Source organism: Arachis hypogaea, chromosome 19 (genome assembly GCF_003086295.3).
Source record: "Arachis hypogaea cultivar Tifrunner chromosome 19, arahy.Tifrunner.gnm2.J5K5, whole genome shotgun sequence".
Lineage (NCBI taxonomy): Eukaryota > Viridiplantae > Streptophyta > Magnoliopsida > Fabales > Fabaceae > Arachis > Arachis hypogaea.
This window is the reverse complement of record NC_092054.1, coordinates 1,194,225-1,255,019: the sequence shown is the minus strand read 5'-3', so window position 1 is coordinate 1,255,019 and position 60,795 is coordinate 1,194,225. Positions and strand designations below refer to the sequence as shown.

Below are 60,795 nucleotides of genomic sequence, written 5' to 3'. Positions count from 1 at the left end.
GCAAGGGGTATTTTTACAATTTTTTTGCCAAAACTCAACTTCTCCCAACCCAACTTACAAGATAATGAAGATGAAAATTGAGTGTTTTGGATTATGTTTATTTTGTTTTAGAGACAATATTTATAATTATGTTTTGGATTATGTTTATTTTGCTTTGAGAATAATATTTATAATTATGTTTTGGATGAAAACTTAGTTTATAATTATGTTTATTAGATATTTATAATTACAAAGACTTTAATGTTTATGAATATAAAAATTATAATTTTGTTTATACTTTTAGAAATTATAATAGTTAAAAATAAAAAATAAAAGAGATCTTTTTATACCTTTATATATATTATTTAATAGTTAAAAGTTAAAAAAAAAAAATATTTGGCGGGCTTAGCCCGCCGACCCGCCGTTTAGGCGGGGCGGGCTGGGATTCTTGGACCACCTCACTAGGCGGGGCGGGGCGGGCCAACCCGCCAAAAGCGGGCTTCTGGCGAGACGGGGCGGGCTTCCCCGCTTGCCACCCCTAAACAAGGCCCACTTACCTATCTTTGGTTAAATATGTGTGTATATTTTGTTTTTTTGTCAGTGGATTGGACAACCTCAATCTTAGGTACCCTAATAGATTGGACAATCTCCAATTCTAGATACACAACACACCCACATACTTCTCACACATTTTTTACATTTTTCCCTCAAATGCATTCTCTAGCGTTTAAACTCTAAACTTTAGTGGTGGAAAAAAGGTGAAATACCACCTGAAATTTTTAAGTTGATTATATATTGAGAAAAATAATTTAAAATAAAAAGAGTGAAACGAACACGTATCTTTTTAATTATGTATTATGAAAACGTAAAAACTCTTCACACTACTTTAATTTATTATTGTATTAATTTGTACCCAAATATCCTTTTATTATTAATTTAGAGGGGAAAAAAAATCATCTTATATTATTTCTTAAAAATTACTTTCTATAATTTTTAAAGGTGTTTGATTTTTTTTTAAATTCTGATAAAGGAAATGAGCATACCACTTTTTTTTTATTAAGCTAATAATAATAATAAAATTTCAAATACACACATACACACAAAAATAATTGAATTTAATTACTAAATTATTAATTACTAAACAGGTCAAATGATCGTAATTTTTTTCCTAATTAAACCTAGTTAATAGAATGAAAACAACGTCATTATATCAAAGCTTACATATATAATTAGTATTAAGATCCAAAATTTAGAGGCTGATAATAATAATGATGGTGGAGCTGAATTATCAACATTTGTACCACCACCAGAAGCTCCGATGCTCCCGGACTGTCTTCCGCTGCCCCTTCCTCCGCCGCCCTCTCCCTCTCCCTCTCCCCCTCCTCCCTCTCCTCCTCCCTCTCCCCCTCTATCTGGTTTGAACACTTTTCTATTCAAACTTCTTGTGCCTTCATCATCTATGCTTCCATTTAGTTTCCCTATCATATCTGAAGTAATAACTATTCATTATTAAAAAAATAAGAAGTGTTCTACAACTGCAATGGTCAAAATAAACATGACCTTATACATGTTTGTATCTATACTCTAACAAATCATGAACTTACAATGAGCAATGTATAGAAATATCAACATGCCAATTTCTAAGTTGATTTTGACCATTTTAGTCTATTTATGGAAAAGTCTAGGACCAGCAACTTTATTAAAATTTGGCTAACATGTAACCAGCAAAAAAAAAGGGAGTCATTTCTAGCCTGAAGGGTATTTACAAATTTTATTAATTAATAATATTAATATTATTGATATTATTATTAATATTAATAAACAGTTACTAACCGTTTAGTATCATTTGGTTGAACGGACACAACCTTTTAAGGATTGTGTATGTTCAAAATACTGTGCTTATTGGCTAAAGGGACACTACTGTTTAAGGATTATGTATGTTCAAAACATTATGTCTATTGGCTAAAGGGATACAACTCTTTAAAATTTGTGTATGTTCAAAACATTGTATCCATTGGCAATAGAAAAGACACAACCATTTGTATACGTAACTAATCATAATTGCTACATGCAATATGTATAAATAAGTCCTTATCCACTATTTCAGATTAGCAGTACTAAGTGTATAATTTACTTAACCATTAAGAGATTTTCTTTGTTCAAGAGAGTTGAGAATTTCTTACTATTGCTAATTAAGAAATTCTTAGGTTTCATTGTATCTTGGGAGAGTATTGTCATCAACCCTATAACAACTAAGTATGGGGACAAATATCTCTCTAAAGAAAGCGATATAATCGTGCCTTGAAATCACTACACAAATATAAGATTTTGTCATCTTACCATCTTCATATACCCAACATAGCCATTTGATGAAATCTCACATCATTAAAATCATCATTAACGGCTACTTGATGGCTACAAATTATAAAAGTTGCTGGCTTTTTAGCACTCCTCTTTAAATAATAATAATAATACTAATTAAAAAAAATGCTAAAGAAATTTGCATACCAAGTTGTTGTGCTTGTAGCCCATTGGTATAAGTTAGGGGTGTGTTCCTGGAAGCAGATGAGATTGAAATAATGATGAATAGGAATGTTAATATTGATAATGGAAGAAATAACGTGACATTCATATCTTTTGTGGTTTGAATTTGATAGATGAGAAATAGAAGCAGAAATTATTGGTTTTTGTGAACGTAGTAGAGGAAACATAGAGAAAGTGAAAGTAATGAATTATATTCTTGATCAGGTATATACCAATGCTTTTATATTATATCACGTAACAAACCTCAGCAAACTTATCAGCTTCTAACCGTCTTCCGATATTTGCTAACTAAGAAACTATACTATCCATAGCTTTCTCATAAGTTGGAAATTATTATCCTCCTTATATCAACCCTGTTTCCTAAAACCTCAAGTTTTGTTTATTATCCTTCTACTTCTACACAAGCGTTTAGCATAAAGTAAGCACCTTAATCAAAACATAATTAATGATTTTAGTATACAATGTGTATAATAGAAATAAAATAAAAAAATTAAATTATAATTAATAACTAGATTTTTGATTAATTTTAAATTTAAAAAAATTAGGATTAGCAATTAAACGTTGGTGAAAACTCAGATGAAATCGACTTCACGTAAAGTTGATACTTGAGAGGTGATTTGATGATTTAATTGATTTGACTAAATTTTCATCTAAATGAGGATCAACTTCACGTAAAGTCGACTTCACCTGAGTTTCATTAAATATGTACGGTTACTCAACATCTCATCAAAATTTCACACCTATTGGTGTCTGACGTTAACGCTGCAGCAATCCCCAGCCGACCGCTGTGTGGTTCTGGCCGACCAAAACCGCACGTGGTCTCTCCGTTGGCGTATCGGATCTCTCGGCAGGTCCTTCTTTTCTTCTCCGTCGCCGCGGCCACTTCTGGTTACCGTGCAACTAGCAACCATTCAACACTGCACCCAGTGGCGGATCTACGGGGGGGCCTAAGGTGGCCATGGTCTCCCCAAAATTTAAAAAAAAATAGTAAATAGTAATAATTAATAATATTATATTTATTTTTATATATAATATTAAAAAAATATAAGTTACAAAATTTTATAAATTAAAATAATTAAAAACTGCACTATATATTAGATATTTGAATTATTGTTGCTCTTGTTAACAAATAGCCCATTCTAATAATTAATAAAAATGGTTCTATTATACTAGCCCAAACCCATACTATTAATTAAAGTAACACTAGTACATTTTTCAAATATTTGTTTCAAACCATCAGAGACATCAGCGCCACTTTTCTCTCTCTTTTAGTAGTTTTCAAACTTTTGGTCTTCTACTCTTCTCATTCTAATTTTCTTTCCATACCAAAACAAGACATATGAAGAAAAACCATTGAAGAGAAGTGAACAGCAAAATATTAACCATTAAATGCACAACAAAGATTCAAAGAGGTATATTTCAATTTTTTTAAGTTAATAACAATGTCAAGTATTATTTATATTATTTATTTAAAATAATTAATTTATTTTTTTTTATAATGGACAGTGTTCAAAGATTGAAGTGAGGACAAAACTCAATAGAATTATTTTTGGGTGAGACTTGGAACAAAAAAATAATCAGGTAAATCAATAACTTTATTTTTTATTATTATATATTTGTGTTTCTAAAATTATTTGTTATTGCTCAATAGATTTAATATTTTTTTAAAGAAAATAATATATATGCAATTATTTTTGTTTTTTTTTTGTTAGATAGTTCAAGTTAAGTTAAAAATGTCAAAGATGAAAATAATTCACTCATTTTTCAAGAGAAAAGAGAGAATATACGATGAACAAAATTCAGCTTCAGATTCTTTGAGTAATGTTCAAAATATTATTGAACAACCTGTGACACAACTTGTTGAGCAAGATTAAAAAATATCAAAATCTTAAAGTATGTAGTCGAACATTAACTTTTATATAATATAATTACTTTTTTGATATATATGCTACAAATCATATTTTGTTAATTTTTTATTATATTTTATATTTAATTGGCCCCCTCTTATGAAATTTCTGGTTCCGCCACTGGCTGCACCCCTGGATCTTGGCAGCCGCGCTCAGATTCAACTCACACCCAATGACCTTCGTGAACGTTCCGTTACCGTCAGAAAGTAACAAACTTTGTCGTTGACTTTCAGAAGGTCTTTTTTCCACACCTTCATCACAAATGCGTCGCACGCGATTCACACCTTTCACCTTCAGCTTCGCTGACTATTGAACGTGTTTCTGCAAGCAGGTTGGTGTGAAGGTTCTCGGGACGGCAAAAATGATGGCTTTTTTGCCCTTCGTTAGGTCGGAGATAATGGTGATTTGAACTTCGCCGGCGTCATCTAGGTAGGAGAAGGTCACTTTCGAAAAATTTGAGATAAATTTAAACTCAACAAACAATCATTCAGATATTTATTAAAATAAACATTCAACTACCTAATGAAATAAACATCTAGCATTTGTTAATTATATATACTTAAACTAACCATCGTCGTAAGAATTACAATAACCATCTGCCAACCTATTGAACTGAACATCCATCAATGGGCGCATGAGGGGAAAGCATGGGTGGAGAAGACATGGGTGCAGCTGTGGGCTGTGGGGTTAAAATTTAAAATTTAAAATTTGAATTTAAAATTTAATAGTTATTTTATCGTATATTTTGGGAAATTTGGTAGTAGGTACAAAATAGTTATAATTTAAAAATAAGAGTAAAAATTTTTTGTTATTAGAATTTAGAAGGTTTTTTTATTTTTTAATCTACCGTGAGCCAATAAATCAACCTATTGTATACATTGTCAAGATTTTTCATTATCTTCCTAGCAAAATTCTTTAAATATTTTACTATTAGTTAAACTTAAGTGATTGTAAGAAATTATTTTTTGTTGTAAGAAATTTTATTCATAAAAAACATTAGATTAAAATCTAAGAAAAGAAATAAATATTTTTTATATTGAACTTCATACATTATAGGAACAAATTTCAATTACAATAAATCTTAAACATAGAAATAAAAATGAGTCTAACTCTCTTTAGTTACATGATATATACAGAAAGTGTTACAACAACGTGAAATATCTTTTTCTTTTCTTTCACTAAATTTGTGCATTTTCCCAACCTGAAAATTTGTTTCCATGAAAACAGCACTTCCGACCTCTCGTGATGTATCTTCTTTCGAGTTTAAATGTGTGGTCAATAACGAAAATAAATTTTACCAAAGCACAATATTTCATCAATATCCGTTTACTAATTATAACATTGTTATCGTATAAATTAATGAAACCTCTGTAAAATTCAATTAGATCACACATTATACACAAGTCACAAAATGCTAAAACATAAATTATACCCTAATCTAACTTAGGACCAGCTTCTTGAGATGTACCACATTCCTGGATAAATACATTAAAAAAAAACATTTCAGCAGCCTGTTACATTAACTCCAATGCAAATAATCAATAAAAAAAAAAGCCTAACCACATGTCTAAATACAATACTTAATCAAACTTATGAAATAGTTGATGCCAATTATCAATATATATATACAACCTATGTAATGGTTTACGTGCATTACTAATCCGCAAGATGTAAACCCCGTTAAATTAGTAAATAATTAGTCAATAAATTAAATTTTAAAAAAGAAAATTAAAAATGTGAATATTATATTAAAATATGATAGATCTCTTTAAAACGAAAATTTTGACACAAATTTCAAAGCATTTGACAAAAAATTAGACCGAACGAGCCGAATCAGACCCAAACCGAATCTGTGGGCTCAACCAACCCATCACTTAAAATGAGTCAAAGCTCATCTTCCTCCCCATTTCAGCAAGAACTAAGAAGCACGCTGAAGCACAAGGAGGGGAAGACAAGGGTTTCAAACCCTTGTTTCAATTTCATCTGAGTTCTGATCGCCGCACCGTTCGCGGCTACGCATTTAGCGCGTCGAGCTCTAAATTTCATAGGTAAGTCACACCACTCATCTCAGCCTCTTAGTCTCTTGAAATTTCGAAATTTTAGGAGTTTGGTTATTGAAATTCAATGTCTTAATGTTTAGACTCAAATTAATTCGAGAAATTTGTGGGCCTTTACTCAATCAAGACATATATAAGGTGAGGACCCTCAAAATTCTACAAATTCTAGTTTATATGAGTTTGGGTATTGAATTTGGATGTGATATATGTGAATTAGGCTTGTATATGTGTATGTTGAAGTTGATTGAGTACTTTAGAGGCTTGGTGGAGTTTAGGAAGCCTTGCCTTGGAGATTTTGAGCTTTGAGGGTTTTTTTGGTGCCTTGGTGGCGTCTCGGGTTATACGCAAAAATCGGTCAAAGTATAGTTTAGGTTTCGCATATTTAATATGTAATGTTCTGTGAAAATTTAGGCTAGGTGACCATAGGATATGTTGGAATGTATGTGTATGTTTAATGCCTAGTAACCTTGATAAGAATCATGTTCTGGTTTTGGTGTGTGTGGGATGAATGATAAGTGGTGAAATGATAGTGATATGTGTAAACATGTATATTGAATAAGAACATGTTGAATTTATTGAGTTAAGATATGGTAGGCTCGGAAGGATCATTGTGGTAACAGTAAGGTTATGTTGTAACAGCTAAGACCACCCGCTAGCACGATATTGTCCGCTTTGGCACACAAGGCCTCACGGTTTTGCCTTTGACGATAGGGATGCTAGCCGAAACCCCCCATACTCACTCGTCAAAACGCGTCATGCTAGGAAGAGGTATCCACACCCTTATAAGGCATGCTTCGTTCCCCTTCCCAACCAATGTGGGACCTTACAGTCCACCCCCCCTAAGGGAGCCCAGCACCCTCGCTGGCACATCGATCCGGGCTCCGCCTCTGATACCATCTGTAACAGCCCAGACCACCCGCTAGCACGATTTTATCCTTTTTGGCACACAAGGCCTCACGGTTTTGCCTTTGACAATAGGGATGCTAGCCGAAGCCCTCCCACACTCACTCGTCAAAACGCGTCATACTAGGGAGATGTATCCACATCCTTTTAAGGCATGCTTCGTTCTCCTCCCCAACCGATGTGGGACCTTACATATGTTATGTTGGTTTTGGGGTATGGTATATTATGTATATATATGTAAATATTCTCCGGCCAGTCTTAGCTTCGCAGGCTGAGTTAGGAGCTTGATATTCTGTACTTTTGATCTTCTATCCCCACTTTCTACTTAGTTACACCTATGATCTCTAGGTTTCTTAGCACACAAGTAATCTCGTTTTTTGAGTGTTGCGCTTTTTATTTTGCGATTTTGTTTTACCTGTTTTTCAAGACTCATAGTTTATTATATTCTTTTTGCTATTATATGTATGTATTTTATTTTAGAAGTCGTAGCGTCTCGCCACTTCTGTTTTACATTCTAGATGTAAAGCTCTGTGTGGTAGGCAGGGGCGAAGCTAGACAATATTTATCGGGGGCCAATATTCTTTTTAGCTTTTTATTTTAACAAAAAAGTTAAAAATAACTCTATATATAATTTTAATTAAAAATAACAACTAAAACTTAAAATTTACTTTTTATAAGATAACTGAACATATTTTATATTAAAATAATTAAACACAAATATCTCAAAACTAATTTCAAATATTGTAAATATAAGTTGTTACATACTTGTTTTTAGAATCTTCAAATACTATTCAATTCTTTTTTAGACGTTTCCTGCAAAATTATTAAAAAATGTATTATACTTCAACCTTCATGTAAATAATTTAAATCACAACCATAACTTATGCAATAAAAAAATTAGTAACAATATTATTAGAGGTTGGTGTTGATGTAACAACGTTAGAAACATTTTCACTCTTCTAGTTAGTCTTTTTGAAAAAAGTATCTATTGTTTTCATCTTGCTCATGATTCAACTAAATTCTTACAATTAAGAATTTACATAGATAATAAGATAAACATTATGCAACTTAACTAAATTCAATTTATTTTATTTTTTGCAAATCAATAATATCACTGTCACAAACAATTAATAATGAGAAAAAAATTAAAAATAATACAAGGATAACATTATAATTACATGATTCAAAAACCTAAATTATTATTATAATATTATAAACTAGATAAATAAATAAATAAATAAATATATAAATTATTCATAAAAACAAATAAAATAAATAACTTACAAAAAAAGAAGAATGAAAGATGATAATGGAAGACCAAAGACTACTTGCTATTTTTTAAGTTGTAATGATAATAAAAATATGGAGTGATGTTTTATTTTCTAATTGAAAGAAGAGGAAAGAATGGAAAAAGTGATTTGTTGACTTTTTGTTTTTAGATTCTTCACTTTTAATATGGATTGGGGCTTTTTTTAACCAAATTTATGACCCACTATTTATAGCCCAAATAACACACTACTTTCTAAATCATTTTTTGAATGAAATTATGGATAGCATATATTTTTCAAAGGGAAAGGCCTACTTTTTATTTAGGGGGCCACTCTTTAATTTTTTTATTATTCTTGTAAGCAAAAATTTTTTTTGGAGGGGGGCACTGCCTCCCCTACTACCTAAGAAGCTTCGCCCCTGGTGGTAGGGTGTTACACGAGACCCCTGTTGCGATTTCTATAATAATATAAAAAAATATATTTACGTATGTGATCTTCAAAAATTGTAATTCGGTAAATTTAATTTTCAATTAATTTATTTTGATCAATTGCCCTTTGTTTTTGAAAAATAATAAATTATATAATTATAAACTTTTAATGTAAAGATGTTTGAAGCTAAGCTATAGCTCAAATATTATAATCTCATCGTACTCACCTAAAAGGTCGCAGGTAAAAGTGTTTGAACTTTGACCAAAAAAAAGAAAAAAAAAAGTAGAGTACATTGAATGATTAATTTAAAAAAATTAACTTATATTAAAAACTTAAAAACTCTTCTCATTACTTTAATTTATTATTTTATTAATTTGAACCCAAATATTCTTCTATTATTAATTTAGAGGGGAGAAAATCATCTTATATTCTTTCTTAAAAAAATTACTTTCTATAAATTTTAAAGGTGTTTGAATTATTTTTTTTTTAAATTCTGATCAAGGAAATAAATATACCACTTTTTTTTACTAAGCTAATAATGATAATAAAATTTTAAATACAAACATACACACAAAAATAATTAAAATTAATTACAAAATTATTCATTAAAATATTAAATATTTTATCTTTAATATAAACTCTACTAAAAATGAATAAATAAACAAAAAATAAAAAATGAAATGATCATAACACGTTCTTTCTGTGTGTCTCTAGCGTTGTCGAGAACTCTCTGGTTTAGTCCCAAAGAAAATCTCTGGAATTTTCTTCACTCTTCCCTTCTTCCCTTCTTATTCTCTTCTCCTCCTTCGTTCCCATGCATCCATCATTCACACAACGCAATCGCTAATTTAACTCTATTCCCAAACACACGCATAGCTCTCTCTTTTCTTTCTCATTCATATTCATCAATTTTCTTCAACACAACAACAATGGCTTCTTCAAAGGCAGCATCAGAAGGAAAAGCCATTGGCATCGACCTCGGCACCACCTACAGCTGCGTCGGAGTGTGGCAAAACGACCGCGTTGAGATCATTGCCAACGACCAAGGAAACAGAACAACGCCTTCTTACGTTGCCTTCACTGACACGGAACGTCTCATCGGTGATGCAGCCAAGAACCAAGTCGCCATGAACCCTCACAACACTGTCTTCGATGCCAAGCGTCTCATCGGTCGCAAGTTCTCCGATCCTTCCGTACAGGCCGACATGAAGCACTGGCCGTTTAAGGTTGTTCCTGGCCCCGCCGACAAGCCTATGATCGTCGTCAACTACAAAGGCGAAGAAAAGCACTTTGCAGCTGAAGAGATTTCTTCAATGGTGTTAACGAAGATGAAGGAAGTTGCGGAAGCTTTTCTTGGTCACACTATCAAGAACGCTGTGGTCACTGTCCCTGCTTACTTCAATGATTCTCAGAGACAAGCCACCAAAGACGCCGGCGCCATTGCCGGTCTCAATGTTTTGAGGATCATCAATGAACCTACAGCTGCAGCCATTGCTTACGGTTTGGACAAGAAGGCTTCGAGATCCGGCGAGAAGAACGTTCTGATCTTCGATCTCGGTGGTGGAACCTTTGATGTATCGCTTCTTACTATTGAGGAAGGAATCTTTGAGGTGAAGGCCACCGCCGGAGACACTCATTTGGGCGGCGAAGACTTCGATAATAGGCTTGTGAATCATTTTGCGGCAGAGTTCAAGAGGAAGCACAAGAAGGATATTAGTACGAATGCGAGAGCTCTTAGGAGGTTGAGAACTGCTTGTGAGAGAGCCAAAAGGACTCTCTCTTCCACTGCTCAAACCACCATTGAGATCGATTCGCTCTTTGAAGGTAATGCATGCATTCGATTTCATGTGAAGTTGATAGTTGAGAACTGTTAGATGAAAATTTAGTCGGATCAGTTATTAACTTTGACTGCATTTGAGTTTTTATCGGTAAAAATTTATATGCAGTTATCTTTATTTAAAGCTGATATTTAAGAGTCGTTAAATATCAAACTGACTTTTAACTATTAACTTTATTTGAATGTATTGAGTACTTAAAATTTGTAGCGGTATAATTGACAGGTATCGATTTTTATTCAACCATCACAAGAGCGAGGTTCGAGGAATTGAACATGGATTTGTTCAGGAAATGCATGGAGCCAGTGGAGAAGTGTTTAAGGGACTCAAAGATCGATAAGAGCCAAGTTCATGATGTGGTTCTTGTTGGAGGCTCAACAAGGATTCCAAAAGTGCAGCAACTGTTACAAGATTTCTTCAACGGCAAGGAACTCTGCAAGAGCATCAACCCTGACGAAGCTGTAGCTTATGGCGCTGCGGTTCAGGCCGCCATATTAAGCGGCGAAGGCAACGAGAAGGTTCAAGATCTGCTGCTCTTAGACGTCACTCCTCTCAGCCTTGGACTCGAAACCGCCGGCGGAGTCATGACGGTTTTGATTCCAAGAAACACAACGATTCCTACCAAAAAGGAACAGATCTTTTCTACTTACTCCGATAATCAACCAGGAGTGCTAATTCAAGTCTATGAAGGGGAGAGGGCGAGGACCAAAGATAACAATCTTTTAGGGAAATTCGAGCTGACCGGAATCCCACCGGCGCCGAGAGGAGTTCCTCAGATCAATGTTTGCTTTGATATTGATGCGAACGGAATCTTGAACGTGTCGGCAGAGGATAAGACGGCCGGTGTGAAGAACAAGATCACGATTACTAATGACAAAGGGAGGTTGAGCAAGGAAGAGATTGAGAAGATGGTTCAAGAGGCAGAGAAGTATAAGGCAGAGGATGAGGAAGTGAAGAAGAAAGTGGAGGCTAAGAACAATTTGGAGAATTTTGCTTATAACATGAGGAACACTGTGAAGGATGAGAAGTTTGCTAGTAAGTTGGATCCTTCTGATAAGGAGAAGATTGAGAAGGCTGTTGATGATGCTATTGAATGGGTTGAAGGGAATCAGTTGGCTGAGGTGGATGAATTTGAAGATAAGTTGAAGGAGTTGGAAGGTTTGTGTAATCCAATAATTTCCAAGATGTACCAAGGTGGTGGTGGTGCTGGTGATGTGCCTATGGGAGGTGGTGCAGATGGTGCATCTTATGGAAATGCTTCATCTGGTGGCAATAATGGTGCTGGTCCTAAGATTGAAGAAGTTGATTAAGGCAGATGGAAATGCAATTTATGTTTCATTTGAGTAGTAATATCATAGGTTGTGTGGCTTTAGAAAGGGAAAATGTTGTGCACAAGAATAATAATAATAATATAATGTTGTGAGATGTAAAATATCCTTTTATGTTATAGAGATAAAATAATTTTGAAATTACTGCTAGTATTTAGTCTTTCTTTTTGCCATCTGATTATTGTGTTTGTGCCTGATCGGAAATACTACTTGAATCAGTTTTTTTTGTACTAAAATTTCCCATGCTAATGCAAATTGTTCCATTGCTACATACAATGAATTGGGATTTTATTTTGAGATTAGAACTATGATTTTGCCTCTTGCTCTCTACAAGCCATGGAGAATGTCATGCTAGATAAAATGCTTTATTATTGTTATTGTTTTCTATTGCTAAAGAGAAGTGTAGATATCTTAGATTGAAAACAGAGCAAGTTTAAACAGAGCAAGTTTATGGTAAAGGAGAAAAGAAGCTTCATTTTGTTGAGGAACATATATATACCTTTAACCTTTGGAGATTTTGTGCTTTTGTTATTGGCTTTAAATTGATTTTCTTTCATGTCTCTGTTCTGTTTTCTGCTGAAAACATTAGCAATATTGACTTGTACAGTGACATACCTATGGCTCAATATATCATCAATATGAATGTTTCACTTCCTGCAAGTTACATATTTTGGATAGTAGCCACATGTTTGTTCAACCCCATGTGGAGCAAATGATAAGATGTCAAATTGCCAAGTTTAGAGAAGACAATACCTATGTCAAGCCCAATTGATTCCAAAATGGCTTCTATGTCATCATCAAATCATGTTATACCTGCATTGAACTACAATGAACGTGTTTGCACTTTGTTTTTTAAAGGCCTTTTCTTATAAAATAGAAGACAACTCTTATAGCATCAAAGTGTAGATAAAATACCACCAACTCCTTTTTTCCTTCATGGTGTTTTCTATGATCTATTCTTTCTCTACTTCTGTTGATAGGTCTCAACTTCTCATAAGGGACCAAGCATTCAATTTTTTCTATTCACTTCAATGGTGTTTTATTATCTCTCAAACTTCATCCTGTTGAAATTCTTTATTTTCAAAGAACTTACGAGATTTCTAGTTCTTCATATTGTCCACACTATGACAAACCATAAATTGATCTAATATTTTTTCCCGCATTTTATTTCATCTTGATCACACCATTTTAGTTGTATATTAAGTGGTCAAAGATAACAAAAATCTTGCATACAATCACATATTCCCATCTAGATTATGCTTCTCAACCATGCACATAATAATATCATAATAATTTTATTGTCTTAAACTTACTTAAATTTAAAAAAAAAAATATTTCCAGAGTGCAATATCACCTGAATCCATTTATCCTTCTAAAAGGTTCATACTTTCAGTGCCAATTAAAAAAGAAAGTTAATTGAAGACTATACTTAGCTACTCCACCCAATAATAATCAATTATCCCCCAAAAAAATCCTAATCCTAATCCTAATCCTAACCCTAACTTTTCTTTCTTGTTTCTTTCACTTGTACTCAAAATTCGGCAACGGTGGGGCATCAAAACTCTCCAGAATCGTCGTTTTGCTTCCGTCGCCACTAGACGACGGCTCCTTCTTCTCCCCTCCACCCAAGAATCCACCAAACCAAGAAGTTTTAGCCTCCGATTCCGAGGCCATTGGCGGAGAAGGCTGAGAACCGTGCTTACCCGGAAATCCGACGCCTGAAGGGTAATCGGTCGGCATAGGCTCCTCCGCCTGCGGTGCATAGATGACCTTGTTGACCATGATCCCAGCTCCTTCAAAAAGCGCCAGCAAAATACCACCGAACAAGGCGGAGCGCATGGCGGCAGCCGGTCCCTGACGCATGGCGAGAAATCCTCCGGCAGCGAATCCAGACATGATTGAGTTCCATGGATCCTCCTTCTGACGAACATACACCAAGGTGCAGTCGAAGGTGGAGAAGAGTCCACCCCAAACCGCAAAGCCTCCGCCCAGTCTCGGCGCGTTGAGACGCATTGCCTGTGACGCGCCGACGAGGCGTGAACCCTTGGGAGAGTTGAAGAAACCTTTGATGAAGTGAAAGCCGGAGCCTCCAACGGCTCCCATGCCAAAAGCGCCGCCTATGTCGTCCAGGATGCGATCAGGGCAGGGCTCGCGTAATGTCTCCGGGGTTCCCATGGCAATCAATTGGATGGTTCCCTCTCTCTAAAGAAAAGAAAGAAGAAAAAGAATATAAATAGAACAATGTAGGGTTTAGACTGCCTGAAACATAAAAACCTTGCCAAAGCTTTCAAAATTCAAATATCAATTTTTTTTAAACATAAAAAAAATTATAAATAAATTATAAATATATTTATCCTTTGTCCAATAGTTAAAAACATTGATTTTTTTTACATAAATGTTTAATTATATTTATAAATTTTTAAATAATAAATTCATAAATATAAAAAAATTTTAATAATATTTAAATAAAAATAATATTTTCATTTTAGTAATATAATACGATTTATATTTTTGTATAAATATTTGTTGTAGATATAATTAATTTATCTATAACTATACTTTTAGATTTAAAATGAAATGTATAATAGTCACAAAAAAAATGAAATGTATAATATAAAGTACAACATCATATGACGATTATTTTTTTAATGAGGTTAATAAAATATTAAGTTGTTGATAATTTTTTGTTAGTCTTTTGATATAAAATTCAATGCAAAATTGACATGCTACTAATACAGTTATATATGTTCTTGTTTTTTTTAAGTTTTTTTTGTTATGATTCAAGAATATTATAGATTTTAAACTGTTCTATTTGCATCGTACGTTGAATAAATATAAAATAACATATTCAATACACTTATTAGATAACGACGCTGATAATATTATACTAAAGTTAAAAATTTATGGTTATAAATACTATTTTTGATTTATTATATTAAATTAAAATATTTTAACATTAGTAATTTAAAATATTAATTTTTTTACACAAATATCTAATGGGTTAAGTACTTTCTCAGTTAAAATCAAAATCGTCTTCGATCTTTTTTATTATTAAAATCATGCTCAACATTACAAAACAATATAAAATCGTTCTTTCTACTTCAATTTTATTTTTTACTAAATTATCCTTCATAATTAATTTATTTACCTTTTTTTCCTTCTTTCTTCTCTTTAGAGAGAGGAAACATCCAATTGATTGCCATGGGAACTCCGGAGGCATTACTCGAGCCCTATCCTGATCGCATCCCAGACAACATAGGCGGCGCTTTTGGCATGGGAGCCTCTCCCATGGAGGCTCCGACTTTCACTTCATCAAAGGTTTCTTCAACTCTTCCAAAGGTTCATACCTCGTCCGCGCGTCACAGGCAATGTGTCTTAACGCGCCGAGACTGGACGGAAACTTTGCGGTTTTATTATTAAAAATTTTTTTTGTGATTTTTTAAAAAATTAGGATCATAGAAATATTATGATTAGAAAAATATTTATGGTTTGCAGAACAAAAAAAATCCTTAAAAGTTTGTGTTTGTAGATTCATAGAAAATTTAGTAAGTTTAATTTTTTTCATTTCACAAATGTGGGCATACATATTGGAGATATTAATTAGTCAAAGAACAATATCTTTTAAATACTTATTTTTGCAAATAATTATAATTTTTGAATTAATTTATAGGAAAGTTATCAGGTATACTGGAAATACCGGTGTTTCAGTTGTTTTAACCGTTGATTTAAATTATATATATTAATTAAAATCAACGGTTAAAACTGTTGAGATTTCTTATACTTAATTATAGAAATTCTATAACTTATTTTTAGGGATCTCTTTTTTTGTAAATATGGAAGCTATAAATTAGAATACTAAATTATAGGGTCAGTAGCTAAAAGATAGGGCCTAGAATAGTAAACAATTTTTCTATATATGTGTACATATACGTTGAAATATTATGAGAGAATACAATTGATTTTCTTCTCATAAAATAAACTTGGTATCAGGAGCCCAGGTTACGTCTAGTACAATGGGCAAGTCAGAGTCTGACCCCTCTGAACCCTCTGGCACTAAGACTGCTCCCATCATTATTCAATCTGAAAATTCATCTTTCAATGCTGGAATTGTTCTTAATGAAACGAACTATGATGTTTGGTGCCAGATGATGGAGATGCATATTGCTGAGAAGGAGAAACTCTCCTTTATTCGTGGTAAAACAGCACCACCGACTGAAAAAGATGCAAGTTACGACAAGTGGTACACAGACAACCAAAGAGTCAAGAGATGGCTATTGATGTCCATGTCTCCAGAAATCATGAAGCGATATATCCGTCTTCCTACTGCTCGTGAAATTTGGAAGGCTTTATCAAAAGCTTTCTATGATGGGGCCGATGAACTGCAAGTTTTCACCTTGAATCAGAGGGCTTTCTCTGCCAAACAAGATGGCAGAACGCTTTCTATCTATTATGGTGAATTAATCGAAATTTTTGGTGAGTTGGATCATCGCAATAAGGTGAGTATGGAATGTGAGAAAGATGTAGAACTGTATCGCAAATCCATTGAGAGACAAAGAGTGCATATCTTTCTTGCTGGTTTGGATTGTGAGTTCGATCATATTCGTGGTGATATTTTGAGAAAAGATCCAATCCCTGAATTAGAAGAATGCTACTCACTGGTTCGTCGTGAGTCTGTGCGGCTTGCAACAATGAAAGGAGAACCTGAGAAGCCTGAAGCTTCAGCCCTTGTTAGCCGGAACCGATCCACTCAACACAAATCCAATTGGTATCCCAATCAGCAAGATCGAACAGGTTCCAATCATTTTAAATCTACTGCTAGTGCTAACAAATCCACTTATAGATGCGCCCATTGTGATCAATCTGGCCATACCAAAAGTCGCTGTTTTGAACTTGTGGGATATCCGGATTGGTGGGATCATAATCGTGATCCACGAAAGAAGAATTCACACAAGAACTCCACTTCTGCAGTTGTAGAATCAAAGGCAGAACAAGATATTGAGAAAAAAGGCTCGGCTTTGGTAGCAACAGCAGGTAATGGAGGTAAAGTTTTAAATATTTACGCACCTGTTTCTAATAGTACATGGATAATTGACTCTGGTGCTTCGGATCACATGACCTTTGATTCTAGACAGGTTCCATCCCTTAAACCTTCCTCAAAAAAATTTGTCTCTACTGCGAATGGTACCTCAGCTCCTGTTATAGGAGAAGGATCCTTGTCTCTTACTGATACTTTGAATTTGGATTCTGTTTTAGTTGTTCCATCCTTGGATTATAACCTTTTGTCAGTATCTCAAATCACCTCTGCTTTATTTTGTGTTGTAATTTTTTGGCCTGAATTTTGTGTGTTTAAGGACATCCAAACAAGGCAGACGATTGATTGTGGTGTTAAGAGAGGGAATCTATATTACTTAGACATGGAGTCAAAGAGTTTGAATCAACTGTGTCAAGCATTGACAATGGACAACGATGAAGCAACAAAAAGAAAATCTGATATCTGGTTATGGCATCGACGTTTGGGACATGCCTCATTTGGTTATCTTAAAAAATTATTTCCTAGCTTATTTGCAAAATTTGATATTTCTAGTTTCCGTTGTGATACTTGTGAATATGCAAAAAGCCATCGTGCTTCATTTCCTTCAAGTTTGAATAAAAGTTTAATTCCTTTTATGGTTATACATTCTGATGTTTGGGGTCCATCCAAAGTAGTTACCTTAGGTGGAGCACGCTGGTATGTCACTTTTATTGATGATTGTACAAGAATGACTTGGGTGTGTTTGATGAAATCCAAAAGTGAGGTAAATATGTTATTCCAAAAATTTCACAAAATGATTTGTACTCAATACGATGCAAAGGTTAAGGTTCTACGAAGTGACAATGGAGGTGAATATTTGAGTTCTAGTTTTCAACAGTATTTGGAAGCACAAGGAATCATTCATCAAACTACTTGTCCTGAAACACCCCAACAAAATGGGGTGGCTGAGAGAAAAAACCGTCACCTATTGGAAGTTGTTCGTGCACTATTGATAGAGGCTCATATGCCATTGTGTTATTGGGGTGAAGCACTTACATCTGCAGCATATTTAATTAATCGAATTCCCTCCAGTACCATTGATTTCAAGACACCATACCAAGCTCTTACTGAAGCTTTTACTGAAGCTGCTACCACAACAAACTTACCTCCTCATATCTTTGGTTGTGTAGCATTTGTACATCTCCATAAACACCAGCGCAACAAATTGATTCCTCGTGCATTGCAATGTATTTTTGTGGGATATGCTACTTACCAGAAAGGGTATCGATGTTATCATCCTCCAACACAAAGAATGTTTATTACATTGGATGTCGTCTTTCATGAAGACATAATGTATTTTTCCCTTCAGCCTGAACTTCAGGGGGAGTACCAAGAGGAAGTTCTGACTTTAGATCTTCAAATATCTAAAGAAGTAGAACCCTCTACTAGAGAGGAGGTTGCTGAACTTAATGCTCGAGATATGGATGAGTTGAACTTGGGTAATGGTGAGCACCTAGAAAGGGAAGTATCAAGTCCATCATCGACATCTGAATCCCTCGAACCACAAGAAACCAATACACCAAACAACCATTCGTTAGCTGAGGATGCTCCTGATATGACTGAACCACCTAGAAAACAACTACCACCACGTCACACCAGAGGAATTCCTAAACCCACATATGAACCTGAGATTTCTAGTAAGGTCAAATATCCTATGAGTCATTATGTGTCTAACCACCGCTTGTCTGAATCAAATCGATCATTTGTAAATCAATTATCTACTGTATCTATTCCTAACAGTGTGCAGGAAGCCTTAGCCGACCCGAGATGGAAGGCAGCTATGAATGAGGAGATGGAATCCTTGCAAAAAAATGAGACTTGGGAGCTTGTTGATTGTCCTCCCGGGAAGAAAACAGTCGGATGCAGATGGGTTTATACAGTAAAGTACAAAGCAGATGGTACAGTCGAACGCTTTAAAGCAAGACTAGTGGCTAAAGGGTACACTCAGTTTGATGTGAAGAATGCCTTTCTACATGGAGAGTTGTCTGAAGTAGTCTACATGGACCTTCCACCAGGATGCATGATACCAGAAAAACACACTCAAAAGGTGTGCAGATTAAAAAAGTCATTGTATGGGCTTAAGCAATCTCCAAGGGCATGGTTTGGAAGATTCACCAAATCCATGAAGGCTTTCGGCTACAATCAAAGCAATACAGATCATACTTTGTTCTTGAAGAAACAACATGGTAAGATAACTGCACTTATTGTTTACGTAGATGACATGGTAGTAACGGGAAATGATCCTGAAGAAAGAAAGGCATTACAAAGTTACTTGTTTAAAGAATTTGAAATGAAAGACCTCGGTCCTTTAAAATTCTTCCTTGGCATCGAAGTGTCTAGGTCCATCAAAGGTATTTTTCTATCTCAAAGAAAATATACTTTAGACTTGTTACAAGAAACTGGCATGTCAGCCTGTCAGCCAGCTGATACACCAATGGAAGAAGGATTGAAGTTATCAGTTGAATCAAATCAAGTGCCAGTCGATAAAGGGCGATACCAGAGATTGGTTGGAAGGTTAATGTACTTGGCACACACAAGGCCAGATCTTGCATATGCATTGAGTGTTGTGAGCCAGTTTATGCATAATCCTGGTGAACAACATATGAATGCAGTGGTACGTATTCTGAGATATCTGAAATCTTCTCCAGGAAAAGGAATCTTGTTCACTAAAAATGCAGACTGTCAAAATGTGGATGCATATACAGATGCTGATTGGGCTGGGGCAATAGATGATCGACGTTCAACTTCTGGTTATTTCACCTTTGTAGGAGGTAATCTTGTTTCCTGGAGAAGCAAGAAGCAGAATGTTGTAGCACGTTCAAGTGCAGAGGCTGAATTTAGAGGAATGGCACTTGGACTATGTGAAACACTATGGCTAAGACTCCTCTTGATGGATTTGGGTTTTCCCCCCAAGCAACCAATTCAATTGTATTGTGACAACAAGGCTGCATGTGATATTGCTCATAATCCAGTCCAACATGATCGTACGAAGCATGTGGAAATAGATAGATTTTTCATTAAGGAGAAACTAGATGAGAAGATTCTGGAGTTACCTAAGATTCGATCAGAAGATCAACTGGCAGATATCCTTACAAAAGCAGTTTCAAGTCAAGTTTTTTCAAAATTCTTAAGCAAGTTGGGCATGTGTGATATCTATGCACCAACTTGAGGGGGAGTGTTGAGATTTCTTATACTTAATTATAGAAATTCTATAACTTATTTTTAGGGATCTCTTTTTTTGTAAATATGGAAGCTATAAATTAGAATACTAAATTATAGGGTCAGTAGCTAAAAGATAGGGCCTAGAATAGTAAACAATTTTTCTATATATGTGTACATATACGTTGAAATATTATGAGAGAATACAATTGATTTTCTTCTCATAAAATAAACTAAAACAACTGGAACACCCATATTCCCGATATACCTGAAATTCTTCCTAATTGATATTATTGAGATAGAATAAATTTAATAATTAAAATAAAAAGATTTATTTACTTTCAGAATATAATATAATATATTAGCCATCAATCTATTTTAAAGAAGAAAATGAACCCAAAAATTAAAACAGATCCTATTGAAAGCTGAAACCCCCTAATCCCCCATTGCAACATAATCAAGTTTTTCACTTTTTCTCTCAGCTGCCGCAGATCCACCGCAGACTTGTTCCAATTTCCATTCCCGTCTCTTCTTTTGCTGCCGCTAACGTCGAGGATCTGTTTTGGTAAATTTCTATTTGATTTCTGAATCAATTTTGCTATTTAATTGATAATTTACTGTTAGGTTTCTGAATTTGTTTTCAAAATTCATACTTTTTGGGGATTTGATTCATTTTCATCTGTACATTGTTTATTCGTTGCTATTTAATTGACAATTGATGATCTCTTTTTCCATTTGATTCCTTTTTCTTGTCTTCCAAAATCAAGGACATTGAATTGGTATTCTTATCCTTAGATTTTGATGTGTGGTTGTTCATTCGGGTGTATGATTATTATACACTTGTTGAATTCAAAACTTGTTTTTAGATATTAACCAATTAGTTTTGCTTCTTCGGTTACTTTGGATGCAGAGTCATAGGAGTGAATCTCAACCATATAAGAAACTTGTAGTAATTCAAACTACCATCAAGGTCATAGAGGTTTCTAGGGAGATAATAATAATAATAAAAATATCAACAGCATCACAAAACAATGACGGATTACCACTTTGTGTACAAAGATGTGGAAGGAGCATCAACCCAATGGGATGACATTCAGAGGAAGCTTGGCAATCTCCCTGAGAAACCGCCCGCATTCAAGCCTCCGCCCTTCGCCCCCGCCCCCGATCCTGATTCCCTCCCCAAAGACAAGGCTTGGCTTGATTCCAAAAATGAGGATGAACTTGAAGACCTTGAAGATGATCTCGATGACGATCGCTTCCTTGAGGAGTACAGGTTGGGTGTTTTGCATTATTGCATTTATTTTTATATACATTGATTTATATTTCATTAGAGAGAGAGGCTCATTATTGAAAAAGATGATATAGTCATTTGCTTTAGCTGGTATATAAGGCACGGAGGATAATCCTTATAAGAATTTATTTAAATAGATTTAATTATACATGAAATAAATGTAGATATGATGTATGACATAGTACTGTTGGTGCCATTTGATCAATGTAGTTGATCCCACCTGGTTGGATAATGGTAGTTGTTGTTGGTAGATTGTGTTCTGTTGATTGAAATTTGGTCGGTAATTATGGTTTGTTTTGCTCCAGTTTGATGAATTTAAGGTTCATAACAAATAATGTCGAACAAGGATATCAAACTCTAGAGTTCATTTGAAGTCATGAAGCTTAGATAAAATTGAATTGTGAAATATTACTCAAACTCAATTTAGGGACTTCATAAACTCGAGAGTTCAATATCCTTGATGGAGATATGGAATAGTCTATTTATATTAATGTTTGGTTAGTTCGTTAAGATTTGGATTGGGAGTTTGGCATGGGAATGAATGATGAATTAGGTGTAAGTAGATTAGGTCTTGTTTTTATTCTATATCTTATGATATAAATCATTGTGCTTTAATAGGAAGAAGAGATTGGCTGAGATGAAGGAAGCAGCTAAAGTTTTGAGGTTTGGATCTGTGGTTCCCATTTCAGGATCTGATTTCGTTCGAGAGGTTTCACAGGCTCCCTCTGATGTTTGGGTGGTTGTCATCCTTTACAAAGATGGGTATGCTACATGACATTTCTAAGTTCAAATTACAGGAAATGTTTGTGCACACCACACGTCCCCATATAGTATCTATAAATTACTTGGATGATCCAAATTTGTTTAATTTTATTGTTATGCTTCTTGTGCTGATTACTGAAGTCTGTTGTACTTTATTTTTGATAGCATTGCTGAATGTGGGGTTTTGATGCAATGCATTGAAGAATTGGCTACAAGATATCCTGCAACAAAATTTGTCAAGATAATATCAACTGACTGCATTCCCAACTATCCAGATCGAAATCTGCCCACCGTATTGGTATACAACAATGGAGCAGTCAAAGGAAACTATGTTGGCATGCGTAGTTTTGGACGAAGATGCACTCCTGAAGGTATTTACAAGATTGCTATTCTTATTATTTTTCTAATCTTACTTTTGATCACTGCTGATGCTCAATATATTAATATCCTTTAATCTACTAACAAATTATGTTACCTTCAACTAACTAATACTGTTATTTGTATACTGTAATTAGTTGGATTTTTTCTTAATCTCTACCATTTCAATATCATTCCTATATCCAATACAGTATTGTACTCCATCCGTGGAAGTTTTTGTTCTTTTTTATTCTATTACCATTCATGCCTTGTGAAATCCCTAGCATAAATGAAAACCATATGAACCATGTCTATGCTACCTTGCTGGTAAAATCATACAAATTCTTCTATATAAATTATAATTTTACTTATGGCATTGAATTCATTGATGACGAAATATCAGGTGTTGCATTGATTCTGTGCCAATCGGATCCTGTACTAAACGATGGTCAAAATAGAAACGAGCAATCAAGAGAAGCTGTCATTGAAGGAGTTCGGAGAAAGTTTATCGAGAAAGTTGTCGTCGATCATGAAGATCGTGACGATGATGGTTCCTCAAGTGATTAGCATTTTGTTTTGGCAACATGTGGTTTTCTTTTAAGTAGATCTTTTTCTTCTTCTTTCAATTTACATGAAATTAAGTGATTTTGAATTTTGATCCACCCACAATTTGCTTCTGCTAGGAAAGTTTATGTACTGGTGTTAATGGTGTTGTACTCTATAAAAGTTATAATATTTGTGCCAAAATTGTAGCTTCTTGTGTGATTCTTCATGTTGTACTTCCATAGATTCTAAAACTCCATAGATTCTAAAACTGATTCTAGTACATATCATATAGCTCATTTTTTTATACGAATAACTATAAATTTTGATGATGGAGAGAAGGCTGGAATTGAAGAAAAAGTATATTTACTTTACATATTCTTATTTTGGAATAAAATATGTCCAAAAGAATGAAAGACGGTTGTTCTATATAGTGATAATTCATTCTATAATCTCATAATAGTGAAAATGTTTGTGAAATTAATCAGTTTCTTGCAAATCATGATCAACTCACTTGTGACATTTGTGAGTTTTACCAATTGGGTGGTAGAAACACGGTTTCGCATGCTTTTTGTAATTGACTAACTATGAAGCAACACATTTGGTTGAGTTGCCGTATTTGCGTGTCGGACACATTTTGGACATGACACTTATCTATATTCGTTCGTCCATGTTTTAATAAAAAATAAAAAAAAAGTTCGGACACACTTAAATATTATTACGTATTAGCATATACAGTCTTATTCTTAACATATATTCTTAAAATGGGCTTAAAAATAATATATATCATTATTTATTAAAACAAAATATTTTATATAGTTAAAAAATGACATTAAAAACAGTTAAAAAATTATTTTATATTTTAATGCCAATAAAATATTAAAAATTTATTATAATTTATCTAAAAAATACAACATATTTTATATATGCTGTATCTCCGTGCCTTATAAAATTTTAAAATTCGTGTGTCTGCGTATCCGTATTGTATCATATCCCGTGTCAGTGTTGACTAATTGCACATAGCTCTTGGATTATTTCAAGACTCAATACAAACAAGTGTTGAGTAGGTACATAATTTGAATTATTTCTAGTCAGGACAAATTGGAAGACTTGTTCCATTTCAGTAGTGTTCCCACATGCTGAATTGAATTCAAACCATGCGTATATATCAAATGTGTTCAAACTAAGACACTAGGGTTAGAGAGTGTAAAATAAAAGTGATATATATCAATATGAATAATAGCAAAGTCTATGCAAAACAATAATGTTTGATTTACTTATTTATTTGAGAGTGTTATATTGTAGTTATCGCTCTTTAAGATGATACATAAAAGAGAAAATATAATTATAATTAAACCATATGTTTTAGGACTAGAGAAGGTTAATAAAAGAGCTTTGCCTTTATTTTAATTGTAATTAAACCATATATGGTTTAGTATGTGGTAGTTTCCTTAGTTCTATCTTATCTAGGAATGCCTCATACCTAGGTTGACTATTTCTTCTATATATACCTTTATAATAGTACACTACATGTGATTAATTATAACATATTTCTAATTACAAATAATTTTAAAATATAATTATGTAAATAGATTAAGGAAATGACAAACAAAATATTTTAATTTTAGAAAAAAAAATAGTAAGTAGACAAAAAAAATCCTATTTTTATACAACTCACTTTTTTCTTTTCAGTTGCTCTTCCTTTCTTTTTTATTTAATAAAAGCACTAAGAGCTTCTTTGGGTGATTTTCTAAGAAAAGATCTTTTTTCGAGATATTTTTTTTTAAAAGATCTTATGAAAAGTAAAAGTAATTTTATGTTTGGATATCTCATGCAAAAAGATCTTTTTATCTATCAATTATGTTTGGGTATAACAATATAAAAGTACTTTTTTGTTTATTTATTACATGAAAAACATCTTTTTTTAAGAAAAAAAATCTTTTAAAAAAAGATGTAAATTATAACTTCTCAAAAAAAATGTTTTTTTTCTAGTACTTTTACTTTTACTACTAGAAATTTGCCAAATACGTTAAAAAATAAAAAAAGATCTTTTTTCATTAAAAAAAATCTTTTTTAATCAAAATAATGACACCCAAACAAACACTAATGAAAGAAATTGATTAATATTGTCTCCTATTTTTTTTTAAATCAACAGTTATTTGTGACTAAACTATTTTTTTTTTAAATGGACAACTATAATATTAAGTTATAAAAAGAATAAAAAGTCATAACATGTGATTATATAGAGACAACCAAAAGTATATGATTATAAAAAACAAGTTATGTTACTATCATTGACTTAGAGAGTTGAGTTGACTAAGTCAACTTTTGCATCTCTTGTCCTATTTCTAATAATCTAAATAAACAAGTAAGCCATAGCGCTTGAACAATCCATTATATATACACATACATAATGTAGTACTTTCAAATGTTATGAGCCAAATAGCTTATTAATTAGAGAATTTAAAAAAAAATGAAGGTGCTTTCTGTATTCCTAATTTCTCTCTGTGCTTTCCACATATTGTTCTCTACTACTCTTATGGTTTCAGAAGCAAGACCCTTGCCACTTAACTTAGGTACGTAATAATATTATTACTAATTAATCAAACATACCGTTTCCTATTTTGGTGTTATATTCTCCTAACATAAACATAGCTTAAATAATAAACTGGGTTGATCGAATAGTCAGCTCATTTGTCTGTTTAAATAAGTGTTAAGGATTTGAATCTCGCCTTATGCATGTAGTAACTCATTGGTCAACACCAGACCCTTAAACAAAACTCAGAATCACGGCGAATTAATCATTGACCTGTCGGGTTGAAGGATACTGTGAGCAACAAAAACAACATAGCCTAAATATTATTAATTCTTTTATGGGTAAATTAAAGTATATTTTTTGTTCTTAAAGTTTGATAAAAATTTTAAAAATATCCCTAAGTTTTGTTTTGTTTCAATTTTGTTCCAAAAGTTTTCGATTTGCATTAAATATACCTCTGGCAGCAAATTTTTAAAAAAATTTAAGATTAATTTAACAATTTCATAAGAATAACCCTCAACACATGTAGACCAAACATAATTTTTATGCATTATTATTATTATATTCTTTTTAAATTTTTTGAAAAATTAACAGTCAAAGATATATTCGATACAAATAAAAAATTTTTGAGACAAAATTAAAACGAAATAAAACTTAGGAATATTTTTGATATTTTTCACAAATTTCAAAAACAAAAAATATACTTTACTTTTTTATTTTATTAAGGAACATATATTAATTAACTAATCAACAAGTATTATTAAAAACTAAGTATGATGTTGTATATATGTTTATGCAGAGAAATGGAGCAATTGGTTAATGGAAATAAAGATAGAGCCTGTGGTGGGAAAATTGTTGCGTCCATCACCATCTCGTTCACCTCCTTCCCCAAATCCTAACCCACCAAAAGGACCAGGAGGAGTTTCATCATTATCTCATAACACTGCCTCAGCTTAATTAATTATTAAGCAATATTATCATGAATATTCATAATTAAGTGCTTATGTATTATTTTTCTTTTATAACTAGTCAAAGGTTTCATCAGTAATAAAAAAAAAAGGATAATTTATTAGTTGTTTTTAATTATAATTAAGTATGTAATTCTAGCTTAGCTAGCTAGGATTTTAAGATGCAGGTACTTAGTTAATGTGTTTAGATTAACGTTTATAAATAAATGTTAGTATGAATGTATTTTTGTAAAATTAATTTTGATTAAAATTAGATTAATGTACTTAATTAGTTGGTTGGTTATATTGTATTTGGTCGTTGTTACGTACTAATTATAAATAATTATACTATATATGGTTTTCAATTTTTAAATAATTATTTACGAATATATAGTATTGCATGGCTATGTTCTATAATAACTTCAACAAAGTCTTGTCATTATAAAATTTAATTTTATTCTAAATTCTAAACTCTAAAATTTTACGAGTAATTTTGAAAGACAAAATCCGTTGCTAAAATTATTTAGTAATCTAATATACAGAATACTTTATATTTTTAGGAGACCACTTCGATAAAGATATTAAAAATGTCTTTTTTTTAAGATATTTATATGTATTATGATATTATTGGATATTTTTATTAAATCGGTTAATAATTTATTTTTTAATAAATCATAATAAAATCGGTTTATTTATAGCAACAATAATAAATCCAATTGTCCGCACTATAATTATCAGATCCGATTTGATCCGACCGATTTACACAATCTAAATTGAATTATGTTTAAATTTTTTGATAAAAAGATAAATATATATTTGATTTTTGTTTAAAAAAAAAAACCATAATCCAGTGTGTTATGTAAATTAATCAGTTTGACCGGATCTGATAACAATTGAGTTTATTGTTATTATTATAAAAAAAAATCAGTTTTATTCTAATTTGTTAAGAAATTTAAAAATAACCGATTCATTAATACGTCCAATAATAATGCGAAACATAAGTGTCTTTACAAAAAGACGTTTTACGCGTCTTTACCAAAGTATCCTCCGTGTTTTTAACTAATCAAACCTCCTAAAAACAGATAATTTATGTATACAAAGTTTTCATGTCTCATCACACTAATAATCAAATTAAAGATTACAAACACAATCACCAAAAGCAGATAATTCTTTTCTAATTGTTACATTATTAATCAAATTAAAGGTTACATAACACAATATAATCACACCAATACATATCTATTGAGTAACTAATCATCCAGATCCAAGAAAGAAGCATTATTATATTATTAATTATATATTATAAGGTAAAAACTCAGATGAATTCGACTTCACGTGAAGTTGATACCTGAGAGTCGTTAGATAAAAATTTAGTCAAATCAGTCAAATTATTTAACGGCTCTCAGATATCAACTTCATGTGAAGTCGACTGTACCTGAGTTTCCATCATATTATAAACATTTGTAAATCAAGCTGAGGCAGTGTTATGGATTGGAATGAAATCCAAAGAGGAGAATTTGTAGGCAATGACATGATTATTGTTGTTGGAGGGTGGTGGTGGTGATGAAACTCCTCCTCCAACTCCTGGTTTTGGTGGTGGATTTACTTTTGGTGGAGGTGGTGTGCTTCTTGATGGACGATTCACATAATAATTATCATTTTTTATTATCCATTTTTTGCTTCCACAATCTATATCATGCATGGATAATTAATTAAATAATTATTGGCTATGTATTAATTAACCATAAAATAGGAAATAATTAATTACAAGATAAAATAAGCAAAAGAAGAACCACCAATAACTAATTATCATCCTAAAATAATTTTTTCTAAAAATTTAGACTGATAGGACAATAAATAATATAAATAATTATATCTCTATATATCTCTTTATATAAATTTTTTATGCTTAAATTATTCTCTTTTTTTTTTTGAAATAATAAAAAATAAAAATCATGATATTATTTCATAAAATTATTTGTTCAAAAACTTTAACATAAAAAAAAAAACATAAATAATTAGATACTTACTGAAAATAAGTGGCAAGGGTCTTGCCTGTGTGGCTATAAAAGTAGCATGAAGAACACAGAGAGAAATAATAAGAAAGGTAGAACAGATTTTCATGTTGTATATGTATATTATTTGTGAATTAATTTTTATATGGAACTAATTAGGTACTCACTACACTGATCATTTTGGTGTATAAGCTAGTAGCTATTTATAAAGCTCACAACATAATTAAATGATGATACATGCATGCAAATGTATTAAAATAATAACTATATAATAATAAAGAAAATGCCAAAGTGATGATACACGTTTAATAATCAATCATATTTTCCTCCTTAGTTGCTACTTGCTTTATTTTTATGCTTGCTCCACTGCGCCCAACTCAACTTTATATATGTCCACTGACACATTTTGTAACACTATATTATTTTGTTCTTGGATGGACACAATAATTACATTTTAATTATTACTAGAAATATAGTTACTATGACATGTGTTATGTTGTACCAATCATATAAATGTAACTAGAGTGAGACCCGTGCAATGCGCGAAAAAGTAGATTATTTATATTATATAGTATATTTTAATAAATGTTATATTAAAAATATGTTAGAGAACATATTATAAATAGATTTTGAATTTATTTATTTATAAAAAAGACGTAGATTATTTATAGGAGTGGAGCTAGATGAAATATTAGAGGAGAAAAAAATATTTACACAATAAAATAAGACTAAAATAAAATTTTAAGAAAGACTAAACTGAAATTTACATATAATTTACATGTAAAAAATTAAAATTATGGAGGAGCCATTGCCCCCCTTTTTATGTATGTAGCTCCGCCCCTGGTTATTTATATAAGAGTTATATAAAACTGCATTTTTTTTTTTTTTTTATTTTTCGTTTTGCATTAATTGCTATACTTTGTCTTTTCTTATGTTTTTTGTTTGTTTGTTAAATAAAAATGTTATATTAAATTTAAGAAATCTTTTATAATTAGTATGAGAAATTAAGAAATGAAGAATAATAAGAGTCTTAATATGTATAAGTTGTAAAATATGAATATTTGTAACTGAAATTTTTTATAATTATTATTATAACACTTTTAATGTATGTTTATTACATTTAATTAGTACTTGATATTTCAATTGAATAATAATAGATAAGAGTTTTTTTTTATGTTTTAAAATATTTTATTTTATTAAATAGTGATTGGTTAATTTTTATTTTTTGCCAAGTTATTAGAATTGTTAGTATGACATCATTAGCAAAGAAAAAATGACTTAAATTTATTATAGAGAGAGTTAATATCAGTTTTTATATATTATAAATAGATAGATAAATAGATAATGCAGGTTGTGGTTAATTATTGCACTAAATAGTGGAGATGTCTTGAGTGCGCATTTTTATTTTCATTCTTTTAATAATTTTTTTGTTAAAGAGTAAAAAATATATATAGCTCAAAATATATGTTTGGTGGTACATGATTGAAAATGTTTTAACCACCCATTGAATAGGAATAACACTTGATCTTGTCATATTTTTATAGGTTAATCCCAATTTGTCAGAATAATATTTATTAATAGCTAGTTTTAAATTGATATATAGCATAAGTTGCTAAACATCAAAACATGTATTACTCTTAATATTTTTAGGGTGAAAACTCAGGTGAAGTCGACTTCATGTGAAGTTGATACTCAGAGCCGTTAGATGAAAATTTAGTCAAATCAGTTAAATCATCTAACGACCTCTCAAGTATCAACTTTACGTGAAATCGACTGCATCTGAGTTTCCACCTACTTCTACTCTTCTAGACATAATAATTTTAATCTATATGCTTTTATTGTAAAGTCATAATAAATTAAATCAAATGTGTTTGATGACTTGATCGAGCTGACTTCAAAACAAATTAAATTATTAAAATAGTGTTCTATATGTATTCTAATCCCACAGTCTATCATTCAGACATCATTGATGTTAAAAAAATACCATGCATATGCTATCTAACATGAATACTAACCAGTAAATATGTCTTATATGGGAGGATGAATACTATTAAAAATGGGACAATTAACCTAACATTCTTTCTTTATAACTTTATAGTTGGGTAGGAAGTAACAAAGAAGCTTAGCTTATATTATTAGTTATAAATGACTTTGACTGGTCAACTCAGCTCATAAAACGGGAGCGTTGTAATAATAATAATAATAATAATAATAATAATAATAATAATAATAATAATAATAATAATAATAATAATAATAATAATAATAATATGTGTTTTTTACAGTCCCTAGAGAATTTAATTTAAATATTTGTTTTGGATTCCAATTATTCCATGCATCAATAATTTCTAGAATTAGGATCAAATAACACAAGTGACAATTTAAGCTAACTTTATTTTGTTGAATAACCTTTTGTTTCTGTAGTTTTTTTTTTTTTAAACATGGCTTAAAAATTCATGTTAGAAATCATCTCTATAAAATACCATATCAATTCAAAATTGTTTATTATATATATATACTTGAAAATCAACTTGACTATATATATATATATATATAACAACATTCTATTAACGTCTATACATTGAAAATTATTTCAAGGACTAACATGAGTCATGTTCGCAAAGTTTGGGGATTAAATAAAGGAAATTGAAATTTTAGGGCCTAAATTAAAACTCGTATACAAATTCAGGAACCAAATTGAGTATTATCTCTAAAAAGTGATATATAAAAATTTCATTATATGTTATTGTAATTTAATATTTAAATCGATAAAAAATACATCCTATAAAAAATTATAAAATATATAATTTTACTTGTTTTGACATTGATATTATTTATAACTCTAAATTCCAAATATATGATCCCATAAGAAGTTATATCAATTTTTTTTGGTATTGTTTTAAATTTATAACAAAACCAGTAATATCATATAACAATAATGTAATGATATATACAAGGCCTTCAATGAATTGGGCCTTGGTCCAATTAATAATCAAGCTCAACAATAAAGGTCCATATAAGACTGTGCCAAAAAAAATGTAAAGTAATAAAAAATTTTATGTATATCTTTGAAAGCGAATAATTTAATCCATAATTGCTCCACCGTATTGATGGTTTTTTTTTTCTTATTGATGAATATATTTGGTAAAAATAAATCCAAAATATTTAGTAATAAATTCACATATGTTAGGGGTGTTATCGGTTCGATTTGGTTCGGTTTTGGACCAAAAATCAATCGAATCAATATGTTCGGTTCTTACAGACACACAACCGTTCGATTTGTTGCTTTTACAACAATCGAACCGAACCAATAGCAGTTTGGTTCGGTATGTTTTTTCGGTTTTTAATTCCTAATGAGTAGAATATAAATCACAATAATTAGAGGTTTAAAATAGTCAATAAACTAAAATAATAAGAGTAAAACATTGAAATGATTAGGAGTTGGAGATTTTTGTTGTTAGGTTAAAGGTTAAAATGGTTAAAATATTGAAATGTATGCATATTTTCGATTTGGTTGGTTCGATTCGGTTTTTATCGAGCTAACCGAAAACCAAATCGAACCGATCGATTTATAAAAAAAAAACAAAAAAAACCAATTTTTTCAGTTTTCAAGTCGGTTGTTGTAAGTTTTAGTTCGGTTTTACGGTAATTTTCGGTGGGGTTCGATAACTTACACCCCTAACATATATGTTGAAATATTTTATAAAAGATATATGGATATATATAAAGCAATTTTCTTTAATTTGTTTTCTCGAGGATAATGTGAAGCTTAGGCTCTGCTCTCGTCATGTGCAAAGAGTCCCTACCCAGTAGTTTTTCTTTTTTGATTTTTCCTTTTTTTTTCTATCGACAAAATACAAAAAATGTGGGGTTTTTTAATATCAATAAAATATACAATTAAATAATTAATCGATTTTTTCCACACATGTAACTTGGGATCTTCCGATGGCATATGCCACCACACACGTGGAGAAAAAAAAAAAAAAAAAAGAAATGAATCATTTGTTCTCACCACAATTTTATATATATTTATTTATTTGAAAGAAAATTCAACCATAACCTTAGTCATAAAATATTTGTCTTAATCAATTGTATCATTGCTCCAATGGTCTTATCCAAGTAATCAAATGAGATTTTATTTTATTTTATTTTTCATAAAAGACAAATGAGAAGGACGAAACCAAGGTTCTCACAGAAAATTATTATGAAAATAATAAGTGTGTGATAATGCTAATAATCTGTCCTTAAAAAGTTAGACAAATTTTAACTAAAAAAATTAAAACCATTGATCTGAAACGAAAAAGAATGTCACTTCCATATATATTTGAGTATGTAATTAAACATACAAGATCATCAATTCATCATAACTTTATTTCCAAAATAGGAAAAATTAAAAAAGTTAATGACAATTTGTTTCAATTGTTTTTCCATAGAATAGAAGCAAAAATGATTAATAAGTTGGTAAGATCTACTTTGAATGTTTTGATAGTATTTTTTTCTTTAAAAATATTTGACTTAATTATTTATTCATTTTTTAATATATAATTATTTTTTAATATAATTATTTAATATTTGACTTATTTTACATTATCAACACATATTACAAAATATCTATGATGCATGGACACGGACACGGGACACGATACGACACGGGCACGCGAATTTTAAAATTTTACATGACACGGGACACGCATACATATAAAATATAAAGTATCTTTTAGATAAATCGTAATGATATTTTGATATTTTGTTGATATTAAAATATAAATTAAATTTTTTAATTATTTTTAATGTCTTATTTTAATTATATCAAATATTTAAAATATTTTTTTGTTTTAAAAATATATGTTAAGAATAAGACTGGACACGCTGACACGTGATAGTATTTAGGTGTGTCCAATCGTGTCCGAAATTTTTTTTTTTATTTTTTATTAAGAGATAGTTAGACACAGCAGACACGCGTCTCGAACGAGTGTCGGTGAATATAGTGTCCAAAATATGTCTCACACACAGACACATTAACTCAACAAAGTATCCGTGCTTCATACCAAAATATACTCTTGATTCTTGAATAAAGTAAGATGAACTTGTTCTTTTTTTTTTTTTTTTATCAAAACTAGAATAATTTTTATGAATGGGAATCAAATTCCGATTACTTTATTAAAAAAAAAGGAAATGAACTAAACTACCACACCTTACACGTCCTAATAAGAAATTTAGCATTTTATAGAATAAATAAAAGAATTCCCTTTGACATAGAAATCTCCACCAAAGTAAGAAATCTAAGCCGTTGAAAAATCTAATCTAACGGTGATATGGTCCCCATGACAATTATGATAACGAGAATCTGACACTCCTTGTTTTGTTTGAGACACATCCAAAGCTAAGACTCTTAGTTGGTCGGAACTTGGAAGATTTCCAAACCCAACACTTCCAAAAAACACCTCTTCACACCAAACAATAACCTCTTTCTCTTTCTCTCTCTCATCCTTCATTCTTTCTGTTGAAACTTGAAAAAACTTTGGTATATATGCATGTGTTGTTGCTTAAGTTCTGAATTTTCACCACCCTTTATTTTATTTTTAATTAATTAATTAATTTAATCAAAGAAGATAAGAAGATATGGTGATGGATGATGCTTTGAATGGCTTCTCTCCTGTTTCCACTCCTACCATTTACTGGAAATCTAGAAAGAGATCAGGTATTTCAATCTAATTTTTGTTTATGCTTTAATTTCTTGCATATAAATATATATATGTTGTTCCTAGTAATAATTTGTTGAATATATAAATATGTGTGTATAAAATCTAAGGCTAATTAATTACTGCTATGCTGCATGGAATTTAATTTGCATATTAACATAATTTTAAGAAAATTTGTACAATTTGCAAACTTTAGTTTTTGGTTGATGAGATTGATTTTCTGTAAATCCTTCAAGATTGTTCATCATGTCTTCAAGAGAGAGAGAGAACGGTTGGGAGTTGGGACTTGAGATTATCATGACTTTTAGGTCACGTTACTTTACTTTGTTTGATAATATTGTCCTACCAACCATTGTCTTTTTATTTAAAATAAATAAATAAATAAATAAATGCTTGTTGTTAATGTTTTAGTATGATGCAAGTTTCTTTTTAATGAAATATTAAGAAATTAATCTGTTGGGTGATTAGTAGCTTATCATAAGTTATCCATATTATTTTTAATTGTGGTTGGTGTAGACATTGATGATTTTTTGTACTATTTTTTGTGATTGAGAATGAAGAAAATGAAGCATGTGGCTGGTGAGAAAGTTTATAAATCATGTCTTTGAGTTGCATTATTTAATTTATTGGACAACTCATCCTCCATCCATCCCTCCCATTTTGGCAACCTAAAAAGTGATCTCTTCAATTTTGATGTTGTCCTTCTCTAAACATGTTAATATTTACCTTCGTATATCCATCATCTTTAAGAATTTAATTTTTATGCACTGTATGCAAATACAAAGGAGTTTTACTCTTTTACGTTGATATTCAATCAAACGATGGTTAGATAATTAACAAAAATTATTTTACACTGACAATACATCTCGAGAGTGTTCGTGTTAGTAGTTGGGTAGGTTACTTGTAGCATGGATGGCCTAACCTTGAAAAAAAAAAGTGAATCACATTTTGTTTAGGTGGAAACTCAGGTGGAGTCAACTTCACATGAAGTTGATAGCTGAGAACCGTTAGATGGTTTGACTGATTTGCTATCAGCTATCAACTTCACGTGAAGTTGACTGCACCTGAATTTCCACCTTTTGTTTAACAAAGAGAGATATTTTTCTCTCTGTATTCATTCTATTATTCCATCCATATGAAATGCCAAGATTTGGTTTAATTTGCTTGTAAAATATGGGGCTAGTAAAATTAAGTGGTTAGGTTTCAACCAACAAAAAATGGAGGTGGAGCCCTTGAACCCTAATATCATGGAAACTGTTTTCCTTTGTCCATTTCACAAAACACAAATTTATTGTGGTTTCTCTCAAGGAAACTTCACTTTAAAGGGAAATAAAAAACAAGGAGTTTGGACAATATAATAGTACATTTTGGATCATTCATCTTGTGATGTCAATTTTCTCCTATTATTATAGCTAGCCAGGTACCAATTGAAGCTTTGCCTTGAAATACTTATGAGCTTGATAAGTAAAAATGAAAATGTTTAGACTTAGAGTGCATAATAATCCTCATTTTACTTTTGACATAAGTAAAATATGTTTTCTTATTGAGAGACAGAGATTAAAATAAATTCCAGTATTCTGTTTGGTGTAAAGTAGAAGACAAAAATTAAAACAAGAATGAAACTCTAATTTAATTTGTACAAAGGATAAAATTGGAATTAACTAATTGAAATGAGGATATTTTAGGTATAAAATATTATTAAAGTTTCAGTCTCCATCTCTAAAAATTTTAGTCCCCTGTGTCCCTACTTTTTGAAGGTACTGAAATACTAAAATTTTAGGGACAGTGACAGAAATTTTAGTACCAATCTCTGAACCAATAAACATAATACTGAGTCTCAGTCTCCCAGTCTCTGTCTTAGTATCTCAAAACAAACGCTACTAATGACTGAATGACTTAATAAACAACTTTTTACATGTTTTGAATCTTGAATTCTCCTATAATTTGTCTAAGCTTTAAAGATGGCATATATATGTTATAGTTGTGCAAATTTTGCTGTGGCTAAATAACTGGCAAAAAGAATGGTAACTTGTTCCCACAGCTGGCTGGAGGAAAACAGAGGTATCAGAAAATGGGGCTGATACATTGCCAAACCAAAAGGAGGTTACTCCTCCGCCGGCACCACCAGTTGCTAGCGAGGAGAACCAGGACTTGACACCAGCTTCCGAGCTTTCGGAGCGTCGAAAGGCCTTGTTTGAACCATTAGAACCTATAACAAATAGTAATGGCCGACGGCTACGACCCTCCAATGAGTCCTTGCTTCCACCCCCTGACTTTGATTCTGCAGACTATCCCAAGGGATGGCTGATCGGAAAGAAGCGCAAGCTTGTCAATGTGGATGTCGTCGAAAGCATGAGAAGGATTGCTGTCCAAGAAATGAACCGAAAGGTACATGTTTACGAAGGATTACCATGTGTTCATAATACGCAGCAGAAAAAAAGAAAGTAATCTTAAAGATCTATTTTGTGCTTAAATTTTATTCAAATAAACAATACTTTAAAGAAGAAAACTTTGTGGTTGTGGGGACATGCATGCATTTATATACAAATCACATTTTTATTGGAGGAATTGATGATATTATTGTTATTTGTCAAAGAAGAGGAACCAAGACTATAACATAAAGGCACTAAAATGAAATGTTACAGAAACTATTTCAAAAGTTACATAACAAGTTATGAGTGTCATTTTGTTAACTTGCAGAAACATTCTGAAACTTGGTACTTCACTGACATTTTTTATGATGTTTGTGTTGCAGGACAGGGAAATAGATGGCCTAAATGAACAACTGGAGGAGGATTCAAGAGTGTTGGAGCACTTGCAAATCCAGCTTTTGGAAGAAAAGAGCAAGCGTGCTCGAGTCGAAAGAGAAAACACAATGCTTCAAGAGCAAGTGAACATGCTCATGAACATGTTGCAAGAAGCAGAACAGATGGGAGATGAGGGAAATGATGAACAAATGGGAGATGAAGGCAGAGAGGAACCATAAACAAAATATTCATTAGTTTGTTTGTGTCTTTATTATTAAATTCTTTTGTTTTAGGCTTGTAGATTATGTGACCAAAGTTAGTGGAGTGCTTGTATGGTTTTGCTGCTCATAAGTGCATACATAATAGTAATATATATAAGGGGAAAAAGAAAAGAAGAGTATTGAACATGTTTATTCGTTTGTCTCTAAAAAAAATAATGTAAATCCTATAGATGTTGGTTTGCAGTTAATTTATATGATGTTTTAGTTGTAATAACCTTTTTCTTTCACTTTGCATATATCTTTTTAGGAAAAATATGAGGAGTCAATGGAATATTTGTACAATGTGCACAATGGAGGTTTAGGGAGTATTAGAGATATAACCATTAGTGTTACCTTTTTCCATCAGCCGAAGCTTTTGGTATGAGTGGTATTATGACATAGTATTAGAGCTCTAAATTTGAAAGGTTAAGAGTTTGATCCTTAAAAAACTCCAAAATCAGTTTAAGTTTTTGGGAAGATGTTTATTATCCCTAGTACGGAGGATGTTCATTTTGTAACTCAATAGTACATTGTACAAATAGTCCATTGTCTCCCTAAAGAGATCCATCTTTTTAAGGTAGATTCATTGGATCTTTGATTATTGCAAGCATAAAAGAAAAACACAAGATTATTTTCATCTTTGGATCAGGTTTTCAGGTTTCTTAAGAACTTAATATACTCCTACAAGGGTTATTAATCATTTTTCTCTCCACTGAATTTATATTTATATTACTATTTTTCTTTTAACTATTGGAGGGAAAATTAAATACTATATCAAGGATACATTAATATAAGAATATACCAAATTTTTGTTGATGCTATAAATATTTAATAAAATGAAGCGGAATAAATATTTGACTAAGAGAGCCAATTATAAACCTACAACTACAAGAACATCTACCTAGTAGTAAAAATCATGAAATAAACCCAACAAGCAGCCCAATAAAAAGCCCAACGTATAAGCCCAATAAACTACACTTACCTCCGTGAATTCAACGTTGAAGGCACCAGTAAACAATAAAAAAAATTAAAAACCCTAACCCCAATTCACCAGAATCAGATGTGTGATTTTGATTTTTTTGTATCATTAAATTGAAATGAATATAATTAGAACCAATTAGGATCAATTAGTATTATTTAGTATATCTAAATATTTATTATAAGAGATACGTCTTTATTATTATAATTCTCTTAATACCTATAAATACTCTTTTATATTATATCATTCTAGACAACCTAAATAAATAACTACAACAAAATCAATAATATACAAATCTTTTCTTCAGTTTAGTCTCTTGTTTCTAACACTCAGTCAACTTCTCTTCTGAAATCAGGTTGACAGTTAGAGAGAGATATGGCTTCTGCCGGAGATCAAAGAGGTAGGGATGATGTAGATGATAAACCGAATAAAACGGTGAAAGTAACTTCTTCTGAAGATTACAGCAGTGAGGTGCTTTAAAACCACACGCTTTATTTTTTTTCTTTTTAATATCATATCATAATTTAACTCTTGTTTACAGGGATTCGATGCTCCGGAGGATGGGCCTTCAATACCTGGCGGAATTCGACCCTATGAGATAGTAAATGAGTCTCGCGAGCGACTTTTGTTTCGTTTGGCTAGGGCATGCTTGGACATCTTCAATTCCTTAAATGTTGTGTCTATGATGGTTTTTGCTTTATTGAGTTTTTTTTATGTCTATAATCTCATTCACTAATCATTATTTTTATTCTTGTTAATACTATCTAGGGGGTGGAAAGTGAGCCTCGTAAGATTGTCAAGGTTAATGTCCAATGTGTTCCCGGTGCTCCCCGTGTTGCCGGCCTAATGTATTACATTACTTTTATTGGACACATTCGTCTCTGTGGTTCAGCGACATTTCGTGGCAAAATATTGAAAATGGTGGATGGTTTCTTGGATGTCAAGTTCTGTGACATGGTTCTGGAGGAGGTACATTTTAATTTGTTTATTTTAGTTATGTGTGGATGCATTTTTACTTTGATAATCTGGTTTTGCTTTGTCATTACTTTATCATAAGGTTTGCTTATATTTTTTGACTCATAATTATTTGTGATCGTTAAGTTCCTTGCATGAGTAATCATAGCTACTGCCTATCATAAATCATCGAAACTATTAATGATATTGCTTCTATTTTGTTTTGTTCAAGATATCTCATTTGATTTTTGCTTCATGTTCCTTGTATATATATTGATAATTGGCATCAACTATTTCATAGGTTTGATTAAGTACTGTGTTTAAACATTTCCCCTCTCTCTTTCATGTGGTTAGGCTTTTTTTCATTGATTATTTGCATTGGAGTTAATGTAACATGCTGCTGAGATTCTCTTTTTAATGTATTTACCCAGGAATCTGGTACATCTCAGGAAGCTGGTACATCTCAGGTCTAAGTTGTGAAATCTGAGTTTAGGTCCATGTTCTGTTTGTGTGGATAATTTTAATACTCATGAAATAGTGCAATGTGTATTAGCACAATAGACATAACTGACAGGTGATGTGTACTGTTTCCAGAATTTATGGAATTTGTTAGTGTTCTAGCTTCTATCATTAACTTGCTCTATTAATATAATTTTCGATTTGTGAATGGTGGTTTTGGACTGGAAGTGCTTCAAAATTTTCTTTCAGAATATCAATTGACAAACACTAGAGTTCTGTGTTGTTTCAATAAAATAAATGACCCTAAAATTGAACATCGACAAGTTTTACTAGCTGCGAATTGTCAACTTTGTGGGGACATGCATGCATTTATATACAAATCACATTTTTATTAGAGGAATTGATGATATTATTGTTATTTGTCACTGCTTATTCGATTGCTCCATTATATAACTGAATTCTCAAACTTAGCTGTAGATGAATAACCAGTGGTGATTGACGCATGAAAATTTTATGTTTGAATAATAAGATTCAAGTTTGAAGTAAAGCAAACCAACTTGGGTTGGTCGAGTAGTCAATTTATTCGTTCGCTTAAGCAAATGTCGTGAGTTCGAATCCCGCCTTGTGCATGCAGCAATCCATCAAATACTGATGCAATTATTAGGTTAGGCTGTCCACATTACATCCTTTGGGTGCTTATGCGGGAAAAGAAAGGGTGCCCGAGACACATTTCTACCGACTCACTGTCAAAGAGGAACCAACACTATAACATAAAGGCACTAAAATGAAATGTTACAAAAACTATTTCAAAAGTTACATAACAAGTTATCAGTGTCATTTTGTTAACTTGCAGAAGCATTCTTAAACTTGGTACTTCATTAGTTTGTTTGTGTCTTTATTATTAAATTCTTTTGTTTTAGGCTTGTAGATTATGTGACCATAGTTAGTGCAGTGCTTATATGGTTTTGCTGCTCGCAAGTGCATATATATAATAGTAATATATAAGGGGAAAATGTGAAGAAAAAAGAAAGAAAAGAAGGGCATTGAACATGTTTATTCGTTTGTCTCTCAAAGAAATAATGTAAATCTTATAGATGTTGGTTTGCAGTTAATTTATATGATGTTTTAGTTGTAATAAACTAATAACCTTTTTCTTTGACTCTGCATATATCTTTTTAAGGTAGGTTCATTGGATGTTTGATTATTGCAAGCAGATCAACCTTTCATAAAATCTGGAAATCATACCTAGTAAATAAAGGGCAACCCGGTGCACAAGCGTCCCGCGTTTAACGCAGGGTCCGGGAAAGGGCCGCATACCTAGTAAATAATTGGAAAAATATTGTACCAAGTATGAATTTGATGAACTTGAATGTACGAATCTAATAGTCAAGAAAAGAAGAACACGAGATTATTATTTTCATCTTTGGACCAGGTTTTCCGGTTTCTCAAGAAATTAATATACTCTCTACAAGGGTTTTGAAAGGTTATTAATCATTTTTCTCTCCACTGAAAAATACAACAACGTATATCCCATAGTGTCTGCAAAGGATTCGTCATCAATGTGAATCTCTGAATCCCTGTTGGGTTGGGGTGAAACAAAAAACTGACTGCATATATAATAATATTCACACTGCTGAAGACTACATATGATGATGGAAAGCTGGAAACTATGATGTCTGCATTGCAAACTTTGGTAACACATCGTTGTTACTATGCTATCTAACTTGATTCACAGAATCCTCAGTCATGGGAAACAGAAACTGTGGCAAAGATGCAATCCTTGGAAGATTAAGCAGCAAATCACCAACTGATTCCTTTCTTGCTAAGCCACTACTTCCTTGCTGCTTGTTGCAGCCAGAACCATCACCATCTTGCTGATTAAGTTCCAAATCAATCCCTTTACTCTTGCATTGATTGGTGTTATTGTTATTGTTACTCTCACCACCACCAATTTTTCCATTTGCATCTGCGTCAACACCATCATTACCATTTCTCCTCATTGTGCCTGTTGTTACTGTTGAAGGGTTATTGTTAATGTTATCTTTCTGCAGGAGACAGCAGAGTGAGTTCACCCTTGACATCACATAATGTTCATCTGGGACTGCTGCTGCGAGTTGAGTGTTATCGTTGAACAAGCACTGTGTGAATTCCTCCAAGATTGATCTGCTGAGCTGGCCGTCGCCACCAGCGAAGTTAGGGTTCCCGGATGCCATCTGTTCCGAGATGCAGGTTTCAATGTGGTTAACCAGATCATTCATGGACATTGAAGGGTGAAGACCAGAGAGTTTGATCTGATCCAAATTGCTAAGAATCTTCAGAGTTTCAGCTCCTCTATTTCCTAAATCTCTGACTGCATGGGTGTTTACTGCACATGACAAATAACACTAATATATAAAATCTTTGGGACCACCATAAGCTACTATATGAGTACTGCTTACATGAATATACTCCGTAGTTTAGCGGTAACAATTTTACATGTGTTTTTTAATAGACAAATGAGAGGGACCACAATACAACTCAATCCACCAAGATCAGGATTGTAGGGCAACTTAAAACGTGTAAAAATATTTGCCATAATCACTTGACACTTTAATTATCGACACAATGGATAAGAATATTGGATAAGTTTTCATTGCAGTTTCAACAACCATCAAGCATTTTCTCGTTAACAACATTCTTTATTAATTATTTATAAGTGAAACTTGAAGGTATAAATTAATATAGCTGGTAACTACTACTTTTACCATCAGCAATATCGTAGGAACTTCAAAGAGAAATCCTATAATCATAATAGCATCATACTTAATTCAAATAATAATATGGCATATAAAAGATAATCCACGGCAATTACCTGAGCTAGGTGAGGTGATTTCTTGAGAAACATTTTCAAAAGCTTTCCCAAGATTATGTTCACTTTTTGAGGAAGATGATTGCGCTGCAGACCCTGATTCAACATCCCGTAACCCGAAAAAACCGGCTTGCACGTCGCTCTTTCTGTCGAAAGAACTAGGTTCAACTTGGTCATCGATTCCATTACCGGTTTCGAAACACGGACAGTCCAACACAATCTCGTCCTGCTGGCTCAAATAGTTGAGACGGGGATCACACTGAATGAGCTTCTCAAAATGCTTCCCTAGTAACCCCTGAGGGCACTGCAGAAAATGCCGCCTAAAACAAATCATAAAAAAATAAAAACTTTTGCATCAGCATCAAATACTAATGTTAATTCTGCTTCACCCTCATATCAGATTAAAAGCAAATTAAATCAGAGTAAACCACCCGCTTTATCTGTTTAGTTCGGTAACAATATAGCCCCTTATAGATTGATAATTTTCCTGTGATATTCAAAAGATTATAATGCTTCATTTGAGTTTCAAGTGAACCACCATTTTCGCCCCAAATCATTAGTTCACTGACAAAACAGTCCACACTTTGGGTAAATTTGTCAAGTAGAATCAATCTTTCAGGTACTAAGGAACCATTTTGTCAACAAACTAATTTTTCGAGGTTCAGAATGGTAGTTTACTCACCCCTTATAGGTAGGTACCTGTGCAAACTCGCTTGTCCACCAGTAAAATCTGATGTTGCTTGCCACAAGGTATGCTTCCTTGGTTGTGGATTGATCTCCCTAAAGAACAAGGGTCTTCTAGCCAGCTACAACAAAAACCAACACCAACTACTTAGCAATGGCAACAACACAATGGTGATGCTAAACAAAGATGTAGCTTATGCTTACCACTACTTCAAGTGTTCCAGGGGCATCATCAGGGTAGTTTGCTTTGATAGCCATGATATCAGACCAAGGGATTTCAATCTTGTTCTTAAGACAACCATCAAGCACTTCCCAAACAAGCTTATGCTTAGCAAAGTAACATTTTGCCACCAAATCCCCTTCATACCTAGACTTATACTGCAATAATTAACCAAAATTCCAATTAAATCAAATCTAACAAATAAACAAACTAAAATGCACATGATCATATAGCAAATTATATATATGATACCTCCCAAGTCCCAATCTTCAATACTGTGCCAGGGAAATTAGAGGCCTTGAACTTAGAATCACTGGCAGAAGAAGAAGAAGCAGCTTTGGCACCAGCCTTATGATCTTTCTTACTGGCAAGTGCCATTGCGGAAGCGTTATCATCTTGTTGCTGTGAGAGCTTCATCTGAATCAAATCCAAAAGGGAAGGACTCTTCCTGAGACGCAAACCCAAGGGGCTTGGCTCATCCAAGGGATTGTAAGAACCTGCTGTAGGAACCGCAATTGAATCATCACTCTGTTCCAAAAAAACACAAGTATTTGAATTAGGTTATTCAAAAATTCAAACAATAATGATAATAATAATAAGAGGAATAAAAATTGAAGTTGACCTTAGGTGGAGAATCGAATTTGGGACGCTTGTGAAGAGAAGGAAGGTCATGATCTTCATTGGATTCAAGCTTCACCTTTTTCAGGCACTGGTGGTCGGATCTCATTAGCTGAACCATGATCACTGCTTTCAGGGACGGTTATGTAAAGTTACGAGTAATACGACAGCGTTTTGCGTGTGATTTGAAGATAAGAGGAGAAGAAGACTCGGTTCTTGGCTACTAAAGAAAATGGCGGGCGCAGCTGAACCTCAAGACTTCAATGTTTTCGGAAGTCACGTGACTCAGACGCAACCACAACGTATTTAAAATGACCAAACCACCCTTCAAGCTATGGGATTCTGTTTTAGTATTAAATGTTGTTACTAACAATCTAAAGGGTGGTAATCGCAAGAATTCCAACCATTAAGTTAATCTATATTCTATATCTATACTCTAAATTTCTCATGGTATAAAATAATTGCTTCTAAATATATAAAATAAATAATCAAAGAAAAAGCTTTAAACACAAGCTAAACGTGATTATAGAGGGACGGCCGCAATAGGTTTTGTCCGTTAGTGCGAGGGTAAATTGGGAAACGCGGTGGCGAAAATGAAACGGCGTAGTTTGCCGCCGTGTGGTGTGGGCTCAGAGGCACGTGGCATCACGTGCAAGGATATGGATAAAATGTGGGTCCCGGTTCATGAACCTTCTTGTATTTGTTGTTGTCTTGTAGTTTGCGTAACAGGGTGGAATGGACACGTGTAAGCATCTGGTGGGATTGTTTAACACGTAAGCTCGTGAAATCTATTAGCAGGGGCCCCACCAATTTTGGATCTTTTGGATAATGTAACATGTTCATTTTATTTTTTTTATTTATTTTTATTATGCGTTTCCTTTATCCTAATGGATAAACTTCAGCCTCCAAATTCCAAAGACAATGCTATGTCTAGTTGTCTTTCTGCTTTTCACTTACATAAAAAAATTAAATAAAACGTTTGCATAAATTTTGGCACTAATTATTTTTCATATAGGTCTTATAATACGCACTAAAATATAATTGGACCATAATTTATAAAAATATGCTGTATACTTCTAAATTGTGTTTTTAATAAAAGAAATTAAATTTATAATTTTTAAAGTAAAAAATTAATAAAATAATAAAATAAAAGACTTATCACTATTAAATTTATAATTTATATTATATGTGAATGTTATTATTTTAACTGAAAAATAATTCGTCTACTTTAGTGAAACTTAATCTCTATATATATATACGCTTTTTAAAACCATTGATCTTTCAAAATTTTAAGGGTTAAAAATATTTGTTTTATTTAGAATATTTAGATAATATAAAGTTTTTTTTTATTTTTGCCCTTAATAAGGATGGAAGTTTTAAAAAGATAATAAATATAATATTAATTATTAATTATTAATTAAACTTTTAGAAATGTTTCTCTTTATTCATATATTTTCTTACTACTATTAGTTTTTTTCTATATTTTTGTATTTTTGTTTTTTAAACTATTATTAAGTATAATAATAAAATTGCGAAAACAAAAGTGTTGGTGAGTTATCTATAATTCTATATGTATTAATAAAATAAGGGGGTATGGGAAATGAAGAGTGGAATCTTTAAAAATGCTGGCATGTTGTTGTCAAGATTAGTAGCATAATAAATTAATAATAATAAATTAATAACTTTGTAGCAACGCCAACAACTTGTTATAACTTGAAGCACACAATATCTAAAATTAAGGCCAAGTTGAATAATTAATAGAATTAATTAATTAATAAAAAACAAAGCAGAAAGTATTAAAGTAAAGGTGGAAGCATAAGAGATGGAGGGTCCTAAAGTGAGTTAAAGAGATGAGAATGAAGTCAAAGTTGTTGGAACATCAAAATGGACTTATTGATGTATTTATTGCTGCCACCGATAAGTAAAGTCAACAAATTAAATCCAAATGGAACATATGCATTACTGTTCAAACAGGTTAACTAAATTTTCAGAATTCTTATTTGCAAACTTTCTTCGGTGAATACCCATTTGATCCTGACAATTATTTCGAAAAGACAATGAGATTCTTAAAAAAAAAATACTCAATTTGATTTATGATTTTTTTTTTAAAACTGATTAGTTTTTGTACCAAAAAAAATAATATTAATTTTTTTTACATAAAAATCTCGTTATCTTTCAATATAATTATCGAGGCTGTTTTGACTTTTTTTTCTTTATTTTTTTGATTTTTCTATTCAATGAAATATTGTGGTTCTCATATTTAAGGGTTACGGAATTAGTTGTTTTGAAAATTTAAATTAGTGAAAAAATATATAAATAATTATATTATTATACCACCTCTCATATAAAACTTTGGTTCGGAGGATTTTTTTTTTTTTTTTGTCTAAAGCTAAATTTTGTTTTTTTAATTAATAATAAGCGAATTTAAAACTTTTGTCATAAAATTTTAATATTATAAAATTAATTTTTCAAAATTCTTAAATTGATAGAAAAAAACCTATGAATAATATAATAGTGTCATGTATGAGTTTAAATGAGTCTAAACTAAATTAATAATATATTAGGTTAAGCCATTATACAAATGACTATATATAAAAATAACTTTAATAATTTTATTATTAAATAATTATGCAAAATATTTTTAGAATTCGATCTTTAGTAAATTTTAAAGAAAAAAAAAATAGTATAAGACAAATAAAAAAAAGATATATGAAAAATAAATAAATCTAAAAAGATTATTGTTTGAAGAAAAATATTAAAAATATAATTATTTATATTGTATACTCTTATTAATTTAACTTTTGAGAAAAATAATTTTTATGATACCATATAAACAAAATCAAATTTCTTAAAATCAAATATAATTATTTATATTGTCATTCCTATCAACTTAAGTTTTTTAAATAAATAGTATTATAATATAATATTAAAATTTTATATTCAAAAGATGTAGAATTTAATTTTTGATAAATTCTAAAAAGAGAAAAAAGGCCATACAAAATATTAAACAAATATAAAAAAGTTTTTATTTGAAAAAAATATTATTATTCATGTTACTTCTTTTTATCAATTTAAATTTTTGAGGATAATTTTATTATACTACAAAAGCAAAATCAAATTAAAGAGATAATATCAAGATCAGCTAATTAACTTTAATTTATTATAAAACTTAATCTCAAGCTGGTTGATAAGGCATATGCTTCATATATATGCATGGTGGAGAGATATCAATACTTTGAAAATTATAATAATGATGATTCGGACAGTCACTACAAAAAATCTTGATTAAAATGGCAATAGTATTATGGTAGGTCCATATAACTGCCATTTTTTGAGTTAATTTCGGCGGTTTTAGTGTCCGACGTAATGTTCAATTTCTTTTGGCAGTTATTTTTTTTTCCCCCTTTTTATGTGTTTTAATTTTTAAACTGAGGAAGTAATGCATCTGATAGTGATTAGTGTTGTATTTGAGAAGGGGAGAGTGATGTGATTGACGAACCCTAATCTCTTGTCGCCGTTCATCTTCCACCTCTCTCGTATATCTCTTTGCTGCCGCCCGTTGCAGCTCATCTCCTCGTCGGCGTCGCCACTGCAAACAATGTCGTTGTTGCTGCCTTCAACGAGCTCTGCAGATGCAAGGAGCTCAGAGGCCTTCGTTGCACTTTGCTTGCTGACTATTGCTGGAACTTCACTTGCCATGCAGCATTTGGATTTTAGTGATATGGTTTGCTATTTTTCCAATGCACAATTTTAATTTTGGGTTGCGTATTGGAGAAATCATCGAAATAAATATCTGCAAAAATTGTTTGTAATTATTTTATATTGACAATGACTTTACAGTACTTCCAAAAATTCCTATTGGTTCTCTCATATATTGTTTGATTCTCTCTGCTTTTAGGATTAAGCCTGATGAGAAGTCACTTTACTTGAACCCTTATATGCTTGGAACAAATGTATGAAAAAAATTGAAAAATTTTGCATCACCAACTGTGTTATTTTTTCTTGTTTTCTTGTTCTTTACATGCTTTTGATTGCTTGCTGGTGTTGGTGTTGTAGTGGCAAACATATTATTCTGTGATTCTCTTGCTGGTGTCGGGTTTTTGTACTCGAATAAGACGACGGATCTGTACACATTTGGTGACCAGAGAACAGGTAATGAAGTTGTCACATTTGTTCATCATGTCGATTTTGCTTTGTTCATTACGATCTTGAGTTGGTTGTGTGCTTGTATTTGGGATCTTGGGGTTCCTGAATTTACAGCTGAAGATGCCTATGCATTTCTTGTTAAGTGGTTTGAAAGATTTCTTCAGTATAAGCATAGAGAGTTCTACATTGCTGGAGAAAGCTATGCAGGTGATTGATTGATATACTAGTTTTTTCTTAAAGATTTAGGTTCCTGAATTACATGAATTGATGAATAATTCAGTTCCCTACAATTACTTTTCAGGGCACTATGTTCCTCAGTTGTCTCAAATTATTTATGAGAGAAACAAGGGAATCAAGAATCCAGTGCTAAATTTCAAGGGATTTATGGTGAGAGATTGTAAGATCCATTTTGATTGATAATTTTTGCTATAATCATGGTTTAATTTTCTTATGTTATCATTTTTCTTTTGACTTTTTGTAGTTGATTGGTGTGGAACCAACTGAAAGTTCAGTGCTGTCAGGTGGAAAACCTGGTGAGTTACAACCTCTTCTGTGTGACAATGACTTTCTTGTATTTTCTGTTGTGTATAAGTTCTCCAATGTATGTGTATTAGTATTTTGTTGTGACACTTGTAATTTCTGGTAACATATTCAGTTAGTGATCAAAGAATATTTGATATTGTCAATGACCTTTTGTTTTGTTTTTTGTTTTTGTTTTGTTTGGTAATCAATCTTATTTGAGGTTTATTCTCATCAGTAACTTATTTCTTCTCAAGAAACAGATCTCACATGTTGGATTACTAGCTTGCTCTGCAGCGATGTGTTAGAAAAGATGCTGGTAAGTAGTTGCACTCCAAGCAATCAATAATAAGTTGCAGAACTCCAAATCACAATGCTTTTATCCTCATGTAAGTGACTGGTAAATGGTTTGGGAATCTATTTGGTTTATAAATAAATTTTCTGGGGTATATAATTTAAAATAAAATATAGAATCCTAATTGAGAAATTGGAAACATATGGAATTTGAAAAAGATTTGTTTATTATAAAAATAAATGATTAAATTGATTATAATCTCGAGGATCTTTTAGCATGTTATGACTATTGTAACCTTTTATTTTGATTGGGCAAACAATTAAGTATTAGATTGACCAATTGTCCTATAAAAAGTTCCAATAGTGTGTATATTTTTGTCGTTTCTTTAGAAACATTAATGCTGAATTGGTAAAATGCATTGTTATGACTTATGATCACCATTCATTGGTTTATGTCAGTAAGAGCTTTTGGGAACTGGACACATACTATTAGCTTGTGGTGCTTGAATCCAGCTGTTGTGTTTAGAGATGTTGCTGATCTTTCTTTATCCTTTTAGTTTTCAATAATGAAGGCATCAATTTTACTTTCTCATCACATGTAGATACTTTCTCATCACCAGCAATGCTTTTTTATTTAAACTTAAATTGATCATGTGGCTGTTTACTTATGATATGATTAAGGTTAGTTCAAGAAATGGATATTAGTATAAGCTTGTGATACAGACTATAAATTTATAGTTGATAGTCCTAATCAGTTACCTCATTTGAAATTTTGTTTTTATTTGAGATAATGGCATGTCCTGTTTAAGATGTATCAATTCCTTTTACCTTTCGCATATTTTTTTCTGCTAACCCCATTATATGATTATGTTTGTTTACTGATAATTCCAATCTCTAAAGGTTAGTCTATTTGGTGTTTAAGCTTAACCGATAATTTCTATGGCTATAGATAATAGTCTTTTAACAGAATTTACAATTATAATAATTCAGTTTAAGTAAAGAGTTGAGTTTTCAGTTTTCTTGCTGCCAACCATATCTATGAGATTTTCGCATGCAATTCAAAATGGCATTCAACCTATATAAGGAGAGTGCAATCTTGCTTGAAAGGGTGGGAACATTAAAACGAGAGCTTGAAGACCAAAAGATCAAGTGCAATTCAAAATACATGAAGTAATCAAGAAAGCATTGATGATGTGAAGTGGACTTTGTTATTATCATCATGTCATTCTCCTCTGGATTATTCCTTATAGTTTTACATTGTTTTATTTAATTTAGAGAAGAAATAGCAACATTTGTATGCCTCATGTATTACGAAACGAGCGAAAGCATAATAAAAAAAGTATATTTTTAAGACTTTGTTTATGAGTTATATAATATTTTGTTTATGGATATTTATTTTTTGTTATTGTAAAATTTTAATAAAAAATTTATTTGTTTAACACTAAAAATGACGGTAAAAAAATTACTTTTTTAACTGATAGAAAATGTCAATTTTATATGGTAAAAATGGCGGTTTATAAATACCGTTTAAACCAACTAAAAACGCCATTTTAATCCGGTAAAAATGGTGGTTTTAAATGCCGTTTTAACTAATAAAAACGGTACTGTCATGGTAAAAACGACGGTTTATAAACGCCGTTTTAACCATCCAAAACTGCCATTTTAACCCGGTAAAAACGGCGGTTTTCAAACGCCGTTTTAACCAACAAAAACTGCCATTTTAACCTGGTAAAAACGGCGGTTTTAAACGCCGTTTTAACCAACCGAAAACTGCCGTTTTATTTGGAAATAACGGCGGTTTGAACCGCCGTTTTAACCTATCAGAAAACCGCCGTTTTAACTCTGGAAATTACGGCGGTTTTCTGAAAACCGCCGTAATAACCAGAATGGCGCTCAGAATTACGTCGTTTTTCAAAACCGCCGTACTTGGTAATAATGGCGGTTCAAACCGCCGTAAATACCAAAAAAAACCGCCGTAATTACCATAATTTTTTGTAGTGAGTATACTAAATAAGTAAATATTCTTATCCATTGATTCTTCTTCTAAAATCCTTATCTTTGCGCTGATGTTAGGTCTGCGTTGTAATTAATTAATTTATTGAATTTAAAAAAGTTAACAGAAGTTGCAACCAATCTAGTGGATCATAAGAGGAAATGAATGTCACAATCTTAATTATTTAATTAATTAATCACAACAATATATATATAAGACAAAACTTTAAATAATTGAATATATACTTATAACATTTTGGGTTTCTAATTTGAATCACACAAACTCATCAATTTAATTTCTCCACTCTTCCATCTTAAGTTAATGGTCAACAATCAGTGCAATTTGAAAAAATTTATCTTTGTATTCTCATTGTGTATGTAATGATGCTAGCTAATAATTAAGTACCAAGATAGAGAGTGACATACATACAATTTAATTTTGTGGCTCCAATTTAATTCAAACCAAAAGAGTTTTATAACATTCATACATCAATCAATCAATCTTTATTTTGAGAACAATCTATACTTTTAGAACAATGATGGGTGTGTATCTTCAAACAACTATTGGCCGCTATTATTTTCCCTTTCAAAAATTTAAAATATAGAGTGAATATCCACTCGATTCCTGATAATGATCTCGAAATGACAACAAGACTAAAAAAAAAACACCTAATTTGACTACTGTGTAAAAAAAAAATAACATTAACTTTTTTTGGCACAAAAACCTTATTGTCCTTTTGAAATAATTGTCAAAAATTGAATTAAATTTTTTTTAAAAAATTTCGTTGTCTTTTGAAATAATTGTCAAATATTATTTTAAATTTTTCTCTAAAATTAGAATATATAACGCAATAACAATAATTGTCCAAAGTAGAATAATTACTGTTGGACAATCTTTTTTTATATTTTTTATTATCATAAAATTACTTCTAAAAATTTATAAATTTATAAAAAAAGTACATAAATAATTAGTTTTTTATAATTTTTTTATGTTTATATAAATTTTTACATAAGTTTTATTTTTGAAATAAATTAATAAAGATTAAATTCTAAATCATGTAATTATAGAAGTTTTTATATTATATTATAAAATTATTTTTTAAAAAAGTTTAAACTGATGAAATAAGAGACATAAATAATTAATTTTTAATATTATAAACTTTAGCTCGGTGGATTATTTAATATATATTATATTTATCCCCTATGGTGGCATTACTCCTTTTTGTTTTTTGTTTTTTGTTTTTTGTTTTTGTTTTCACAATTATCACCTCTCGAGACTAACAAAGTAGCACATTTTTTTATAGATATGGAGAGAAAAATAGTGTAGGACGTAGTTATTGAGTATATGGATATTTTACACAACTGTGATATTAGGAATAAAAATCGGATGGTCCTATTTTTTATACAAAAATCGGATCCTTCGATTTGTGTTTAAATAATTAAAAAATTTAGAATATACAAATTGGACGGTCCGATTAGTTTAGCCAAAATTTAAATTCTCTCTCCCACACAATTCAGATTATCCGATTAGAAGACAAATTTTTTTTAACAAAGAAATCAGATAGTTCAATTTCTCTTTTTACTGTTTTAAAACAAACTGTCCCACATCTATATTTAGCACCTATATCCTTTACATCTACACACATGTTGCTACCATATCGAAAAAAATGAGCCACAAAAACTTTAAGAGAATATATTGTAAAGAATTATCGAACATACCTATTATTATTATTATAATAATTATTGTAAGAAAAAAGAAGGACGGATAGTGGTTTAACTATGCGGTTCAATGAGACAAATTAAAAGATGATGAGAAAAGTTTTGAATGTCCGAAGAATCATACTTCCTTACTTAACTCGAAAGTGATGGGATGAGATGAAAATGAGAGGGTGCTACTCTCACTCCAAACTTCACTTCAATTCAAACTAATAAATTGTCTTCTAGCTATTAGCTGCATTTTTTTCTTTCTTTAATTTTTTTTCCTTTAAGCAAACTGAAGATATGCCTTCAATATTTAACTTAATTGAAGAAAGATAATAAGGATATCCTATACATATATTTAACAAGTGGCAAATATCCTACAATTTGGGGAAAACGACAAAACACAAGTGTCTAGGTATTCTATTATTATTATTATCTCCGAATGAACAAGACATTCTATACGTAAAATAATAATTATTGATACACACCCTTAAAAAAAAAAATCTTTTGTTACATTAGAAATAAAAGTAATATTGATATAATAAATTATAAAAATGATTCACTAAAATAAAAAAATACTCCACCTCCAAATTATCTTTTAAATCTTAACATTAAAATAATCATTTATATACTTAATAAATTAAACATCTGATATATCTATTGTTTGCGCTTATTTAATATTCTTATTATTGCTCTATATTTTTCTTTGATAGAATAAGGAGACAAAAATATTGGAAGAAATATGCTATTTTCACAATTCAACAATAGTTCAATAACTAATTGAATGTGCTAAAAGTATAATTACGATTAAAAAAAAAGATATATAATATAAAATTAAGATATGTGAACTTTATTTATTTTTTATTATACTCAATTAACATTGTTAGACAACTCTTAAATATGAGCATAGCATATAACGCAAAATATTAAGGAGTTATGGTATTAGCCTATTACCACCAAAGATGGTGAGTCTTCATAGAAAAAAAAAAAAAAAAACCATACATTAAAAAACAAACAAATGTTGAGGGCTACCTAGCTAGTAGCTATAACGGGAAATAAGAAATGATTTACAAGTCTAATCTTCATATATATGTAAAGGTTCATGCCTCCCATTACAACCCAATGTGGTAAAGATTATAATAATAGTGTGTGTGTCTATATATATATATATATTCTTTCTAAACTTACTTCTACTGATTATCTCAAAACTAAATTATTTTGAGAATATCTATATTTCTAAGATCATGTAAATAATTCTTTTATATAACTTTTAAAATATATTAAAGCACATTTTTTAAGCCCAACTAAAACTGAAAAATTATTCTAGTGCATTCCATGTGGATGAATTGATATACAATTAAATCTCCACCGTTAAAATTGTAAGGAATGTGTCAAACTCACCAGACACAGCTGTATAAGATTGATAAGTGCATTTTTAAAATAAGTTGTTGTACAGTTGTTAACAACCGATTTACCACTAAAATGAGAAATTCTTAGACATATACAACCGTTGATAGAAATTTTATTATAATTGTGTTCTAATTTATTAATATAGAAATTAATTTAGATAGTATTATAATTATTAATTAATTATATTGATAGTTAGTTTATTTTTTTATGAAAAGAATATGATTATTTATAAATTTTATAAAGTTTAGGTCTTTAATTTTGATCACACAGTAAAAATAAACACATTTGAATTTCATCTAATTTTGTGATTTAAGAATTGGAAGTTCTAAATTAAATCAAAAGATTTATTGGCAATAGTTAAAAATACGTAAATTATTGATTTTATAAAATATCTAACATGTGGTATAGTACAAAATTATCTATACTTTGTCATTTTAAAATTTAATTACTGTGCATTATTTTGATTAACTGTTTTCAAAGAAAAAATATATAGTATAAATTTTAGAATAAGTAAGAGAAAACCATTGAAATTAAAGTAAGAAGAGAGAATAATAAATAATACTCTCAAAAGAAATTTTCTAATTTGTGTCGTAATTGTTCTTCATAATAGTATAATTTTCTGTGATTTTCATAAGTTTTCTCATTCTTGAATAAAAAAAAATAAAAGAAAAGAAAAGAGAAAGGCGTTGTAAGAGAGAAGACTGAAAGAACTTGTTTTAATTGATGAATTTTGTTTGTTATAAAATATTGAATGCTTGCTACTTTCAAGTTGAAGTTGTTGGACTTCAAAATTTAATTTTGTTATAAAATATTCAAACTTTGGTAGGAGTGAGATTTAAACTTGGATCTTCTAAATATTGTTAAAAAATTTGTCCACTACATCATCTTCACTTTTGATATTATTTATGTCACTAAATTTATTTATTTGATGATTATATTTGCATGCAATATAAATTCTTTCGCTGCATATCATATTGTGATTAATACATGATTTATTGAGGAGTAACCACAGCATCCTTGATAATAATTATATTTAAAGAAATCACATAAATATTAATATAATTGTTGTGAATTATATAATGAACTTACCCACAATAATTTATTATGTTATTCACATATAATTAGATTGAAATAAAAAATATTTTTTACTTCTTAATTAGCCTACAGGTATTAAGAAGTAGTATTTTATTTTCTAATTTTAATACTTTAGTTAATATAGTGAATATTATGTGTGTTAAAATCTTTGCCACAGGTAGATTTTAATGACACTATGATTCATATTTATTTTGATATGACTTGCATTGGCATGTATTATTATATGTTATGAATTTTGATGTGCCTATTTAAAGTTGAATAATGTTAGCATGATTCATTATTTGCAGCAGTAATGATATCTGAAATTGTATCTGAAGTTCATTTGTTAAGTGGTGACAACTATAAAGAATGGAAAGATAAGATTCTCTTTCACTTAAGGTGTGCAGACCTTGACTGTGCTCTTCGTAGGGAAGAGCCTCCAGCACCTACTGATGCTAGTTCTCAAGCCGAGGTAGCATTATATGAACGGTGGGAGAAATCCAACCGTTTAAGTATGATGTTCATTAAGTCTCGTATTTCAGCTAGAATCCGAAGTTCAATTCCTGGTTGCGGGAATGTCAAGGATTACATGAAGGCTATTGATGAACAGTTTGAGTCTTCTAGTAAGGCATTTGCAAGTGCCATAATGACACAATTGTCATCCATAAGGCTTACCGGCGTAAGAGGTGTGCGTGAACACATCATGAGGTTGAGAGACATTACAGCACAACTGAAAGCTTTAGAGGTTGAGATCTCTGACTCATTTCTGGTGCATCTTATTATGAATTCTCTTCCTGCCCAATACGGGCCATTTAAGATTTTTTATAACACACATAAGGAAAAATGGTCCATTAACGAATTAGATGTGTGTGCAAGAGGAAGGAAGGCTAATTCAGGAACTTAGTGAAAGTGCACTATTAGTGACAAATGAGGGTGGTAAAAAGCAAGTTCATAAGAAGAAAAGAAAGGGTATTGCATCCCATCCTATGAAGAAAGAAGGTGCACGATGTTTCTTTTGTAAAAAGAAAGGACACATGAAGAATGAGTGCCCAAAATTTAAAGTTTGGCTTGAAAAGAAAGGTACTAACCTTTGTAATATTATTCTTTCAGTGTGCTTTGAATCTAATTTTGTTGAAATATGTCATGACACTTGGTGGATTGAGTTTGGTGCTGAAATTCATATTTCAAATACCATGCAGGGTTTCATAAGAAAAATGAAACCGATAAGAAGTGAACTAAGTATCTATATGGACAATCGGATGTGTTTACGTGCGGAAACTGTTGGAATATTTAGGCTTGTATTAAGTACTGGTTGTATTTTAGATTTAGAAAAAAAAATTTATATTCCAGATTTTTCTAAAAATTTGATTTCTTTATCTAAGCTTGTAAAACAAGGATTATGTATAAATTTTTATGATAATTCTGTTGACATTATTAAAAAATTTAATATTATTGGACATGGTACTTTAATTGGTGATTTATTTAAAGTCTATTTAGCTAATAATATTCAATCTGATTTTATGGTTATGCATGATAATGATATAAATGAAAAATTCTCCATGTTGTGGCACCGAAGGTTGGGACACATCTCTATTGAGAGAATGAAAAAATTAGTAAATGATAGGGTTTTTGAACCTCTAGACTTTACTGATTTTGATACTTGTGTGGATTGTATTAAAGGGAAGCAAACCAAAAAGTCTCAAAAGGGTGCTAAGAGGAGTTTTGACATATTAGAAATAATTCACACTAACATATGTTGTCCTGATATGTCCTTAAGTGGTCAGAAATACTTCATCTCCTTTATTGATGATTATTCATGATATATGTATTTCTATATGTTTCATAATAAATATGAAGCATTGGACGCTTTTAAAGTTTATAAAGCTAAAGTAGAGAAACAATGCGAAAAGCAAATTAAAATTGTGAGATCAGATAGAGGTGAAAAATTCTACGGGAGATATACTAAAAGTGGACAAGCACCTGGTCCAGTTGTAAAGTACCTTCAAGAGCATGGTATTGTGGCACAATACACCATGCCTGGCACACCATATCAAAATGGTGTAGTTGAAAGAAGAAATAGAACTTTGCTGGATATGGTAAGGAGTATGCTTAGCAACTCCTATCTTCCTTTATTCTTGTGGAGTGAAGCCCTTAAGATAGTTTGCGTATATATTAAATAGAATTTTAACAAAGGCAATTTCTAAAACGCCATTTGAGCTATAGAAGGGTTGGAAATCTAGTTTGAATCATATATGCATTTGGGGTTATCCTGCTGGAGTTTGGGTTTATAATCCACAAGAAAGGAAGTTGGACCCAAGGACGATAAGTGCTATTTTATCAGCTATCCAGAAAAGTTTAAGGGTTACAGATTTTATTGTCCCTCCCATTCAAGTAAAATAGTTGAATCTAGAAATGTAAGGTTTGTAGAGCATGATGTGAAAAATCATCCTCTTAAAGTTGTTGAAAATGATAATGTTTGTCAAACCTCTCCATGTACAAGAGTGATTGTTCAATACAATGCCCATACAGATAGGGTCAATGTAGAACAACCTATTACTGATGTTCCACATCATGAAGATAATATTCAAGTAGATCATACGGTGGAGGATCAAACTCTTCATAATGAAAATGTTGTTCAAGAACATATTGTTCAAGAACAACTTCAAGAAGAGGGAGAACCTGTTATGTCACTATCTTTACAAGAGATTGATGATGCAACATTAAGAAAATCAACAAGAATAAGAAAGCCTGCAATTTATAGTGACTATGTAGTGTATTTTGTTGAGTCTGACTATGATGTTTGTGATGAAAATGACCCAACGACGTTCTCACAAGCAATAGAAAGTCGTAATTCCAATTTATGGCTAGATGTTATGAAGGATGAAATAAATTCTATGGCGGATAACTAAGTTTGGGATATTGTAGAATTGTCTGATGAGAAAAAGGCCATTAGCTATAAATGGGTCTTTAAGACCAAGAAGAATTCATCAGGTAATATTGAGTGCTACAAGGCTTAACTTGTTGCCAAAGAATTTACTCAAAAGAAAGGAGTTGACTACAGGAAAACATTTTTTCCTGTTTTAAAGAAATACTCTTTTCGCATCATCATGGCATTGGTAACACATTTTGACATGAAATTGCATCAAATGAATGTGAAAACGGCTTTCCTTAATGGAGATTTGGAAGAAGAGGTCTATATAAGACAACTCGAAGGGTTTATCTTAAGTGCTGGTAAGGAGTTAGTTTGCAAGCGTAAGAGAGCAATGTATGGTCTTAAGCAGGCTTTTCAACAGTGGTATTTGAAGTTTTACAATGTGATTTCTTTATTTGGATTCATTGAAAATATTTCTGATCAATGTATATATCACAACTTCACAAGGTTAGTGGGAGCAAGATCATATTTCTCATCTTATTTGTAGATGATCTTTTGTTTACAACAAATGATTTAGGGTTGTTACATGAAGTGAAACAATTTCTCTCTAGACATTTTGATATGAAAGATATGGGTGATACATCTTATGTCATTGGCATAAAGATTCAAAGATAAACATAAAAGAATTTTAGGTTTACCTCAAGAAGCCTATATTAATAAAGTTCTTGAGAAGTTTAAAATGTAAAATTGTTCACCAAGTGTTGCACCTATTGTGAAAGGTGATAAATTCTGCGTGCTTAGATCAATGTCCCAAAAAATGAACTTGAAAACTGATAGATGCAAAATATTTCTTATACTTTAGCCGTTGGAAGCCTAATGTATGGTTAGGTCTGTACAAGACCTGACATTGCTTTCGCTGTTAGCATGTTAGGAAGATATCAAAGTAATCCAGAAATTATCTATTGGAGAGCTACAAAAAAAGGTCTTAAGGTACCTTCAAGGGATCAAGGACTTCATGCTTACATATAGACGAACCGACAATTTGAAAATTGTTGGATATTCAGATTCAGACTTGGCGGGATGTGTTGATTCTAAGAAGTCAACATCAGGATACATCTTTATGCTTCCTAATGGAGCAGTATCTTGGAAGAGTACAAAAAAATCACTTGGAGCCACTTCTACCATGGAAGCCGAGTTTATTGCTTGTTTTAAGGCTATATCACAAGGTGTTTAGTTAAAAAATTTTATCTTTGGGCTTAAGATTATGGATTGTATTTCTAGGCCATTGAGAATATATTATGACAATTCAGCTACTGTATTTATGGTTAAGAATAATAGAAGTAGTAGTCGAAGTAAGCACATTGATATTAAGTACTTAGCCATTAAAGATCGAGTTAGGTTTAATGAGATACAGATAGAGCATATTAGTACTAAATAGATGATAGCTGATCCTTTGACAAAAGGCATGCCACCAGGATTATTTAAGGATAATGTTACTAATATGAGTTTATGTTCTGTAACGTCACTTATATGACTTATATTATATTATATAACATATTTGGATATGAAATTTTTATTATTGTTTATTTCTCATTTAGTTAGTATATATGCGCATACATGATTGAGAATGACAAATAAAATTCAGTGAAGGACCTAGAATAAGCATTGGGCTTATTCCTACAGAAATACCATATAAAGAGTTTATTCAATTAGGAGATGTTACATTGTAATACATAAAGGGTAATACTCGATTAATGAGAACCTACTGCTATGATTTGTGTAATTTAATTTGTCTTAATTGTTTAAGTATAGTATGTAATTACAGACTATACGTAATAAATGTTAGACCAAGTAAGAGAATGTTAGAATTTTTATTCTAATTGTGATCCAATTTGTTAATATAAAAATTAGTTTGGGTAGTGTTATAATTATTAATTAATTATATTAGTAGTTGGTCTATTTTTTAATAGAAAGAATACGACTGTTTATAAATTTTATAAAGTTTGGGTCTCCAATTTTGATCACACAATAAAAACAAACACATTTTAATTCTATCCAACTCTGTGATTTAAAAATTAAAAATTTTAAATTAAATCAAAGAATTTATTAATAATGACCAAAGGTCATAAATGACTGATTTTATAAAGTATCTAACAACCGTCACTAAACTTTCGTGAAAGAATATCCAAATATTATATAATATAATCTTCATATGAAATCGAACTTCGTAGATATGCCATCTAGAGATTTATTTATATATTTTACTATTTCTCACAAATTATTAATATATAAAAAGCAACTCTTAGACTACGTAAGAGGTTGGCTACAAGAATATCAATTCATATTATTTACACCTTACTTTTTAACTTAAGTTTATGCCCTCTC

General features: G+C 31.2%; 7 protein-coding genes and 2 long non-coding RNA genes across 21 annotated transcripts; 6 read left to right on the top strand and 3 right to left on the bottom strand.

Annotated features, from left to right (window-relative positions):
* The first annotated feature begins 9,774 nt into the window (after positions 1 to 9,774).
* LOC112775334 (heat shock 70 kDa protein) lies at positions 9,775 to 12,391 on the top strand. The gene is made up of 2 exons (XM_025818904.3): positions 9,775 to 10,911; positions 11,148 to 12,391. The coding sequence occupies exons 1-2, from the start codon at positions 10,017 to 10,019 to the stop codon at positions 12,230 to 12,232; spliced, it is 1,980 nt and encodes a 659-aa protein (XP_025674689.1). The 5' UTR covers positions 9,775 to 10,016; the 3' UTR covers positions 12,233 to 12,391.
* Positions 12,392 to 13,507: 1,116 nt separating this feature from the next.
* Positions 13,508 to 14,510, bottom strand: LOC112775335 (mitochondrial import inner membrane translocase subunit TIM17-2-like). Its single transcript, XM_025818905.3, has one exon. The coding sequence runs from the start codon at positions 14,423 to 14,425 to the stop codon at positions 13,772 to 13,774; it is 654 nt and encodes a 217-aa protein (XP_025674690.1). The 5' UTR covers positions 14,426 to 14,510; the 3' UTR covers positions 13,508 to 13,771.
* A 6,340-nt stretch (positions 14,511 to 20,850) lies between these two features.
* Positions 20,851 to 23,637, top strand: LOC112777235 (uncharacterized). Its single transcript, XM_025821567.2, has 5 exons — positions 20,851 to 21,045; positions 21,391 to 21,753; positions 22,390 to 22,533; positions 22,699 to 22,904; positions 23,294 to 23,637. The coding sequence occupies exons 2-5, from the start codon at positions 21,512 to 21,514 to the stop codon at positions 23,455 to 23,457; spliced, it is 756 nt and encodes a 251-aa protein (XP_025677352.1). The 5' UTR covers positions 20,851 to 21,045; positions 21,391 to 21,511; the 3' UTR covers positions 23,458 to 23,637.
* Positions 23,638 to 25,854: 2,217 nt separating this feature from the next.
* LOC112776810 (uncharacterized) lies at positions 25,855 to 27,220 on the top strand. The gene is made up of 2 exons (XR_003190189.2): positions 25,855 to 26,009; positions 26,769 to 27,220. It is a non-coding gene; the product is annotated as an uncharacterized lncRNA (long non-coding RNA).
* An 863-nt stretch (positions 27,221 to 28,083) lies between these two features.
* Positions 28,084 to 29,098, bottom strand: LOC140181843 (uncharacterized). Its single transcript, XR_011877379.1, has 2 exons — positions 28,947 to 29,098; positions 28,084 to 28,605 (listed from the first exon to the last, which is right to left on the bottom strand). It is a non-coding gene; the product is annotated as an uncharacterized lncRNA (long non-coding RNA).
* A 4,942-nt stretch (positions 29,099 to 34,040) lies between these two features.
* On the top strand, positions 34,041 to 37,875 carry LOC112775921 (protein HEADING DATE REPRESSOR 1). Its single transcript, XM_025819831.2, has 3 exons — positions 34,041 to 34,632; positions 36,675 to 37,021; positions 37,389 to 37,875. Exons 1-3 carry the CDS (start codon positions 34,554 to 34,556, stop codon positions 37,617 to 37,619), a joined length of 657 nt encoding a protein of 218 aa, XP_025675616.1. The 5' UTR covers positions 34,041 to 34,553; the 3' UTR covers positions 37,620 to 37,875.
* A 1,009-nt stretch (positions 37,876 to 38,884) lies between these two features.
* LOC112775221 (uncharacterized) lies at positions 38,885 to 40,240 on the top strand. Of its 2 annotated transcripts, none has more exons than XM_072227072.1 (4): positions 38,885 to 39,054; positions 39,161 to 39,292; positions 39,388 to 39,588; positions 40,005 to 40,240. In XM_072227072.1, exons 1-4 carry the CDS (start codon positions 38,995 to 38,997, stop codon positions 40,044 to 40,046), a joined length of 435 nt encoding a protein of 144 aa, XP_072083173.1. In that variant the 5' UTR covers positions 38,885 to 38,994; the 3' UTR covers positions 40,047 to 40,240. The 2 variants fall into 2 exon arrangements, with proteins under 2 accessions (XP_072083173.1, XP_025674501.1); XM_025818716.3 differs by having other exon boundaries at positions 38,890 to 39,090.
* A 1,175-nt stretch (positions 40,241 to 41,415) lies between these two features.
* Positions 41,416 to 44,901, bottom strand: LOC112775220 (uncharacterized). Its single transcript, XM_025818715.3, has 6 exons — positions 44,407 to 44,901; positions 44,037 to 44,312; positions 43,769 to 43,942; positions 43,580 to 43,686; positions 42,884 to 43,200; positions 41,416 to 42,397 (listed from the first exon to the last, which is right to left on the bottom strand). Exons 1-6 carry the CDS (start codon positions 44,521 to 44,523, stop codon positions 41,748 to 41,750), a joined length of 1,641 nt encoding a protein of 546 aa, XP_025674500.1. The 5' UTR covers positions 44,524 to 44,901; the 3' UTR covers positions 41,416 to 41,747.
* Positions 44,902 to 47,581: 2,680 nt separating this feature from the next.
* Positions 47,582 to 50,712, top strand: LOC112776987 (uncharacterized). Of its 12 annotated transcripts, none has more exons than XM_072226966.1 (8): positions 47,582 to 47,709; positions 47,878 to 48,126; positions 48,459 to 48,554; positions 48,663 to 48,755; positions 48,850 to 48,935; positions 49,030 to 49,081; positions 49,331 to 49,456; positions 50,377 to 50,712. In XM_072226966.1, exons 2-5 carry the CDS (start codon positions 48,001 to 48,003, stop codon positions 48,916 to 48,918), a joined length of 384 nt encoding a protein of 127 aa, XP_072083067.1. In that variant the 5' UTR covers positions 47,582 to 47,709; positions 47,878 to 48,000; the 3' UTR covers positions 48,919 to 48,935; positions 49,030 to 49,081; positions 49,331 to 49,456; positions 50,377 to 50,712. The 12 variants fall into 12 exon arrangements, with proteins under 12 accessions (XP_072083067.1, XP_072083065.1, XP_072083061.1 ...); XM_072226964.1 differs by having other exon boundaries at positions 49,821 to 50,712; XM_072226960.1 differs by having other exon boundaries at positions 49,331 to 50,712.
* The last annotated feature ends 10,083 nt before the right edge of the window (positions 50,713 to 60,795 follow it).

Excerpts from the sequence above, each read along its gene's own strand:
- LOC112775335 (XM_025818905.3), bottom strand. The coding sequence starts at position 14,425 with ATGGGAACCCCGGAGACATTACGCGAGCCCTGCCCTGATCGCATCCTG.
- LOC112775921 (XM_025819831.2), top strand. The coding sequence starts at position 34,554 with ATGGTGATGGATGATGCTTTGAATGGCTTCTCTCCTGTTTCCACTCCT. Across the intron at positions 34,633-36,674 it reads GAAATCTAGAAAGAGATCAG|CTGGCTGGAGGAAAACAGAG; the intron begins GTATTTCAATCT and ends TTGTTCCCACAG. Across the intron at positions 37,022-37,388 it reads TCCAAGAAATGAACCGAAAG|GACAGGGAAATAGATGGCCT; the intron begins GTACATGTTTAC and ends TTTGTGTTGCAG.
- LOC112775221 (XM_025818716.3), top strand. The coding sequence starts at position 38,995 with ATGGCTTCTGCCGGAGATCAAAGAGGTAGGGATGATGTAGATGATAAA. Across the intron at positions 39,293-39,387 it reads ACATCTTCAATTCCTTAAAT|GGGGTGGAAAGTGAGCCTCG; the intron begins GTTGTGTCTATG and ends AATACTATCTAG. Across the intron at positions 39,589-40,004 it reads GTGACATGGTTCTGGAGGAG|GAATCTGGTACATCTCAGGA; the intron begins GTACATTTTAAT and ends GTATTTACCCAG.
- LOC112776987 (XM_072226966.1), top strand. The coding sequence starts at position 48,001 with ATGTCGTTGTTGCTGCCTTCAACGAGCTCTGCAGATGCAAGGAGCTCA. Across the intron at positions 48,555-48,662 it reads ATTTGGTGACCAGAGAACAG|CTGAAGATGCCTATGCATTT; the intron begins GTAATGAAGTTG and ends CTGAATTTACAG. Across the intron at positions 48,756-48,849 it reads TGCTGGAGAAAGCTATGCAG|GGCACTATGTTCCTCAGTTG; the intron begins GTGATTGATTGA and ends ATTACTTTTCAG.
- LOC112775220 (XM_025818715.3), bottom strand. The coding sequence starts at position 44,523 with ATGGTTCAGCTAATGAGATCCGACCACCAGTGCCTGAAAAAGGTGAAG. Across the intron at positions 44,313-44,406 it reads AATTCGATTCTCCACCTAAG|AGTGATGATTCAATTGCGGT; the intron begins GTCAACTTCAAT and ends TTTTTGGAACAG. Across the intron at positions 43,943-44,036 it reads TGAAGATTGGGACTTGGGAG|TATAAGTCTAGGTATGAAGG; the intron begins GTATCATATATA and ends TAATTATTGCAG.
- LOC112775334 (XM_025818904.3), top strand. The coding sequence starts at position 10,017 with ATGGCTTCTTCAAAGGCAGCATCAGAAGGAAAAGCCATTGGCATCGAC. Across the intron at positions 10,912-11,147 it reads GATCGATTCGCTCTTTGAAG|GTATCGATTTTTATTCAACC; the intron begins GTAATGCATGCA and ends TATAATTGACAG.
- LOC112777235 (XM_025821567.2), top strand. The coding sequence starts at position 21,512 with ATGACGGATTACCACTTTGTGTACAAAGATGTGGAAGGAGCATCAACC. Across the intron at positions 22,534-22,698 it reads GTCATCCTTTACAAAGATGG|CATTGCTGAATGTGGGGTTT; the intron begins GTATGCTACATG and ends TATTTTTGATAG. Across the intron at positions 22,905-23,293 it reads ACGAAGATGCACTCCTGAAG|GTGTTGCATTGATTCTGTGC; the intron begins GTATTTACAAGA and ends ACGAAATATCAG.